The sequence below is a fragment of the Corythoichthys intestinalis genome, chromosome 2, assembly GCF_030265065.1.
Source record: "Corythoichthys intestinalis isolate RoL2023-P3 chromosome 2, ASM3026506v1, whole genome shotgun sequence".
NCBI classification, from domain to species: Eukaryota; Metazoa; Chordata; class Actinopteri; order Syngnathiformes; family Syngnathidae; genus Corythoichthys; species Corythoichthys intestinalis.
Genome location: NC_080396.1, coordinates 783260 through 855348, shown reverse-complemented (window position 1 = coordinate 855348; position 72089 = coordinate 783260). Strand labels below are relative to the sequence as shown.

The following is a 72089-nucleotide window of genomic DNA, read 5'->3' as shown; positions in this document are numbered from 1 at the left end:
AGATCTTCCATTTAAAGTAGTTTTGAGCAAGCAAATAGATCCAACTTTATGCCTAATCCGTACCGCTCGTTTCTGCAACGTGACTAATGGATTCATGGCAGATTTATAACTGTTTCCCACACTTCAATACAATATGTAAGATACGGGCGCACCAGGAAGCAGTATAAGATATAATTCAAGGTATAATTCAAGTTTATTTATTCATGAGAGGCTTTTTGAGATTTTGGTTTTAATGTGTCTGATGTGGGCTTTCCATGATAATTTACTATCTCTAATAACTCCTAAAAAACGTGACTTCATGCACATTACCGATCGGGACCCCATCTATCATTTTAATTCTGAGTATTTTACTATTTAATGTTAATAGGTTCAATTATATTTATTTAATTTATATTTAATATTTAACATCATACTTTTGTCTCATTTAAGTTAAATGATCATTTATTATTATCCATCCACTTCTTCAATTTACTTCATTCCTCATTTTACAGTAGTTACCAGTTCGTTTTGATTTTCACTACTGTAGAATATGTTGGCATCATCCGCAAAAGTATTAATTTCAGAAGTTGAGCTACATTATATACATATCATTAATATAAATATTAACTAATTTCGGTCCCATAAACAGACCCCTGAGGGACCCCATGAGAGTAGTACGAACACGTTTCGAAATGACTAAAATATGACTAAGACTTATAAGTATGTTTGCCCAAAAGACTAAGATGAAAATGAAAAGGGCTGTCAAAAACAACACTGCTGTCATCAACCTGAAATGTCCAACAGTAAGTGACCCAGAAATGACCCAAAATCCAAAACAGGAAGAACGGGGGTCAGCAACCCAAAATGTTAAAAGAGCCATATTGGACCAAAAAACACAAATATGCCTGGAGCCACAAAAAATTAAAAGCCTTAAATAAACCTATAAATGAAGCCAACACATGCTGTATGTATCTGTATTAGCTATATTAGCCAACGATCTAAATGACTAAGTTGGCTACAAATACATGAGCCTTCATGATTTAATGTTTATTTTCCCTGCAGTGCATCCAACGCAGCACTCTGTTGTATGATGCCACTTCCAGTTTAACTTCATTACAATATTAATGAATTGTTTTGTTGCTTTTATGAAATTATAGAAATGCAATAAAGAAATCCCATTTTGATATCATTTTTATTTTCGAAAAACAAAATGGAACGTCTCATCTATTTTTGTCTAATGTACTTTAGTGATGATAATAATTATGATAATAAATACTGTCGTACATTTTTGTTTCAATGAAGTCACCCTTCTCCCGTTGAAGTCGTCCACCTCCCTTGCTTTTTCCGGGCAAATGTAACAAGTAATCTAGTTGGAGGGCAAACAGCCACCGGTGTACTTCCGCTAGCTCTCTGATCGGTTGGCTTCGTGACTCGTTAGTAGCGTGTGCTCAACTGAGCGCTCAGAGAAAAACTAACGCGCGCAGCCTGCGCAGGAGTCGAGAAAATGAGCGGGTGTTTTCTGTGCTCATAATCCATGATTGCTTGCTCAGAATAGCATCCCGCCCTGCTATTACAAACGTTTGTCGCAGGCTATGACGCAAATCTTCGTTGACAGAAATGTAACATTTATTCTACGCATTTTTGTCGTCCTACAGAAACCGTATCTAAACAAAAAAATCAACCATCTTTGTTCATTTTCAAACATTTTTGAAAATGCTCCAGGGAGCCACTAGGGCAGCGCATGTGGCTCTCAAAACACAAACCACCTCCTTAGAACAACAACACCAAAGGCAACTGGAAGTACTCTGATATCAACCAGAAGTGAAGCCCATAATGCCCAAAAATCAACATGAGGTTATTTGTTCATTCCCCAAAATAAATAGGAAGAGATCCAATCTCAACTAGAAGTGACCCAAAAATGCCAGAAAATCAGCAGGAAGTGACCTGATATCAACATGAGGTGATTTGGAAATGAATGAACGCTTTCCTCAAAATAAATAGGAAGTGATTCGATATCAACTGGTAATGACCTGTAAATTCCCCAAAACAAACAATACCTATAGGAGATGAAATCAACGAAATGCCCCAACAACAAATGCGAGTTTACCGACTGCCGCAATTTCTCCAGAAATTGCATTCTCTATGATGAAAGTATTGGCGAGGTGTGTTGCTGTTTGGAAAAAAATACATATTTATTCTAGGGCTGTCAAACGATTAAAAATTTTAGTCGAGTTAATCACAGCTTAAAAATTAATTAATCGCAATTCAAACCATTTATAAAATATGCCATATTTTTCTGTAAATTATTGTTGGAATGAAAAGATAAGACACAAGACGGATATATGCATTCAACATACTGTGCATAAGTACTGTATTTGTTTATTATGACAATAAATCAACAAGATGGCATTAACATTCTGTTAAAGCGATGCATGGATACAAATGACTTGTAGTTCTTAAAAGATAAATGTTAATACAAGTTATAGAAATTTTATATGAAAAACCCCTCTTAATGTTTTCATTTTGATACAATTTGTAAAATTTTCAATCAAAAAATAAACTAGTAGCTCGCCATTGTTGATGTCAATAATTACATAACATTATAATGCTTAAACTCATGAAATCAGTCGCACCAAAGCGCCAGCAGAGGGAGACAAAAAACACAAGTAACAAGTGGAAATGACACTGTTCTGACATTTTAATCTGTTTGAGCGGCGCATGTGCGTCAATTGCGTCAAATATTTTCACGTGATTAATTTTTAAAAAATTACCGCCCGTTAACGCGATAATTTTGCCAGCCCTAATTTATTCTTAATGCTAAAGTCCCTGGCTTTCATTAATCTTGAGTTTAACGCAATAGCTTTGCTGAATGGACGATAGGTGCTTTTTGTCAGCAGTTCCTAATAGGTTTCATTTTCCCCGATTATGGCGCACAACATAATAAATAAGAGTCTATCCATTCTTTGTATCGAACATATTTTACTGGAACCTTGTCTTTGGGGTCCTTGAATTCCAACACATTGTAGATGCCACTTGTGTTTCATAATGCTGCTTGTTCTGAAAATATGAAAAAGTACACATTTACATGGAGGTAGTGGTGGATATGATTCGGGCTAGCGATCCAAGCCATTTCCCCTCGACGTCTTAGTACTGACTAGTTTAGTGACGACAGTAGACGGAACTGTGGCAACATTTCCGTGGCAGTATCGGCATCACTTGATGTGCCGTCATCTCCTGCTTTCACTTCAATAACTCGGATGCCACCTAATAGTCGTGACGGAATATTAAACACACCAAGTCTGGAAAGCCACATTGGGAATTTAGTTTTGATGGTTTGAGTTCCACACAAGAAATGTACATGCCTACATTATATGCAAATCACATCAATCCTTTCACGATTGAGTGTTTTAATCAGGTGTGCCCGGCCTATTGCCTAAAGTCAGCTGGGAAATGCTCCAGCGCACTCGCAAAAACTAGCAATGGAGAGAATGGATGGATGGAGAAGTATTTTAATCAAGATTTGTTTGAAATCACTGATATTTAATCACCTTATTTAAAACAAAACCAATCGGAGGGTATCACACACATTCATCCCTACTTAACAAATATGAATACGGTATATTTACATATACTGTACAGTAGTGTTTTTCCAAACTTTTTGGAGCCACGGCACACATTTTTCTTAAAAAGAAAAAAGACACACCTCAAGCAAAGAATGTAAAAAAGAGTTTTCTGTAGCCTACGTATATTAACGTCTAACTAGAGTAATTCAGTTTGAGAAAAGCTTCGAATAAAATATTGCTGCTTTGAGTATTCCTTTAAATAGAGTGGCGATATAATGGTTTGTTTTGAAAGTGTTTGCATTTAGCTTTAGGGGGCTGGCTGACCTCAGATTGACCAAAACAGAATTGTAAGTATCTAAGAATATATACCGGCACAAACGATTGACATTTTTATGTATAAATTTGTGTCGGGCCAACTTCACAGAAGTGGTATTGGTATCATGGCATTCCCGATTCAAATGAATCCCACGATGTCTAATTCTTTCTTTTTACAGTCCCAATGAAAGACAACTTTTGCTTATTGCCTCACACGAGAGACTGAGAGGAAAGTCTTTGCTTGCCTTTGATAGCCATTTTGTCCAGTTCTGAGTTATTATATTTCTTTTTAAAAAGCTTAACCATCGCTGTCACCGTTTTTGACTAAGCCGAGCAAAACGACCGAAAGTATCCCGTCCTCCATTGCTGAGGTGTGCCGTGCCGCCCGCAGCACAAAGCCAACAGCAGCTAACGTTACTGTTTACATTTACTGACTCTAGGCTACTGTAGGTGTGTGTGCAAACGCCCCAGTAATGGCAGCCAACCACTAGAAGGTAAAGTTCATATATCTCTACTCGAATTTGTCAATAGTTTTGCGAGCTAGTCCCAATGCCAAACGCAAGCCCCATACGCATCACTAAACAAAGTAATCAGCTACCTATTGACACCTACTGAGATGGAAGAGTATTGCATAATTACCGTCTATTGGACAGCAGACATTTCCAGATTCATTTTCCCCAAATTGTTTACATCAGTTAGGTGAAAGTGGATGAGCAGCAACTGTAGTGTGCTGCGGCACAGCGGTTGAAAAAACACTGCTGAACAGCATGTGTGTCGCTTTTCCATATGCAGTAATCTTGTTTGAATGCACTTGATTCATTCTGTAGTAAACAATACATTTACAGCATGATTTTCTGGCAAATGTCTTCATTTAATTGCTAATGAGTCGATGGTAGCTGGGGGCTTATGTTGTGCTCTTCTCTACTACAAACAGTTAATTGCCTCGCCAGAGCCAAACAGTAGGGAACAAGATTGCTTATCGCAAAAATAATTCACACTTGTTTGACTTGAAGGGAAATCTTTGGCACGCGTCAAACATGAATCTATCGCTCTTTGACGTCATTCACAAAGATAGTCAGTCACGTGTTAATGCATGCGAGATGCAGAACATGAATTGCAAATATATTAAATCTGTACTAAGGCAGTGTCTAAACATATATTTTTCTATTGTTTTGTTTGAACCCTGACAAAGCACTCTTTTAAGTCATTGGCTGCCATTGACCGTGCGAGACGTCCAATCCATTTTGAATGGGAGTTGCGAATAATTCTCTATGGCACTGAAACTTGAGCATTCCCATATGAATTGTACGTCTATCACCATCAATGGCATGCAATTAGTTAAATACTATGAAAAAGAAAGTCAACTTTCCAGAGTTACGTGTTGTTTTTGTGTTTTAGTCATTCAATTTTATGAATTGTTTAATTTATAAATGTACAGTGGTACCGCTACATACAGTACGAAGTTAATTCATTCCAGGACCTTGTTTGTAAGTTAAAATGGTCGTATGTCGAGCAAGATTTTCCCATAAGAATACATTATAATTGCATTAATTTGTTCCACAGCCTGAAAACCTACACTAAATCCCTAATAAATACTGCTTGTACTATTACAAATGGCAATTACACATAGCAAAACAAAAAAATATATATATATACAAATCATAATATTAATAATAATACAAATAATAATAATAGTAATGTAACAAATTGGATACGAATGTGGTAGTTGTGTTTTGCATGCTGTTCCTGAATGCACCGTGTCACTGACGATAGAGTGAGAGGTCAATTTTTTTTTAAAATTTATTTTATTTTTTTATGCACCTGAACTCTCACGCACATCTCACTAGATATCATATAACAGAACAGTGATTTTCCCCATCCCCCAAGTCTCATCCCATTGGCTGTGTGAACCCAGGGTATTCAGAGGACACATAACACATTCATGAGTTCAAAACTAGAGCCTTTGCCTAGAGAGACAAAACTGCTACTGCGTAAACAAATGCTTAACGGCACAGGGAAGACGTGGTGAGAGAGAACTTTCCTTCGTGTGCGTCCGTGACCAAATGTAAGTACAAAATTCCTGTATTTATAGGAGGTGTTTGTGTTTATTTGGAATCGCTGCTTTCACGGCCGTTTGTAACGTTACGCACATGTGCAGAACCTGCAGAGTAGCAATGTCTGATAGGGTACAAAATCTGATAGAACATGGCCCACTACCAGCATTTAAATGAGTATTACGAACAGGTCAGTATTGACGCAGATTGTCAGATTCATCTTCATACTCAGTTTCCATAGTTTCGTTGTTTTAAGTGGATAAAATAATTGTCTGTGGTTCTAAAATCGACTGTAAATAATAGTTTGCAGCAATTATTGAAGAAAGAACTACAAAACTAGAGAAAAAAAACCCTACAAAAGAATGACAAAAGTTCATTATTTTGAACCATGATCTTTAGTTCAAATTTTTGAATTATGAACTATGAACTGAACAGTTCATTTAAAAATTTGTGAACTGCAATTTGAACTAGTTCATGTAGAAAATGAACTTTGCCAACCTGCTAACAGGACTTAGGTTCTGCACGAGGTGCTTATAATAAATTATGCGGGGGGGTCATAAAACAGAACGATATACAAGTGAACCGAACAGGTGAAACTGAAACGCTCAATACATCCACGTGAACAGTTACACCCTTACTGTCCACTTAACATAGTGTTTATGTGTGTGTCATCATTAAAATTGGAACATTTAAAAAAAAAAAAAAAAAGCACACATATACTAGTGTACACAGCTTATTCTGAAAAAGACCAGACAATATTGTCATATGATTCGTGTACAGTATTTTACTGTGTAAGATGTTTGTTTTGAGAGGTTTGTTTCATCATTGTCTTGAAATAATTGGTGTCAGCAAAACAGCGACAACACTTCCTGAAATGATGACTCAGACACGCCCTCTTGTCAAGCAGAATAAAAGCACTACTTCATCTCTCTGTTCTTTTTTGTTATCTGTCTTTTTTTTTTTTTTAGATATGAGTATGTTCACAAGACAGCACTTTATTGCATTGCCTAATCTTATCCTTTGCGTCATTTCATTTCCGTCAGGCACTTTTTATCCACTGGCGCGCGTCATTGCCGAGCCTCACCAAAGAGGCGTCTTAATATGTATCATCCTAGGAGTCGACCCCTTGCTTTCTACCGTCGCTGCATTTTCCTTCCATTAACCTCCTTACCTTTTTTAACATCAACTCATTAAGTTAAAAAGTATGGTCAAGATCATTCTGAACCCTTTATATCCGGAAGAAAAAAAATGAAAACTACCCTCTAAATTATATAGAGCCTAATAATAGTTAATCCCCCCAAGGAACCAAGTCTTGACGGGTGTGTTCTGAACGTTATTGTTGCGCTAGTCAAAGAGGTGTCAAACTCATATTTGCGAGGGCACATTGCAGTTACTGTTTCCCTCAAAGGTCCATCATGACTGTATACTTTATATTATTACTTACACATCAAATTGAATGATGTACCTGGCTTTGGAAACAGAAGCCAGTGAAACGAGCTTTGTTCATTCACTGCAGCCCTCCTAGGTCAAATGCCGTGGACGTTTAGTATTGTCACACAGGCAATCAGGGGTGAAAGTGGGCCGGAATGGTCCATAACGGTGCTTCGGTCAATCTCGAAAATATGACGACAACTGTCAAAACCCCATGTTAAATAACACACATCTCCAAGAAGAAAACAATCCACTGACGTCAGATTTACATACACAAGTATTAACAACGAGTCTAATAAAGTGCTTCAGAATTTTTCCAGTGTGCTTTTGTAGCATAATCCGTTTCCACTGATGTTTATGATTGATTTATTCCACGGACTTCAGTCCACCGGCTCCGTCTCAGTGTGTCTGACAAGTGGCGCCGAGGTGCGCGTGCGCCCTCAGCAAACCGCACTGGACTCAATTGTCTGACAGACTGACATCAGAATCAGAATAGCTTTTATTGTCATTATACAACTGTACAACGGCTTTTCCTTTAGAGTGCAAAGGTAATAAGTTAACAGAGAGGCGCAAAAATATAGAAAATAGAAGGCAAAATTCGTAATAGATTCTTTTTCAACGTGTATAATGTAAGAGTCATTCGGATTTATTTTTGTTCATTTATATTTATATTAGGGCTATCAAAACCAGTTTTTTAAATGAATCACGTTAAAATATCTGACGCAATTAACGCACATGCCCCGCTCAAACAGATTAAAATGACAGCAGTGTAATTTCCGCTTCTTACTTGTTTTTTGGTGTTTGGCGCCCTCTGCTGGCGCTTGGGTCCAAATGACTTTATGGGTTTAAGCACAACGAGTGAGCATGGTGTAATTATCGACATCAACAATGGCGAGCTACTAGTTTATTTTTTGATTGAAATTTTTACAAATTTTAATCAAACGAAAACATTAAGAGAGGTTTAAATATAAACCTAACCCTAACTTGTACAAACATTTATCTTTTAAGAACTACAAGTCTTTCTATCCATGGATCGCTTTAAGACAATGTTAATAATGTTAATGCCATCTTGTTGATTTATTGTTATAATAAACAAACACAGTACTTATGTACCGTATGTTGAATGTACATATCCATCTTGTCTCTTATCTTTCCATTCCAACAATAATTTACAGAAAAATATGGCATATCTTATAGATGGTTTGAATTGCGATTAATTACGATTAATTAATTTTTAAGCTGTAGTTAACTCGATTAAAAAATTTTAATCCTTTGACAGCCCTAATTTATATCATGATTTACTTTTTAAAAAATCACCGTTCAAATGATCTTCAATGTATGTAAATCCTATTCTAAGGTATCGTATTTTCTACACTATAATGCGTATGTAAAAATGTGTTAATGTAATTTGTTTTGAAATTTAATTTTAATGTAAAAATCAATTTTCTCAAAATCCGACACTGCACCTTATAATATGATGCGCCTTAAATATGGATCCATATCGGTTAATCATGGCGTAGTTATCTTTAGCGCAGCACCATCTAGTGGGTGCATAACTGTTGGAATTTGACCTTTTAGCCAGATTGCTGGAATCACGCCAGCCAAATTGCCGAAACTGCGCTAGCCCAATTCCAACGACCCGCCCAGTGCAACCCAACAATCCGGCCAAAATGCCAAACCCGCGCGTTCACCTTATCTTTAACCCCTTGCACTGACTCCATTTTAAAAGCTGAAAAAAGGCTTACAAAACACAGGTTGACAATTTGTTCCATGTCGACAGCAATAAGACAGCAAGGCAAAAACAGCAAACAGACCCAGAGGAAGAAAAAGGCTGGATTCTGCGTCTACAATCAACAGGTCAACAAAAGATTGCTGAGAGAAGACAGCGGCTAACCAAAGAGTTCAGTCTTTTGAAAAAGTTCGGGCATTGTTTAGGGTTATTGTCTGTTGCTGATTGGGCAGCAGAGTTCGTGCAAATTCCAATCAGTCCAACTCCAACCAGTAATACTTCAAATATACTCTACTTGTTTACTTAAAGTATGATTCAATTGCTATTTATTTTGTATTGGATGTGTCAGAGTAATACAAACAGCAAATACGGGTAAAGGTACTATTTTCTTTAACCCCAACCACCACTACTTCTACTACTACTACTACTACTGTGCCTTATAATGCCTAATACATGAAAACAGTTTCAAAATAGGCCAGTCATTGAAGGTGCACCCTATTCGCCAATGAACCTTATAGTGCACAAAATACGGTAGTTAAAATTGAGGTTTTGCATTTATATGTAAGGGGATGAGGAAAAATAATATTAGGAGATGGAGGTTGGGGTTGCTGGTGTTTTTTGTTTTTTTTTAAACTGTTATTTTGCACATCATTAAAAAAGTTGAATTATGAACGAAAATCAGTTTCTGGTGTATGCCTTCTTGCAGTAAGTGTACTGCAGTAACCAAATGTATGCGTAAGACATGTTGTGTTTTATTGTGTCTTATAACTGTGCCAAAAGCAGTTTTCTTTGCAATCCAGTGGTTTTAGGAGGTTTGACACCCCCCCAAAAAATAAACCTGTTGGCAGCTAATGGGTTAAATCGAGGTTTAATGATTTCACACGTCCACGCAACAAAGGTCAGCCGCATCTCGCCGCTGTTCCCACCATACTAGCTAGTCCAGTCCTCTTCTAACTTGCCACAAATGGACTGAGAGTGGTGTGATGGTCCAGGTAGAAGGTGAAATGTTGGGGCAGAGAGACAGGGTGGAATAAATGGCATGATTTGATCATAATAAGGGCTATTTTTCAAAACTAGGGGTGTTATTTACCTGCCACAGTATGAATATAAGCTCCAATTTTGACCCATTTTCAATCTTCGCAGTAGCATCAAAGGTTTTGATGTGTGCTTGTTCACCTGATGAATCACTTCTTCTTTGAGGTCATCAAAGCTTACAGGCAATCTTGCTCCTTTTGTTACATTACACACTTGTACCGTATACTGCAATGATCATCAGGCGTTACGATCATACTTTTGCAATGTTCTGGTCTTAAATTACTTAAGGAAATAAATGAAAAGGCATTGTTAATTTTATTTTTTTATTCCTTTGCTACACAGTGGATGCTACTAGGAACCATTTCCTCTGTCAAACCACTGCTAGCCCTCAGTATAGGCGAGCTAGACGGTTGCCTAGTGTGCCATCTAGTGGAGGGGGTGCCAAATTGCTTTGGGGAAAAAATACTAGGGGAAACAAATATTCATGCTACGTTTTCTAACATATCAAATGCATTTCATTATGCTACATATTAATAACATAATAGTTATGTTCAAAATGACTTATGGTCTGAATCTGTGAGTCAGCTCATGAACCTTTTTTTGCTCTTGTTTTATTCCTCTTGCGCTCTAGTTGACAGTTAAATGTGTTTAAATAGGTTGCGCATCATCTCATTGTGTTAGCGGCTAGTGCTATTGATAAATTAATGTCTCACTTCCGTTGCTGTCATGTCCATCATTGTCTAAAATAAAAGTTAAACATGAAAATAGCATTAGCGTTGTAGACTGCGGTGAGAATATCAGATAAAGTGCACATTAAATGGAATTTTAATGCACCGGGCTGAATCACTTGTACCAGGTGAACCATAAACAGTGCACACCAGGGGTGTCCAAACTATTCCACACAGGCTCGCTGTGGGTCCTGGATTTCATTCCAACAAAACAAGACGACACCATTTCACCAATCTGGTGTCTTACAAATGTAATTAGTTCATTGCAGCCGGGTGCTGCTTGTTTTAGCAGAAACTTCATTGGTTAAACTGTCAGTGCTTGACTGGTAGGAACCAAAACCAGGACCAACAGCGGCCCTTGAAGCCTGGTTCGGACCCTCCTGGTGTAAATTGTGAAAGTACAATATTTACAAAACAGACAAAATTTAAAAGGCAATTAGGGAAGAACCTATTTCATTGACCACACTTTCGTCTCGAATAGTCGTCAAACTCGGTTTAGTTGGCCGCTCACTTTCAAATCAAGTAGATCTCATGTGGGCAAGACCGGTATAGTCCCCCCCCCAAAAGTTAACTCGCTGGCTGCCCATGACAGCGCTAGACGTCCAATCCATCGTGAAATTTCATTCATTAGCCCCTCTCATTCAAATTGTTTTGGATGAAAGATGAGCCAGTCCTCCCAGTTTTTGTGACTTGGGCATCTATCGTTGTCAATGGCAGCCAGAGAGTTAATTTTGGGTCATTTTCTTGTCATTTTAGGGGGCGTACGGGTCACTTCATGTACATTTTGGGACATTCTAGAGTCACTTCCTTTACATTTTGGAACATTTCCTGTTGATTATAATATAGAGAGCTTCTTGTTCATTGGTCACTTCCTTTTGGTTTTTGGTCACTTCCTTGTTAACTCACTGGCTACCATTGACGGCACTAGACGTCCAATCCATTTTGACTGGGAGTGGGTGAATGAACGAATGCGACGCAAAATCTTGGGTTTTAACAGTGTCGCTGTCAAAATAAAAGTGAGTGATTCTGTATGTACTGAATGAAAGAGCCTGTCGGGATGAACAAGCCTGTGGACCGGATTTGACCCCTTGGGGGTGGGCGCTTCCGGCCCGCAGCCCTTACGTTTGATACAACGGATCTAGGCCACCTGCGTCAGACTGTTTAATGTGACTTTAGACTGTCACAAGAAATTGTTCAATTCATCCATGTGTCTGCAGAGGTTTACGTTTTTAACCGTTGAAAGAAAATGCAGCTTCTCTTATGGTCATTTCAATTGCACTTCAAATGTGGTGGGTGGGTATGCATATGTGGGAGTTTATTTTTCCATGGATATTACCACCTTTGTTTACCTCAGAAACCACTAAAATCCCCAAGTCACAACTTGGAAATAGGCCTCCGCGGGGCCACATATCTTATGCCCAATTCAGGCAGGCAATATTTCCATTACTAAACTGAGCCTTGCATGTGGGGAGATATCAGCGCTGCCTCAAAAGGCTTCCTGGAAAGAAAAGTGCATTAGCTCCATAGCCTACCCCGCCATGTTACATCTCCCCATTTCAATGCTACAGCGCATAAGTGTTAAGTGTTATCTCAGCAAATATTGATTCCCGAGGTCTGCCGAAAGTTACCCTGTATAGGGCAAGTACTGTCATTTTTGGAGTGTAAGGCACACCTGACTCTAATCTGCAGCCACAAAAATTTGACATGAAAACCATAATCAAATTGGGGGGCTTAGTGATTTTTAGTCTGAAAATTACGGTTACTATATTTAGTAATTTAAAAAAAAAAAAAAAACACCTTGACACCATAAAGACCTGGCATCCATATACTGTATTGCGGACAACACATTTTGGGTCATGTAAGCCAAATTTGTATACCAAATGTAAATGCTGTGGTCTACATGACCCAAAATGTGATGTCCACAATATATGGATGCCAGGTTCCAAATATAATTATATCCAGTGTTGTTAATCTTACTTTAAAAAAGTAATTCATTACAGTTACAAATGACTTCTCCCAAAAAGTAATTTCGTTAGTAACTCAGTTACCTGAATGTAAGAGTAATTAGTTACTTGGCAAAGTAACTGGTGATAATTTTCATGTTTTATTTATTTATTTATTTTCTCAAATAAAAAAAAAACACAGGTCAAAACAATGTGAAGTTTATTCTTCCTATTCTTTACCCTAAACTTAACTAGACACAGGGTATTGCGATAACTAGATAGTAACCTTTGCTATTATTTGGAAGTCATTTAATGTTGTGAATCAACCGTTAAAGCTGTTAAAATTGCTCCCGTTATTGCATTAGTTCCTTTCTGTCTACTTTCAACATACAGTGCCTTGCAAAAGTATTCGCCTCCCTTGAACCTTGCAACCTTTCGCCTCATTTCAGGCTTCAAACATAAAGATATAAAATTTTAATTTTTTGTCAAGAATCAACAACAAGTGGGACACAATCGTGAAGTGGAACAAAATTTATTGGATAATTTAAACTTTTTTAACAAATAAAAAACTGAAAAGTGGGGCGTGCAATATTATTCGGCCCCCTTGCGTTAATACTTTGTAGCGCTACCTTTTGCTCCAATTACAGCTGCAAGTCGCTTGGGGTATGTTTCTATCACTTTTGCACAGCACAGCTCGAGCTCAGTGAGGTTGGATGGAGAGTGTTTGTGAACAGCAGTCTTCAGCTCTTTCCACAGATTCTCCATTGGATTCAGGTCTGGACTTTGACTTGGCCATTCTAACACCTGGATACGTTTATTTTTCAACCATTCCATTGTAGATTTGGCTTTGTGTTTTGGATCATTGTCCTGTTGGAAGAGAAATCTCCGTCCCAGTCTCAGGTCTTGTGCAGATACCGACAGGTTTTCTTCCAGAATGTTCCTGTATTTGGCTGCATCCATCTTCCCGTCAATTTTAACCATCTTCCCTGTCCCTGCTGAAGAAAAGCAGGCCCAAACCATGATGCTGCCACCACCATGTTTGACAGTGGGGATGGTGCGTTCAGGGTGATGAGCTGTGTTGCTTTTACGCCAAACATATCGTTTTGCATTGTGGCCAAAAAGTTCAATTTTGGTTTCATCTGACCAGAGCACCTTCTTCCACATGTTTGGTGTGTCTCCCAGGTGGCTTGTGGCAAACTTTAAACGAGACTTTTTATGGATATCTTTGAGAAATGGCTTTCTTCTTGCCACTCTTCCATAAAGGCCAGATTTGTGCAGTGTACGACTGATTGTTGTCCTATGGACAGACTCTCCCACCTCAGCTGTAGATCTCTGCAGTCCATCCAGAGTGATCATGGGCCTCTTGGCTGCATCTCTGATCAGTTTTCTCCTTGCTTGAGAAGAAAGTTTGGAAGGACGGCCGGGTCTTGGTAGATTTGCAGTGGTCTGATGCTCCTTCCATTTCAATATGATGGCTTGCACAGTGCTCCTTGAGATGTTTAAAGCTTGGGAAATCTTTTTGTATCCAAATCTGGCTTTAAACTTCTCCACAACAGTATCTCGGACCTGCCTGGTGTGTTCCTTGGTTTTCATAATGCTCTCTGCACTTTAAAGAGAACCCTGAGACTATCACAGAGCAGGTGCATTTATACGGAGACTTGATTACACACAGGTGGATTCAATTTATCATCATCGGTCATTTAGGACAACATTGGATCATTCAGAGATCCTCACTGAACTTCTGGAGTGAGTTTGCTGCACTGAAAGTAAAGGGGCCGAATAATATTGCACGCCCCACTTTTCAGTTTTTTATTTGTTAAAAAAGTTTAAATTATCCATTAAATGTTCTTCCACTTCACGATTGTGTCCCACTTGTTGATGATTCTTGACAAAAAAATTAAATTTCATATCTTTATGTTTGAAGCCTGAAATGTGGCGAAAGGTTGCAAGATTCAAGGGGGCCGAATACTTTTGCAAGGCACTGTATCTAAGTTTTTAAACTGTTTAATCATTTAAAGATAGATTTAAGTCAAGATTTTGCGATTTAGGAGCATTTTAAATAAAAAGTTACTTTGGTTAGCTAGGAAGGTTCTCTACAACAGTCTTCCCGAGAAGTCTATTGCTTTAAGATGGCGGCTGTTTACCAACGCATCTAGTTCTTTATACATGTTGCTAATGCTGGCGTGTCTGTCATTTGCATCTAGTTCTATATATATGTGATATCTACCATAGCATCATGTGGGCGTAGTTTGTAGGCTATCGGCTACAGTCAGGTATTATTGGAGCCACCTAGCATCGCGTTTGCTACGGCGTCACAACTCCCTTGCCTCATCACCACTCCTGCTCTGCTCTCTCGTCTCCGTGAGTCCGTCTCTCTCAGACTTTTCTCGCGTCATTCAACGAACATAGTAACGCATAGTAAGGCACACCTTTTCCGCCTCAGTAACGGCAACAGCGTTGCCAAGATGAGAAAAGTAATTAATTAGATTACTCACTACTGGAAAAAATAACGCCGTTAGTAGCGCCTTTATTAACAACACTTATTATATCTATGATATGTGACATCATGCGGGGGTAGGTAGTGGAGGGCTGTTACATTCTTTGGCCAGAGATGAAGAATCCAGTCAAAATGGCCGCCAGCCCAAACACTACATTAGAGTGGCGTTGTAATGGTTTGTCTTGAAAGTGTCAGCATTTAGTTTGATTGATTTGGGTGGATACACTGCCCTCTAGTGGCATCCGTTAATATGACTCCTCTAACATGGCTGAATCCAGCTGCTGCCTGTTAAGACCAACATAAGGTGGTAAGTTTTTGTTTGAGCTAATATGATCGTTTATGCATTCGTAAGAGTTTGGAGGTATAGTTAGCAGTGTTTCGTGGGAATATGTGATTGAACGATTTAATAAGAGCATTGTAAAAAAGAAAAAAAAAGTTGGCATTTTATAGCATTTAAGCTAGCGGACTTTTGCTATGCAAGTTAGCCAATAGCGTACCGCGCATAACACGTCACCTTTGCTTATTAATATTCATGACATTAGCAACTGTTGCTAGGGGGGTCAAACTCGCATTTGTCTGTCATGCTAGATCAGGGGTGGGCAAACTATTCCACAAAGAGCCGCAGTGGGTGCGGGTTTTTGTTCATACCCATCATGAGGACAGCCTTTCACCAATCCGGTTTCTTACAAGTGCAATCAGTAGATTTCAGTCAGGTGCTTCTTGTTTCCACTGATACCTCATTGGCTAAACTGTCTGTGCTGAATAAGTTTGAACAAAGACCAGGACCCACTGCGGCCCTCGAGGACCGGTTTGCCCACCCCTGTGCTAGATGCGTGTAAACAGTGTACAAAGGAGATGTTTACTGAGCTAAACCTACCAATTCTGTCCAAAAATGATGTCCCTGGTGCCAAATTCACTGGTAAAGATGTGGAAGAACATATAAATGTTCAGCTAAAGAGATGGCTTGAGTGTCGAGGGCTGAAAAAGAGCCGACCTGATCCAGAGGTAGCTTTTTTTCATCATTCATTCATTCATTCATTTTCCATGCCGCTTTTCCTCACGAGGGTCGCGGAGGTGCTGGAACCTATCCCAGCTAACTACGGGCAGTAGGCAGGGGACACCCTGAACTGGTTGCCAGCCAATCGCAGGGCACAAGGAGACATACAACCATTCACGCACACACTCACACCTATGGACAATTTAGAGTGTTCAATCAGCCTACCATGCATGTTTTGGGGATGTGGGAGGAAACCGGAGTTCCCGGAGGAAACCCACGCGGGCACCGGGAGAACATGCAAACTCCACACAGGAAGGCCGAAGCCCGAGATTGAACCCTTGATCTCAGAACTGTGAGGCGGACGTGCTAACCACTCAGCCACCACATGTGTGCATTGCCTCTGCTAGCGGACTTTTGCTATGCAACTTAGCCAATTGTTCTTTTGATGTCCTTTGATTGTCATTCTTTTTTTTTTTTTTAACCGTTTGAAGCTAAGCTAAGGTATTTTATTTTTAAATGCATTTATTGCTCATATAAAATGAAAGTTCAATCCTGCAGTTTGAAAAATCACTTGGGAATTTTATTTTGTATTCGCATTTAATGCTCTTTTGAAATTGCAATCTTAGCAAGCCTTTGTTTTACATCGACTAAAATTTATTCTGCTCCGCAATAAATCTTCCAAAACCGATGGGTCGATTATTCGAACTAACTAATTGATAGATTAATCAATGACTTAAATCAGTGGTCTCCAACCCGGTCCTCAAAGGCCCGCTGTGGGTCGTGGTTTTTGTTCCTGCCGATCTATTACATATAGTTGAACCAATGAGGTTTCTGCTAAAACAAGCAACGCCTGACTGCAGACAACTGATTGCATTTGTAAAACACCAGAGTGGTGGAAAAGTGTCGTCATTTGTCTGGTTGGAATGAAATCCTGCACCCGCAGCGGGCTCTGTCAATGTCAACCATTGAGTTAAACGAGTGCTCTATAAAGGGTTAAAGCTGTAGTCTGAAGTTGTTTCAAAATAGAAGAAAATAAAAACATTTTGCCAAAAAAAAGATCAAATAAGTAGTCTACTTTGTTTATTTAGATTGCAAATGCAATTACTATTCAGTCAGAGCCAAACACTTAAATGCATCACTCAATTAACGTTCTGCCAGCACACATTTCCTTCACAGAATAAGCACAAAATACTTTGTTTTACTGCCAAATGAAAGTGAAATAGGTTCCTCCCTAATTGCCTCAAATGTGGCATGGCAATATTTCACTAGTTTATGGAAGATAATATGGAAGCACTCTGCAATGGCAACAACATTGCTAGTCAAGGTGCAGTTCATGTTGAGTGTTTACCAATTACAAAGCTAAAAAAATTACAAAAAAATAGACAGCCCTTCAAGCAGTTGATTATCCGTGCAAAAGTGCATTTTAAAAATGGAAACTGCAATTTAAATGCTCAAAATCTGGGAAGATTTTGATATGGGTAAAACGAGCGCTTGGAATAAATGGCAACAATCCCTTCCTTGGGCGACCTCGCAAGAAGAGAGTGGGTGGAGGACAAGCAGGTCCCAAGCATCTTGTTTTGCATTGTTTTTACTTGCCATTGTTGATCGAATGTCATGTAGCAGCTTCCAGCTCTCAGCGGGCAGAGGAGGGGAAATGTCTGGCGGCTGGATGTGAGTAGTACCGTGACACAGCCAAGCATACACTTTATGTATATGAGGACCGGTTCTGCTTCATCAAATGCTGATAAAGGCTGGCTATTGTTTGCAAAGGATTAGCTAAAATGTGAATATTGCTCTCTGGTGGTCAAACTACTGTATGTCAACTGCAGTATTATCAAAGAGCCTTAAACCATAAACAGAAGCACAATAGTAACGCATTCTATAAAGTTATGCCAATTTAGGTGGACACACTTGAAATCCGAAAGATTAGCGGTCATTAGCTAAAATGCTATAAAGTTGCAGTTCAAGCCAATGGTACAAAAGAGCACAATGAAGGACCTTTCATTCTCATTAGATTGCATGAAGGACTCAAGAACAACACCAAAAGGCCTAGATAACCCAAAATTCTAGTAAATCCATATGACATGAGCAATTTCTGTAATAGCATTCAACTAGAAAATGCCATTTTTTTTTTTCTTTTTTTTCTTTTTTTCTACCTTGTTAACTCCTTGGCTGCTTTTGACTGCTAAATGTACAAATCATTTAGACTGGACGGGGTGACTGAACATAGCCAATGGAGGCCCATCTGTTTAGCCTTGTCAATGGCAGGCAATGAGTTCAATTTGGCTCACTTCGTTCATAGACTTCATAATGTATTGACGGGTCAGATTCCACCTTCACTGCGCAACGCCTTTAAGTTGAGGGCCGCCCTACAGTCCGCTTCATTTATTAGCAGTCGGTCACATGCAGCGATCTAACGCCAGATTTAGGTCGAAAAAGTACAAAAGCTGTACTGCATAAAACCAGGAAGGATTTTCTCAGAAGTGATTTGTTAGAGGATTCAAGGTCATTATTATTTTTTTCGTATAATGCATGCATTTTGAAATGTTATGAAAAGAATCAATGGGAGAAATTAGCTGCTACAGCATTGGCATTATACTTCGCAATATTTACGTAATATAACTGCTAACTGCATGTTTTTTTTTGCTTTTCACCAAGAATCGAGACTGTTTTACGTCCATATCTATAAAGAATTCTGGGATTTAAGCATTTATTCACAAGAATTTTCAATAAAAAAAAGCTCTTTGTTTACATACGGCGGCCACTAATGTGCTTTCTGACTAGCATCATAGTTCGCAATATTTATGTAAATAAATGCTAACTGCACCTTTTTTTTTTTAAACTAAGGGTGTAACGGTACATGTACTTGTACTGAACGAGTTTCTGACGTAATGTAACCAGTGTTGTTAATCTTACTGAAAAAAAGTAATTAATTATAGTTACAAATTACTTCTCCCAAAAAGTAATTGCGTTACTAACTCAATTACCTGAAAGTAAGAGTAATCAGTTACTTGGCAAAGTAATTGGTGATAATTACTTTTTTTTTTTTTTTTTTTTCCCTCAAAAAAAACAAACAAAAAAACAAACACACAAAAAAAAACATTGGCCACACTATGTGAAGTTTTTTGTGGAGGTTTTTGGTACAATTGGCCCGAGCCCAATTCTTTACCCTAATTTACCCTTTACCATGAATCAACTGTTAAAAGTTGTTAAAATTGCTCCCATTATTGCATTAGTTCCCTTCTCTCTACTTTCGACATATGAAAGTTTAACTGTTTCATCATTTAAAGAAAGATTCAAGTCAAGATTTTGCCGATTTAGAAGTATTTTAGATAAAAAGTTACTTAGGTTCGCGAGGTTCTTCTCTACAACAGAGCCGTCCTAAAAAGCCTACTGCTTTAAGATGGCGGCTGTCATTTTGCATCTAGTTATATCTATGTACAGTACATGGGATATCTACCATGTCTACCATATCTACCATAACATGCGGGCGTAGTTTGTCCGGCTATCGGCTACAACATGTATTATTGGAGCTACCTAGCATCGCGTTTGCTCGGCGTCACAACTTTCTTGCCTCCTTCCCGCTCCTGCTCTGCTCTGTCGTCTCGGTGAGTCCGTCTCCCTCAGACTTTTCGACCAATATAGTAACGCATAGTAACGCATGCCTTTCCGTCCTCAGTAACGGTAACGGCGTTGCCAAGATGAGAAAAGTAATTAATTAGATTACCCACTACTGAAAAAAATAACGCCGTTAGTAACGCCGTTATATTGTAACGCCGTTATTAACAACACTGAATGTAACCCTTACTATTCGAGGCTGTGAGTCAATTGGGTTACAGTTTCTTTGTGTAGATTATATTTACTCCGTCTTCTCTACTATAACGACGACCAACACGGTAGGACAGTATAACCCACAAACGTCAACGGTGCCACAACATGGCCGCCGCGAGAACGCAGTGAAACGCGGGCGTTAAAGTCAATCAGCTAATGCGCACCAGTCACAGTGCGGCCGCGTGTTAGACGTGTCCCAGAAGCGGCTCAACACAACGCACGTGAAAACAACGGCAGAGTTTATTATTTGACACGAGACGCGACCCTCCTGCGTCAATACTACTGCCGGTAGCTAGGATCGGGCAGACCGGAAGTCACTCAAGTAAAAATACGGTGGATCCGGTCGATATTCAAACTAATATGCAATCGTAACCCACTTTTTGAGTCCATCAGATCTCTTGAGTGTTAGATCGGGACACAATTGACTTGTCTTTGTCGATTTACTGCTGTCTTCTCTGCTATAATAATAACCAACACGGCCCCGTGTTTAATACAAAACCCTCCTACCACAACAAAACAAGTAGTAACTAATATTCATATACGAACTAAAGTTATACAACATAAAATATACAATATAAATGAATACTACATTACATTTGTAAAATATAAACACATACAAAATAAATATAAAATAAATTGAAATGAGCTAAAACACCTGTAATTACATAATAAGAATAATAATATACAGATCCTGCTTACACAATTAAATTTATTCATTTCTGTGTGGCGCTTTAACTTGAGAAAATCCATCAATAAAGCTTTTGAAAACCGTTCATAAGGGAAAAAAGTGATTCATTTAGGCATTTTATTTGTAAAATACATGTTAAAATCTTTGTCATTGGGATTGCTTTTCTCTTTAGCACAGGACTTCTTTTTTCTTCTTTCAGAAAGATAGCTGACCAATACGCGGGGTCTGAAAGGCAAATTGTTGTTGGATTATTATCTTTAAATACCCGCTACTTTTTGAGCAGAATTCTAGCTTTGTGTAGGCTAATGTTCCTATTGTTGAAAGGTGTGTAATAAACAAATAGCACATTTATACTTTGCATTTTGTTTTCTTACTGTACCGAAAATGAACCGAACCGTGACCTCAAAACCGAGGTACGTACCGAACTGAGATTTTTGTGTACCATTACACCCCTACTTTTAACCAAGATTTGAGACTATTTTATGTCCATATCTATAAAGAATAGGCGCACAGGGATTTAAGCATTTGTTCACAAGAATTTTCAACTGAAAAAGCTCTTTGTCTGTGATATGGCGGCCGCTAATTTGCTTTCTGACTGCATCATAGTTCACAATATTTATGTAAAATAAATGCTACCTGCACGTTTTTTTTTTTTTTTTTTTGCTTTTAACCAACAATCGAGACTGTTTTACGTCCATATTTTTATAATTTCTGTTTATTTTAGGGGATGTGCAGGTCATTTTCTTGGTTTCATTGGTCATGTCCTGTACATTTCGGAGCATTTCAGGGTCACTTCTTGCACATTTCCTGTTGATTTTAGGGCATTTTTTTGTTCATTGATCCCTTGATTTGGGGGCATTTTAGGGTCACTTCCTGTGTATTTTGGGCATTCCTGGGATTGCCTGCTGATTTTTGGGGTAGGGGCAATTTGATCAATTTTGTTACTATATATATATTTTTCGGGTCATAAATATTGACCACCAATGGATTTTTTTTTTTTAATCGTTATTATTTTTGCAGGCCAAAGTTGAAAGTAAATAGAACTAAATAAGAAATGTTTTTGTTGGAGTTGAATGTGCCAAAAACTGCCTGATAACTGTTCTGCGCCTTGATTTTGTGATTTTTATTTATTTTATTTTTTTTTATGTCTGTATTATAGTATGTGAATCAGACACAGTGGAAATCAATGGAGCTTATTTGATTTTTGAAGTGTTTTTCATGCAACCGTTAAAGGCAAAATTCAATTTGAGCTTATTGAGAGCTTATTTAATTAATTAGAGCTTGCGTTACGTGAATTTCTGGAACATTGGAAATTGGATTGATGATAATCGACCAACAAGTGTGAGCGCTTGTGGTGTGCAGAAAAAGTGGACGACAAAAAAAACAAGAAGCTACAATAACCACCAAATGAGTGATGACTTATAATGCAACATTTCAACTGCGAGACAAACTCCACAGCAATTTGACGTTTTTCATTTACTCCACTACCTCGCCTTGCAATTCGGTGACATATATTTTAGGCCAATCAGTTATCGGCAAAGTTCTTGTAGGAAAACATATTTTACTGCAAGGTCAATAACTGTCCGAGGAGAAAGAGCAATAACTTGCATTTTCCAAGCTGTGCTATTATTGAAAAAAAAAAAATATTGAAATTTACATGGTGACCTCTACACTGTACTCTTAAACTGGTGTGACTGAAAATAGCTGTTGGCAGTCAGCGTCATTGTCTGACACTTGCTATGAATCAAAATAGAAGCTTATCATCGGTGAGTGCAGTGGCAACCTTTGTCATAGTACCAGGTGACATTGGCCCATCAGATTGTTCTGTTTCTATTCTATTCCATCTTATGTCTAGACAAAGGGCGTGCAAAACTTTAGCCCCGATGGCCGCTTTCAGAAAAGTCCAAGGATGCGCAAGGGCTAACTTCAAATTTCATTTGTTCAAAACGATGATGTACTGTATATTGTCATATGGGGGGGTCTGTCCTTGGACCATTCCTTTTTACGTTATACATGAATAATATTCTTCTTCCTAATCAATATTGTAATGTCCACTTTTTTGCTGATGATTGCATTCTATATGCTCCCGGTTCCTCCCTAACTCTTGCTCTGACTCTTTTACAGACTGCTTTTGATTCTTTACAAATATCTCTTCATAACTACAGATGAGTTTTAAATGCTGAAAAAACTAAATACATTGTTTTCTCCACTTCCACCATGACTGACAATGACTTAACCGGAATCAAATCCCTAAATGGTACCCAAATTACTCTCACTGACTCATAAAAATACTTAGGAATTTGGATTGACAGTAATTTATCATTCAAAACCCATATTATTTATTGGATTTTCTAATCCATAAATTTAAATTCAAACTTAGCTTCCTGTATAGAATCAAAGGCTGTCTGTCAACTTCTAAGTGAAAAACCATTGTGTTATCTTCTTTTGTTTCTGTTCTTGATTATGGGGACATCCTGTATCGTCCTGCAGCTCCATCAACTCTTCATCAGTTAGACCCCGTCTATCACAGTGCACTACGTTTCCAGTGGCGCCTCCAGAAATTTTTCATAGGGGTGGCCAGATGGGGCCACTTAAAATCTTGGGGTGGCCAAAACTAAAATCCATAATTTCAGGTTGTCATTATATTATTGCAGTAAAAAGGTCAGGGGAAAACTATCAGAAAAACTTAAGGACACAGCTACTGATATACTTTGGTGTATTGTGTAGTATTTGATGTTACTAATGATTTAATGTGCATAGTCCATAACTGTCCAGTCAACATTTTGAGTTCCACAACAATTCTGTTTTATTGTGTTATGTACAGTATATATTAGGCATAAGGTGTACATTTAACTAGGGCTGTCAAACAATTACAATTTTTAATCGGGTTAATCACAACTTAAAAATTAATTAATTGTAATTAATCGCAATTCAAACCATCTTTAAAATATGCCATATCTTTCCTGTAAATTATTTTTGGAATGGAAAGAAAAGACAAGACGGATATATACATTCAACGTACTGTATTTGTTTATTATAACAATAAATCCACAAGATGGCATTAACATTATTAACATTCTTTCTGTGAAAGGGATCCACGGATAGAAAGACTTGTAATTCTTAAAGGATAAATGTGAGTTTGTATATTTTGACTAAATATTGCAATCTAGTGTATTTGTTGAGCTTTCAATAAATGATACTGTAGCGACTTAACTGTTCTGCCCAAATGCATGATGGGAAGTGCAACCATGACTGTGAGTAGTGGCACCAATTGATATATCTTCTCTGCGATGGGAAATAACATAGGGTGTTAAGAAAAAGATTAACTCATGTCATTCTTCCCCGCTTCCCACAATATTTATAGTTGCTGTGGGAGAGATGACAGAGCTTTTTCCAATTAAAAGCACGGCCCCGACGAATGCTTGTATGTACTCCACTCTGACTCTAAAACGGCGCCATTGTAGGCTGTTTGCGGCAATGCGTGAATGAGTCGTACCGCGAATGCGTTAATTGCGATAAATATTTTCAAGTGATTTTTTTTTTTTTTTTTAATAATTACCGCCCGTTAACGCGATAAATTTGACAGCCCTACATTTAACAAAACAAAATAAATGCATTCATTTGGATGAAATGCATAACTGAAGCTACAACAATCTAACGATATACCGGCAAGCGGGGTGGCCAGTGGGGTGGCCGACCAATTTATAGGGGTGGCCTTACCTTTATTTTTGCCAGAACAGTAATTCCACCAGTATTACCAGTGAGACTTAAAAATCATCACATGACTCCATTATACAAATGAGAGGCAGCAATACAATCACATGACTGCACACGAGCTTGCGGTTGGAAGTCCTATGATGACACCGGCCTGTTCAGGCATTTGGCATCTTTAAAGCACTATTAGGAAAATAAACTATTTCACATAGTGGGCTGCTATCACAATTACTTGAAGACGTGGATGTCATACTCTCTCCTTGTTTTTATTTGGCAATGATAGACCACGAAAAACCATAGATATGATCGTTTTAATTTGGGTAGGAAATATGTTTTCTCCACTAGAGGTGACTCACGCTCTTTGGATGGTTTATGTTTTATTTCTGTAGATTTTTCTAGTCGGAATATCATTTTTGTGTATTTTTTTTGGCCTAATATGGTCATTTAATAGATTACGGGGCAGTTTAATGATAATAACAGTTTGTATAAAAGACACCGTGCTGGGAAAAAAATAATCAGACATTACAAGCAGTTACTCATTACTGAGTATTCTTTCCACCGAATACTTTTTTACTCGTAATAGAGTACATTTTTGGGATGACTGCTTTTACTTAGTAATATTATTTTGAAGTTGAGGTACTCTTACTTAGTAACATTTTTGACTACTCCACCTACCACTGACCAAGATAGATAACTTCAAAATGACGTCCAGATTTTTTGGGAGCTAAATTAAAATTTTGAGGTGCTAAAAAGCAAGTTGCACTGATATTTGGCTAACGATACCGATTCCAACAATCGGCCAATGTGTGGTATCGACCTATGTGTGGCATCAACCGACGATTTTTGTGTGTTTTTTGCTGAATATGGTCATGTCAAGAAAAAAAAATACCATTGTTTAAAAAAAAAAATCTGACATTGGGAGCCGTTACTTGAGTATTCTTTGCACTGAATACTTTTATTTTTACTTGTAATTGAGTGAATGGTTTTACTTGTAACTGAGTAAATTTTTTGGATGACTTCTTTTCGAATTATGTGAGAAATATTATCTTGAAGTAACGCTACTCTATTCTACCCACCTCTGATATTGTACATTTCTTTGTGTGGCCCTCATACTCCGTCGTACGTAGAGAACAAAACATTACTGTATATATTTTTTGAAATGATTGTATACATAACTCCACTGAGAAGATTTAACAGAGAGCTACACAAAGGCACTGTTGCCACATGTAAAATGTTGCAACGGTAACAACTTCCCACCCGCTGTTGTGCTAAAAAGACTGGAAATGGTCTCGTCGTTGAGGGAATAATGAGGAGACAACAATGGAATACCTGCATCTAACCTGCAATTAACACAACCGCACGAAAGCTAATTGCAGGTTAACATAGTCGACGACCCCGCTGTTGCCTTTACCAGCCTGCCGGCGGGATGCATTACTTCTCTCCACGTTGATGTTGCGTACAGAATTGCAAACTTGTTTTTCTCATTCAATTCGGTCCCCCGGACAAACACGAAAGTTCTTGAGAAAAGGGGTGTCAAGCAGGGGATCAAAAAATATAGTATATATAGTCACAATATAAAAGATTTCTTACTATGCTCCAATTTTCCAGTCAAAACTCAGTTCTAAAAAATACTGTACTGTCATGTCAATGAAATATTAACATACCGTTTACAGCATTTGTCTTGTTGCTTTAATGTTGGTAACCCACAATGCATTGCTAACTACCCACTGTAACGGATGATGTTGTTGAGTCTCGATAGCTCGTTGAGTAGACGTGTTGCCGTGTTCGGCCGCTCGTGTCTCTCGTGACTATCTAGTGTCTTGTGTAACTCAGCCGGAAACGTGCATGGCTAAATAGGAACACAACATGCCCTACACAGGTTCCCTAGGTGAATTCTGTTATAATGTAGTGGTCACTACACCACAATGCATTGCTAACAACAGTAACAAATTGTTTAACACAAAAACGGTATTTTAGTGTTCAAAATTGGCCGTAAATTTTTTACAGTGTAGTAGCAGTGACAAAAATGCAACCCGGTCCATGGTTACATGTTAGCATTGAGAGAGTTGACGCCTCTGGCTCCGATCGAGCACATTCGCGCCTGCCCCCTCCTTTGTGTTAATTTTGCACTGTTTATTGCAAAATTCATTTGTGTGTTGTTGATTATTGTGCAGTCAATTTGCATTGTTTTACATTGGCACTAAAATGGTGTCAACCCTAACCCGAAGTTGAGAACTTTTGACATTATGCTTGATCTTTGAGATAGCGGGGGTTTAATTAGTCGGTGGCGCTGATTTGAACAAATTCCATGCAGTTTGTCAGTTATTTGTTCGTTTCAGGGCCCCTGAATAAATAAGCTAGCATGAGTCAATGCTGGTTAAAATCAACTCCATCGACTAATTAAACCCCCGCTAATTCGAGGATTAAGCCTTATGTGAAAAATTCAGATTTTCCTCTTTAAATTCAATTAGTTAAATTCAGTTAGGAAAGTCAATTACATGTGATGACATTTTTTCTGTTGTCATTCTTATGTTGAGGCAGCAAAGGGATAAAAATGGGTCAAAAGTAACCGATAAATTACTTTAAAAATAACTTAGTTACTTTGATAATAATCGGTAAAGTAATTAGATTACCTTTTTGAAGCGTAATCAGTAATTGAATTACTTTTTCAAGTAATCTGCGACAACACTGGTATTAACAGGGTTAAATTCGCGAGCACTTTCAGTTCTAATGAAGAAAACATAAGTTTAAATATTATAAATACTTTATTTGTCATTATTCTTATTTTGCCAAGCAATCAAATCGGAAAATCCGGTTTGAGAGAAAATCAAGCGGATTTTCTTCTTAGGCAAAATCAAACACGTCATGCCTTGAGTTCTGCTCAGTTTGTGCCCTCGCGTGTGTGCTCATTGTGATTACCCATATATTTCAGTCACTTGTTGTGTCCTCATGCTCCTTGTGTATCCACCAATCCACTGCCTCTTGTATCACCCACCTGTGCTTTATTGACTCGTTACCCTGCCTCTTGTCTGTGTAAGCTCTTAGTTTCTATTTACTCCTTGTTGCGTCATTGTCAATGTCTATCCAAACGTCTGTCTCGTCATCATTCTTACCTTTGTTGTTCCTGAATCCCTGCTTGAGTAAGTTTTGAACCCTTTTGTTTGATCCCCGTAATTTTTGTCTGTTCTGTACTTTTTTTTTGTTAACTATCAATGAACATTTTTTTAGTTTTCTGCCACTTTGCCTTGCCTTTACATTTTTGCCTTTTGTTTTCCCTGTGTTTGGGTCCACCTTGTCTTCCTGCCCGCTATTCCCTGACTGAACAGCCCTAATCATAACCTCATATGCCTTTTATTTGGCACCGACAGACTACGGAAAATTAGAGATATGATTGTTTTCATTTCATGTTAGGAAATCTTTTTCCTCCACTAGAGGATACTCTTTGGACGGAAAATATTTCATTTTCTATTCTTGTTTTTTTTTTTTTTTTTCTGTCCAAATAATATGTTCATGTAATAGGTTAGTTCAGTATAATAACAGTTCATTCAGAGGATGTTGTGCAAGAAAGGAAAAATTTCATATAGTAAGCTGTTACACATTCACTGATTGTTAGGTTTTGTGTTAGTTCCCTCCTAGTGTGTCCCTGCAATTGCCCATTGATTTCACCTGTTGTACCTGCTCCTAGTGTATCCTCAATCCTTCTGTGTCACCCACCTGTTCCTCGTTGTCTCGTTACCCCTTGTCTGTGTGTGTATATAAGCTCCCAGTTCCTTTTCACTCCTTGTTGCGTCATTGTCAGTGTCCATGTGCACGTCAGCGTCTTTTCCCAGCAGTTTTCTCCGTCCAAGCCCTTGTGTCCGTCCAAGTAGGTTTTTGATATCAAGCCTTTTGTTAGTGACCTGAGTTTTTGGATCCCCACAATATTGGTCAATACTTTGTTTTTGGTTAGACTTAATCAAATCATTGTCCACTGCAGGTCTGCCTCACTGCTTTCTTTTCCCTGCACTTGGGCCCACACTACCTGCGAAGCTTGACACTGGTGCTTTTTTTTACTTGCACTTTAGTACATTTATAGATGACTTTTACTTGAGTAATGTTATTTTGAGGTAATGCTACTCTTTAGTAAACTTTTAGAAACTCTACCCACCTCTGCTTACATTCGCATACAGCACGTGGGTATGTTTGGCCTGAAATAACAGTGCCATCTGCTGGGCATTTGTATGTACGGGTCAATGTTTGCCTTCAGGACAACAAGCAAGTGGTCTTGCAGCTGAAGGTCAATGGTTCAATATTCAATATCCACAGGAAGGAGGGGAATCAAGCTGGCGACAGCTTCGTGCCCCTCAACTTCCACTCAAGGTCCCCTTAAAGTCAAACGCGCATGCCGTATGATGCTGTGAGCTCCGTCGTGTCCGTTTCAAAATGCTAATAAAGACTACCGCAGCTGCGTGTCATCGTGCGCGCCGCATGAGAACAAAGTCGAGCACAAAGTCGTCTCGCGCACTTGGAAAGTTGCTTTGAATGGTGAAAAACGAACGGTCATGTTCGGTATTGACTCATTCAAAGTCTGTCAAAGTCAACAGAGGAAATTGTTTTGAAATGGGTGTTATACGTATTTACTCTAGGCTTTTGGGTAGCACTTTATTTGACAGTGGATTCATAAGACTCATAAATATGGCATGATATTGTCATGAGCATAGGTGTCATCTGGCAAATTGTCAAGACAAGTTGACCTGAATGACTGTATGTCACTTTTGATGCAAAGTTAACGCTGTTTGTCATGACAACTTGATATACAAGTGTGTGATGACACTGTCAAATCAGGTTATGACAATGTCATGACTGGTCTCTCTAAATTCACAATAAAGTGGAAACATTGGAGAAAAAAAAACTTTTAAAATGTCATACATGTAATTACATCATAAAATCAGTGTATGACACTGTCATGACTCGTGATATCACGGTCTCCTATTTCAAGTTTACTATACATAATTTTGTCTTCTGTCACATCATGACAAAGATGTCTGAAACAATGTCAACTTGGCATCAAAAGCGACATCATTTGTATGTCAAGTTGTCACGACAGAAACACTGTCCTCTTTGCATCAAAAGTGACACCAGTTGTCATGAAAATGACACAGAAAATGACATAATTTGCCGGATGACACTTAATAACATCTGTCATACTTACTCAATAATGCTCATGACAATGTCATGTCATAGTTATGACAGCGTTATTCGCTTTTGTTGCATTCCATTCAGTGAGCAAAAAGGTCAAGCTTTAGTAGAGAAAAATAAGAAGCCATGTTCCTTATTGTACAAATTAAAATTTAATGTTTTACTTATCAGTAAACGGGTAAGACAAAAGTCCCTAATCAATGTTCCTACCAATGTCCATGCAGGCAGAGCACATCAGGACAGTTATACGACTCATTTCATTGACAGCGATAGACGTCCAATCCATTTTGACGTTTACCCGTCTATCGCCGTCAATGGCACGAAACATAAAATATACACACAACCAAATGGCACTATTTACACTGACGAGCTACAGATGATCACTCTGAAGAGGAAATTGTAATGAAAAGTGCCACTTTCGTCTTTAAAAGAGGGTTAAAGTTGTCATCTTTACAATAGATTTAGAATAGGAAGTAAACTCTGATCTCGTTTATCAAACTATGAACACAATTGCAAATCATGACGGCAAATACAGGTTTATGTATAGAATTGTATCCAATGGTCAAGTATGTGCAATATATTAAAAGGAAAAAACATACTCAACAACAGCTAGGTTAGCAAAAACAGGACCAAATGTGTATTTCATTATACCATTGCATTTCAATATAAGACCCCAAAGATAAATAAACTATTAAAACGCATGGTTTTTTTGTGTTTTTCTAAAACATTTTAAATAGATGATCTGGAAGTAATCTGGACAGATGGCAACATCTACTTTGGTCGTTTCAACATGAATAGCATCAATGTACAAAATCTACATAGTAATGTGACATGAATTGCTGTTATAAACAAAATAATTGCATTTTCCCTTTTCACATGTTGTGCAAACTCTTTAAATGTTGTTGGAATGTGTCATATTTGTCATTTATTGCAAATGTTGGCAGTTTAGGATCCTTACTGAGGCAAAACAACATACAGTATATCAATGCTGACATTTGTGGAGATGTGTTTGGAAGTAAATCTGTGCCAACGGAGATGGAATTTGACTTTCTAACACCGAATTTTGTTCCCCTTCAAAATTCTAACAGAATTTAGTCACAGAAATTCAGCCGCAAAAAAATGCAGTAGCAAAAAAAATTTGATTTTAAAAATTCAGTCTAAAAAAAATCTGCCACTAAAAATTTCCCCTTCCAGTAACCAGGGAGAAGCAATCGATCTCCGTCGGCGAACATCTAAAATCTAATCATGAATGATTTGAATGAATGATTGAGTATCAGAATTCGGTCACAAAAAAAAAAAATTAGTCGTCCAAAATTCAACAGCAAAAAAATTCATTTACAAAGATTAGTCGGCAAAAATTCAATCACAAAAAATGAGTTTTCCACATTGGGTTAACCAGGGAGAAGCAATCGATCACCATCGGCGCACATCTAAAATCTATTTCTGAACAATTTCGGCATCAAAATTCGGTTGCGAAAAAATTGGTAGCAAAAATTCATTCGTTAAAAAAATTGAGTCAAAGAAATTCAGTCGCAAAAAAAAATCTCCACATCCCGGTAACCAGGGAGAAGCAGCGGACGTTTTCAATCTAATTCTGCATATTTTCAGCATCAAAATTCAGATACAAAAAAATCAGCTGCCAAAAAAAATCACTGGCAAAAATTCTGTTGCAACAACTTCACTCATGAAAGTTGTTAAGAAATTCGGTCTCAAAACCAGGGAGAAGCAATCGATCCCCGTTGGCGGACGTCTTAAATCTAATTCTGGATATTTTCAGCATCAAAATTTCAGCTGCTCCATAAAAAATCACAAAATTCTGCTGCAAAAAAATCATTTTCAACATCCAGGTAACCAGGGAGAAGCAATCCATCCCTGTCAAACCCATCCCATCACAACATGCTGTGACCAACATTTTAATGTGCTGTTAGTCGTTATACTTGCCGAGCAAACGTCTTGAACGGTCACAAAAAATTTTGACTCAAAAAAATTCAGTGTCAAATATTCAGTTACAACTTCGGGCTAAGCTTGGAGAATGCTCATTCCGCTCTCCTAATGGCACAGACTTACTTTTATAGATATGCAAGACAGGCAGTAAAAGGATATTTCAAGTGCAGAAGTGTTGTAGACTACGGGTGGTCGTGCTTATTCTTGAGCTTCGAGTCCCTCCAGGTGGTCAGGGATAGGGAGGCCCGAGAGGATTGTCAGACATTTGTTCCACACGTTGAACACGGGGCACACGGGTTGGGCGAAGGAAACGTGGAAGGTGTGCAGGTGCTGTGAGCCCACGGCGTCGTAGAAGGTCAAGTAGCCGGCGTCGTAGTCCAGCAGGATGCCCACTCTGCGCAGATGTGGCGAAGGATCGATGGCCAGCTCTTTGCTGTTATGGCGGACCACCCAGGAGTTGTTGCAGCGACAGAGCACCCACGAAGCAGAGTTCTTGCCGATCCACTCGTGTTTCGGCGCCGACTTGTATGCTATTCCTACGGCGTACCTGGAAGGGAGGAATGTAAGTGGATGTGTAGGAAAAAAACAATAATTCATTTCAAACTGGCAGTAGTACCCATAGACTGTATATAAAGGCAGTAACAGATATCATTTTCACATGGACAGTCTGCATGGCTCTCGTGTTTGTAAGCGCTGACATGCTCAACAAATCAGAGTGCAGCCTGTGCTGGCCCCGCCTTCTTTGACATTCAGCATCTACAGAGTCAGTCAACCCACTAGCCACTACCCCAACGGCCATTTAACCAAAGGACGTGAATAACAGTAAATTGACTGAGAAGTTGTGTAATATTCAACAATTCATCAGGTCAATAAGACGAATTTAAAGTTTGAAATGGCTAGCTGCTCTAGACTAGATTATACGCTTTGTGTAATGGCAAAACGTTAATGGTTACCCCAAGTAGCTTAAAAGTAGAGGCTGCGTCTGTGACCGGTGGGATTGTTATGAATGTTAGGAAGATTTATGTCAAGTCAACTAACCAAACAAGAGCACAGACTACAGAGGTGGAAAAAAAAAAACACTTGTCCCCCTCCAAAACTTTAGGGGGCAGAGAGACATACTGTAGCTGCCACATCAAAATTTACCAAACTTCCTGTCACATGGTAGTGATGAATGATGGCGACCAACCACTAGAGGGTGACGTACACAAATCTCTACTCAGACTAGTCAATAAAACCGGTTTGTGAGCTGGGGAAACAACGAAAGGAAAGAGCTGTTGGTAATAAACGACTCAAACACAGCAAGCAATTAAACCCAAAGAGTATAAGTTCCTGCTCATACGCAACTGGTAGGAAATTGATTTGATGTGTACTTTAAAATGTTTATTTGACAAGTTTAATGGTATAACTGTTTGGTTTTAACTTCTGCTACTCAGTCAACAATATGTTAAGCTGCTTGTTTCAATGTATGTGAACTCGATTGGTAAACCTAGGTGAACCTGAAGTATTTTGTCATCACTCGTTTATTGGTTTTGTTTTTTTGTGATGCCTTATCAGTTTATGCAACTTCCACCTTGAATAATGCAATGTTTTGTTGTTTAAGATTACCAAGCTAATAACCCTTTTATCAAGAGCTGAGAGAGGAGTCACAACCTGATAATCCTAATCTAAGTGTTAATATCGATCATGTCGTTGTTAAAGATGGCGGGGCATTAAGAAAACAACATTTTGTCTCACTTAACTGTGTGTCTATATACTGTAGGTTTGTATTTTCCCTTTAGTCTTTGTCCAAGTCGCTGTGTTAAGGCTGGCTTCTGCACTGCAGTGACGGCGGACCTACGCCGTTAACCAGACCCGATTTACGACCCTACGCCGTAACCTCCAAAAAATTCTGACTTCATGTCACGTCAGCGAGTCTTGACGTGAACGTCAAAGGACTGGGATTGGTCCGCTAAGAACTTCGTTTCCGGTTCGGCACAACAACATCGCCGTTTTCAAACATTGGCAAACCTCTTCTGTGTCGCCTGTACTTCAACATATGCGTTCACAACATTTTTTGTTCGATGCTAAGGCTGCAGATTAACAACCTCTGTTGCCATTGCCGTCTATGACTGGAGGAAAACGTATGGAATTCAACAAGAGTTACCCCACACACCGTACAAAGACAAAGCCACACTCCTCTAGTGGCTTCGCGGTGAATTCTAGAGGAACGCGTTCCCTTGACGCAGACCTCCGAATGCTCAATGACGACGTAGGGTCACCGCAACGCAGAAGCATAAATCAGGCCTTAAACTGTTAGGTTGCTCTTTCTTTGTGTTAGCGATGTTCGATTGCCATGCGTGTTTTTCCCTGTTAATCCGGCCTCTGTTTCTCTTTTCAGAATACATGTATGTCATTTTCCCTACTGTGTCGCAACAGTGAATTTTAGGGCTCCCGCACCTGTCAAATCCTAATTTAAAGTGCCTATGATAGCAAATATCATGTTTATTTCACATTGGTATTTTATGCTCCCAAACGTTGGATGTGTGTAGAAGAGGTCGTTATATTTATTCAATTTTTGGAATCCCACACCATGGAAATGAGTGACTTCCTGGATTGACGAGGAATACGAACGTAACGTCAGTGGGCTAATCAGTATACAGCCAATACTACGGTTAGCAGAACGGCTGCGGATTCAACTGATTTTGCGGACAATTTCGTTTATTTTTCGCATCACGCCAGCCCAATGTGCTGCCGGCTTTTGTTGCTGCACCAGGGAGAGGCATGTGAGCCTTTTGCGTTTCAAAAAGTTCCCGTTCACCACGGACAATGGCCAAAACAAGTCCGACAACTAGGAAGTGAGCATATTATGTCAAATACTGGGATCATGGCACACGTTTTAATAAGGAGGTGTCTTGGTTTTTGTGAGTGACAATGCTCCTTGTCCACTGAGAAGGCCACCTGGCCGACGATCGGCGGCTTGTTGCACAGCATAGTCACTTCCACCCCCGCGGTCTTATTCGCGTGCCCGCTGAGAATAAGCTTTCCTTGGATTGGCCACAAGTAGCCCCCTGCTCCAACGTCGGACGGTTTGTCCGGCAGTCATTTTCCAGCTGCGTGCCTGGCAACGAGCACTCCTGCCCGCGGCAGGGGAACGAAAAGTCGAACTCTCTCACTGCCGGGGGCTGGCCGATCGGTGAAGACGATCGACCCCGCCACCGTGTGTGACATGAGTCCGAAAGGCGAGAATACAACTTGGAAAAGCTGCTCGGTTTGGGTTAGCATGTCAGCTAGCCTCCTGATTTGTTTATGCTCTTCGAAGCCGGGTCACGGAAAGACAAATGCCGGACTAACAGCGGTGGCATAAAATATCGTCCGGGAGGTGCAAGAACTTGACAGTTTTGACCATTATGCAGTAATTTTGCCATGTCCTACTGAATAAATGCATTTGTAATATTTCATATTCCATTTGGCACAAGACTGTTATTTGTCATGACCATACCATTTATTTAGCAATTGGGGAAAATACTTTGATAAAAAGAATATCCTGTAAAAAATATTGGAGTAGAGTGATTGGGACGATCATGACATTTTGCTGCTCTGTCGTATTATCCTCATTCTGAATCTTCCCCCTCAATGGGCTGAATTCTAAATCAGATGAAATCGTGACCCTGCTGACGTCATCATCCAGCTGGGGACGCCAGAGCGCTATCATGCCAGGTGGGTCTAAACTGCAGATTAAAAGAGTCATTTCTTGTCATCTGCGCTATGCCAAATTGTTGTATATGGTTAAATCATCTCAAAATATGATTCTAATTCACATAATCATGCTGTTCAAGATTTTTTTTTATGCTGTCACAGGCACTTTAACCACTGATTACAACAATGCACCAATTGATGAAAATTTGAAGGAAGGCCCAAATCCTAACTCCATATCATTTCAGACATTTAAAGTTCCAAAAACTAATTTCAGAGAGATGTTTATGAACATCGATGTCTATTCGATATTCAGATGAAATAAAATGTTATTCATTAGAAAAATGGCATAGTAGAACAGCAGCGACACAACCAGGACATACGCCAAAGTCACATTTGGTAGGTGCAGATCCTAAATTGAGACGATGCAATTTGACACGTGCTGATCGATGTCCAAACATGAATCATGCTCCGCAAAAAAAACCTCACCATGTACTTCCCCCAATCATGGCCTCCCAGTAGTGTCGCCCGCTGTCGATATAAACGTTCCCCACCACGCCGTAGCTGTTCTGGCCGGAGAAGCGCTCCTGGCTGTGGCCTTTTTTCGAAGTGCTCTCGTCACGTTCCACCGTCAGGTTGTCGTGTGAAATTTTCAGCTTCTTGTGTGCAGATTTGGGGTCCAGCTTGAAGGGCTGGCCTGGCAGAAATAATAGATATTGACGCATGAGAACATTGAGAGTTGTAGCAAGCCAGCAAACTTTCCTTAGTTGGCAACTCACTGTTAGTCTTCAAAGTCCCCGGTTCGCTGCTTCGACTCCCCGCTTGGTTAATCGCCTTGACAACAAAGATGTACTTTGTGCCACTCTGCAGGCCGTGCACAGTGTAGTGGTTCTGTTTGATGTTGGGCACAATCATCCAACTCTCCAAGGAATTGCACAGACCTGAGAGGAAAGATTTCAGTGACTAAATTGGTGGATCTTTCCCTTTTTTTAGTGGTGTTTTCTGCTTAGGAAGAAGTTTTTCTTTCATGCACTTACTGGCAATGTTAGCCTGTCCGGTGAAGATGGCATATTGGAGTTCGTACGACACTACGCTGAATTCGTCCTCAGATGTCCAGTGTACTGAGATGGTATCGTATGACGCTGTGCACAATTCTTCTCTAATGCAAGGAGCAGACGGAGCTATAAAAACAAGAAAGGAAATGTTTCGGTAATAATTATAAATGACTACTGAACTAGTTTTGCATCGAAACGGATACTAGTATCGATACAGATACGGCACTATAGTGATGTCATCGGTATCAGGGAGCACTAAAAAATAACGTGCCGATGCTGCTGCTCATGTATTTTTCGAGGTCTAGTTTCCAAGCGCTGGTTGCACTACCCAAGATGGCCGCCAGCTACGCACGCAACCGTAAAAAGAGGAGTGTGAAGCGGGGTGCAATGTTAAGTCTTAGCTGTTAGCTCTGCTGCACTCCCTGTGAACTCTCATGACCACTCTCTCATGAGCCGGAACGCACGCGGCTCTTAAGTGTCTGTGTCACGTGACTGACGTAGCCGGTAACGCGCTCGGCCAAACAGACACACAAGTACGGTGGGTGAATTATGCCAAACAAAAGGGTCACCACAAGTGCTTCTCAACTTTCCGAAGATGATGATAGATATTAACCTGCGCAATATATCGTTTGAACATGCCATCGGTATGTGCGCATGCGCAATAGTCCTATCGAAGGACGTGCAATTGTTGTTTTTTTTTTTTTGCTTCATAAAGCGGCAAGTGTGCAGAGACCTGGCTTCCTGGATCCATTTTATCAGGGCTGGCATAGCATAGCCAAAAATTGTACTCGAGTAGCATTACTTCAAAATAATATTACTCAAGTAAAAGTACAAGTAAAAAAAATATTTGGTGAAATGAATACTCAAGTAATGAGGAATGTTTGATTTTCTTTTTTTTCAAATATGGTATTTTATTTCTCAGCACATACACACAAAACTTTTATTTTTTTTAATGGTGCTTTAAAGACCGCGGGATTGAACAGGGTGGCGTGATAGAAGAACGGCAAGCTTGAGTCTGATTGGCATAATGGAGTCATGTGATTATTGTTGCGACATCTCATTGGTGAAACTGGTGGAGCTACTGTTGGCTTCCCTTACAAAAAATAAAGTCGATATGTAGAATAAAGAGGAAACATGGAACAACTCTAGTGTAGCCCAAAGTAGCGGTGTAAGAGTAGCATTTCTTCTTCACGTATCTACTTAAGCAAACGTCAAAAGTACATTTTTCTCAAAATTTTACTCAAATAAATGTAAATGAGTAAATTCAATGCATTACTACCCACCTCTGCCTTTTATATACAGCAATCTACATTATTCACAAATTAACCCCTGGAATAAACGGTATTATATGAATACAATGTGGTCATGGTGAGTCAACCAAAGTATCTGTCCAAATTCTTCTAGTTAATAATCGCAATATATATGGCAAACCCCCAAAAAGTCGCAGTGTCACTTTTTTTTTCAGTTTCGTCAACCCTAATAGATATCCATTCAATTTTAAATGGATTGGATGTCTAGCAGTGGAGCGGGAAGTGTGAGGCTGAAGGTGCTGCAGCACCCCTGGTGTTGAAGGGGGTTGTTTTGGTCGACTTTTTTGTATTTATTATTATTAATTTTTTTTTTTTTTCATGTTAATTACATGGTCAACACACGACACCTTGTTTGCTAGCGAATTACGTGGAATAAGGCACTACTGGAACAGAAAAGTTAACTGTTGACAGAAGAGGCGTTGACATGACGAAAAATGAGCTATTTTTTTTTTTCTTTAAATGAACAGCAAAAATGTCTAAAATTAAATTTGAGGTTCAAAGCTAAGATCATTATAATGATAGTTCAATAATAGTGCCCAGCGAGGAAGTTTGCTACCGATTTAGACAGTGGAGTCCACAAAGGAAATCTACTTTCGGTGTCTTCAAATGAAGGGCAGGCTTGCATTGTAGCCATGTTATTGCCGTGTAGAGCGCTGTTTGATATCAGTGTTGTGATCAAAAGGGGTGTTAAACCGAGGCTTTTTGGACCTTGTAGTTTTTAAATGTGTTTGTCTGTCATGGCGCCATCTACTTGCGGGGATTTGCATTATACCGTATTGGCCCGAGTATAAGATGGTGTTTTTTGCCTGAAAAAGTGACTGAAAAAGTGGGTGTCGTCTTATATTCGGGGTCTAGACATTATACCCATTCTCGACGCTAGATGGCGCCAGATATCATTGAAGCGAATGCTCAACTTGAGTAACGATAGATCTCAGCTACTCTCATGTTTAACCAGTTTTGCATTATTTTATTGCAATGTCTTTACTTATTCAGATTTGTTTCAAGACTACAGTTACAGTTAGACCTCACTGATTGTTTTGCATTTATTGCAATTTTGTTGTTTTATCACAATAGATTGGTTTATTTACATTTCAAAAACCAGAAGCCATTCATTTATGAATGTGATTGCACTTTAGTTTACATATTTAAATGTTCAGATATTAAGATATGAATGAGGCAAAATAACATGCTCTCAAATATATTGTTATAATCATTTGTTTCAGATGTACTGTAATTACTGTAATTATTTTCTGTATATAAAAATTAATTTGGTGTTCAAAAAGTCTTTTTTTCAAACTTGAGTCTTGAAAAAGAGGGGGTCGTCTTATAATCAGGGCCGTCTTATATTCGGGCCAATACGGTACTACACGGGCGCTTCTATTTCCAATTCAAAAACTACGACACACACTGTAGGTGAAATAGAACACTGTCTTTAACGTAGCCTAGTAGTAGTACGGAAACGATCCACCATGCGTGTGTACTGTCATTGTGCATAACTTGTATGGAAAAAACACGCGAGCATGACAAATTTGGAATGAAACAGCTGTTTTGGATGGGAAAAATTAAAAAAGGGGCCTCAGCACCCCCTGCTGTGTGTGACTTCCAGCGCCTCTGACGTCGAGCGCCATCAATGGCAGCCACCGAGTCAAAAGCAGATGCTCTGACATGGATAAAATAAGCTTTTAAAAATTGGTTGAGAAATAAGCTAGTAGTAGCTAGTTGGCAGCAAATGAACATTTATTCGTTGCAAATTGATTGGACGTCTAGCGCCGTCAATGGCAGCCACTGAGTAAACAGATGTTTTGACATTGATAAAATAATCAGTTGAGAAATCGGCGCATATGACTTAATTTTAATGTCAGTGCATTGACTTCGATGGGAATGTCGCCTTTTTCCCACTATAAACGGATTGGACGTCTAGTGCTGTCGATGGCAGACAACGAGTTAGTCTTTACTATTACTTTTACATTCAAGTAAGCATTAATTTAATAATAAAAGGAAAAATAAATCATTTGTACATTTTTACAAAAAAAAAAAAAAAAAAACACGCCATAACAGGACAATATCGGCATTAGTATTAGGAGCCAAAAAGTGGTATCGGTGCAACACTAATTAAAACATTTTTTTGGAGTCAAGTGGAACAGTGGGGTATCTTAGAGAAGTCCCATATTTGTACTGGAACCCACATTCATGATGATTACAAAAGTGCTTTCACACATTCGGCACACAGAAATTCAAAACCTTCGACTGTGATATTTTTGGGGTTATATACATGTACACTATTTACTAGCAGCTCTTGTCACATAACAGTTGTCCTCTCACCAGCTAAATGTCAAGTCTGTCTTGTTATTTGGCATTAATGTATCATGAAAGAGGCAAGATGTTTGACTTGAGCGGTGATAAATAGCTACACCAACAGACTTTGTTAAGCAATTAGAAGCTTGTAAAATGTCTGTTACCGTTTGTCATTGCACTTGTAATTCAAATGGAGACACAGAAACGAATGTTAGGAATTAATTAATAAACTTCAGAGTTACCGTTTTGACTCAAAAATGATGATCAAAACACGGACATTTTTAGGCCTTTTTATTATTATTGTTATTTGTAGATTAAATTTGAGTTTCTCCATGTAAACAAATGAGAATTCCAGTTTACCAGTGAGGTAATCCAGATTTTCCAGCAGTTTCTTCTCTCTGGTGAAATCCAGGGCAAAGTTGTCAAACGTGTCGGTCAGGTGTATCTCAGGAATCAGCACTTGGGTGGACGCGGTTGCCATGGAAACCCTGAGACCCAAAAAGTTTTAAACATGCATTTAGAAGTAAGTGCTGGGGGAAGCTGTTGTTTTTCTCCTCAGGCTGGCGTGTGTTCACGCTAGCCAAAATCGATAGAACGGCTTTAGTGAATCTTAAGCACACGAGTGGGATCAAATTTGGTTCGATAGTACAACAAGTAGACACCCGAGTTTTCAAATTGCCTCTCATTCTTAGCATTAACCCTGTTTACTGGCGTGCGGCCGGCGTTGTCGGCGCGTGGGCCGCCTGACCTCTCGTTGATGCTTTTAGCAGTCTGCAGAAAGCGCGCGTGGTCGCTCTCTTTCAGCGTCTGGTCGGCTTGGCTGATTAGCACAGAGGACCTCTCGATACACTGCTGGCAGTTTGAGATCTGCTGGGCCAGTTTGCGTAACCTTTGCGCCTGAGGAGTGGAAAAAGAAGTTGTAAATTAAAATCACTGTTTCACAAGTGTACGCAAAATACATATTTGTATCTGTACATATACGACAAAATGACTTCGTCAGTATCGATAATGTACGTTTTTGGGTTTCCAACCGCTGGTTGCCCTACCCAAGATGGCCGCTAGCTACGCACACGACACACATCCTTCTGTGTTCATTGTATTGAGTTTATGACTGTTAGATAGGGTTTCTCACAATCGATTAATCGGACGATGAATTAAACGATTAATTGGGATATATGTCACTTTTTTCAATGACCTTCACAATTTACCTTGAAGTTGTTTTCAGCATGTTGTAAGTAATAATGGAGACCAAATGGATGACTATTTACATTTGACTATTTATTAAAATAATATTTTATTACAGCTTCCTGACCTTACTGTAGTCTACATCAATGATCAAATCTGTTGGCCACTAATTTATTCTTTGGTTAGTTGTTGCAGCCTTATTAAAAAGCTAGTTTGGACGATAACATGTCTGAAAATTGGCAAAAATATGAATTGTTGTTTTCCAACGTAAAAGCAGATTTTTGTTTATATCCTACGTTGAGTTATAAAAAATATCATGAAATCTGATCATATTTACAACTGGGAAGTTATATGTATGTTATAAAGAATTTAGACAAGTTTAAGGTGAAGAAGGTCCTTGACGATGAATTTGTTATCAAAATAATGGTCGATTAATTTGCTCATCGTTTAGTTGTCGACTAATCGATTAATTGTTGCACCTCTAATGGTAGACGTCCAATCCATTTGAAGTTGGAGGGACGGCAGCTGCTGCCATCTCTCCAACTTCAAATGGATTGGTCAATGGAAGACAATCAGTTAAGCAGTGTCTGACCAAGCAATAGTAGTAATAACCTTACAGTTATGTCATTATGCAGTAATTTAGCATAAAAAGAAAAATATCTTTGTCAAAAAACGTGGTATCGGTATTCGGTACAGTATCGGCATCGGCCGATACCACACAGCAGGTTATCAGAATTGGTATCCGAAGTCCAAAAAATGGTATTGGTGCAACACTAGTTTTTAAGGATGTCCAAGCGCTTCTAAGGCTAGATTCATATCGCAGGTCTAAATGCATAAATCCGATTTTTTGTCATATCTATTTTTTTGGCGTACCCGTTCAGACTGCCTTTGTCCATTGAGCCTGTTCAAGTATCACGCATGCGCACTAATTCACAGTCCGATACGCGTTGAGCAAGAAGACCCGCATGCGCAGAAGCATCAAAACAAATGACCATACATGCTGGCTCAACGTCATTCAGAGGTGATCATATGTTGATTTCCAAAAAGAGGACACAAATAACAGACATAAATAATCCCCGTTTAGTCTTATATTCAAACTTTATATGGATCGATAGCAAGCACGCACTGTCCGTGCATGTCACACACACATAAGACTCAAGGCCGTGTAAGCAATGTTGAGATATTGCTCATATAGCGAAAACCGATCACTCTCAAGCTTATCCTCAGCCCATTTTATTTTTTTATGACTGTTGTCAAGCCCGATCCTTCCCCAAAAGACGTGTTAAAGGCAAGCTAGGCGCTAACGCACAGCTGCACCGCTACCTAAGCGCCCTGCCTCTTTCGCTCTTTGATGACGTAATTGCTACATGAATTCCGATTTGGGAGACTTGACAGTTTAGACCGCCTTGACATTCTGGAAAAATGTGGCCCAGATCGGATTTAAACCACAAACAAAAGGCTACGTTCATACTACAGGTCTTAATGCATGAATCCAATTTTTCCCATGTTTTTCCGACTCGAGTAAGGCATTAACGTGATGGTCTGAACGTGACATGTCGCGTAGAACTGGACCATTTCAAATCCGATCTGGGTCACTTTCGTACGTGGTCTATATCCGATCTGGGCCAAATTTCTTCCAGAATGTGGCTTGCGGTCTGAATTTTCAAGTCTCCCGAATCGGAATTCATGCAGCAATGACGTCAGCAAAGCGAAAGCGGCAGGCAGGACAGAAGAAATGTAGCTGTGCATTAGCTTCCAGCTCGAACTCTGCTCTTATGCACGAAGTGGACTTGAACACGGTCATAAAAAATTAAATGAAGAAAAGGATAAGCTTGACAATTTTCCATTTTAATTCTATGCGCCGAACGAGCAATATTTTAGTATTGCTTACATAGCCGAGACGGGGCAAAGTGACACTCCCACGTCATGTCACGCACACAAGGTTTATGTGCGTGCATGTATGCGTTCTATTAGTCCATATAAACTTTGGATAAAGGACTAAACGGGGATTATTAATGTCTGTTATTTGTGTCATCTTTTTGGAAATCAATATATGATCACCCTGGAATGACATACTGCTAGCATGTGTAATTTTTTTTTTTTTTATGCTTCTGCGCATGCGGTCACTTTACTGAGCGCATCTCAGACGGAGAATTAGTGCGTATGCGTTATACTTGAACGGGCTCCATGGACAAAGGCAGTCTGAATGGGCACGCCAAAAAAAACAGACATGACAAAAAAACTGATTTATACATTAAGACCTGCAGTATGAACCTAGCCAAAGTGACCCAGATCGGATTTATAAATGATCCACTTCTTTACGACTTGTCACGTTCAGACCGTCAAGTTAATGCCTCACTCGACTCGGAAAGACACGAAAAAGTTAGATTCGTGCATTAAGACCTGCGGTATGAACCTAGCCTAAGTTTGCTCTCGGCTCCCTATAAATACTTCATACTGTATCTGAAGGTAATTTTGAAGTTATCTAACTTGGTCAGAAGTGGAAAGAGTAGCCAAAAGTGTTACTCAAGAAAGAGTAGCGTTACTTCAAAATAATATTAATCAAGTAATAATAGTCATCCCCCCCAAAAAATGTACTCAAGTACAAGGAAGAAAGTGTCAGTCAAAAGAATACTCAAGTAATGAGTTACTGCTTACAATATCCGATTAAAAAAAAAATTTTTTTTCAAGCGTTATTTTTTCTCAGCACAGCATAATCTATATGAATTATTATTATTATACTGTACAATAACCTATTACATGACCATATTAGCCCCCCCCAAAAAAACATTGAAAAATCATTGAATTTCGACTAGAAAAATCGACAGAAATGAATCACCCATACAAAGAGCATGAGTGCCCTCTAGTGGAGAAAGCATTATGTCAAAACGATCATATCTCCATTTTTCCGTGGCCTATCGGTGCCAAATAAAATCTGGGAGAGAGGTTGAAATCGGCGCTTTCGAGTCATGTTGACGGCAGTGCTTTATACGAAAGTTTTTTTATGGCACTTTAAACAGGCCACCTGATTGAACAGGCCGGCATAATCATAGGACTTCCGACTGCAAGCTTACGTGTGGTCATGTGACTGTGTTGTTACGTCTGATTGGTATAATGGGAGCTGTGATTATTGCTGCGACGTTTCATTGGGGATATTGGTAGAGTCGAACTGCTCTGGCAAAAAAAAAGTCAACTCTATTCATTTAAACGCATATTTTATTTATATTTATTCTATAATATGTACAGTAAAGAGGAAAAATGACTCGAGCAATAGTAACATTTCTTAATACAGATCTACTCAAGCAAAAACTAAGATGTAGTAAAACTACTCTTAGATGTACATTTTACTGAAAAAGTTACATTCACTTTGTTACATTTACTTGAGTAACTGGTTATTACGCACCTCTGATCTATGTTCAATTTGATTCCCCCAGTTGAGTATACATTATAGGTATGTTTTTTAATGATTTCTTTTCTGCCTATTAATTTCTGGTATGAAAGTACAGCCTTTAAATAATGACCAACTCCACTCACTGCCACAACAGAAAGATGTTAAGAGACAGATTGAGGTCATGCTGAATTTAGGTCAGAGGACATTTTGTCAGCAATTTGGCATGTACAGTGTAATCTCTGTTCAAATCTGGTGCTTTGCAAAGTCCTTTACGCACTCTAGTTCAGACTATTTTAAGCCATATTGATCCTGGATGTTCCGAAAAAATGTGTTAATGGGAAAAAATGGTTACTTTACCTGTTGAAGCGGTGCTATAGGTTATAAAAGTGTCATTATATGCTTCATGAAAAGTTTACAGTTACATGTATAATCACTCTACTGGATGCAGCAGGGCCTTTTTTGGGGCACCGGCTGTCATCCCATAAATAAATGCTGTCGGTAAAGGGATGTGAAGAGAAGAGTACTGAATGTGACCCTAAATAAGGACTGTTTTCATGGTCAATACTTTTTTCCACTGCTGAATCTTCTTACCTTCCCTTCCTTTATCTTGTTGCCAATGATATGTCTCCTCTGCTGGATGATGTCGATCAGAGTGTCACACTCGTCCAAGAGCTTGCCCTCCTGCCGGGATGCATTCACCTGTGAGGGAATCCATCGTGTGAGGTACTTCCAAGTGTTTCTTTGACCTCGGTGAGTATCCTGTGGAGTAAACCTTTAAACACTTGCGCATTGACTACTTTATTATGGTAATAGTGAGATGATGGAGAAATCTCATTGAGGGATACTCCAAAAAAACATTTCTATGATTTTATACGTAGGTAGTCATTTCAAAACGGGTCTACGTCTAAAAGAAGAATCTTAAAAGGCAGTTATTTCCAAGCAAGCTATGGGGTGAATTTTACCATTTTGTGAACAACTGCGTGAGCAGAAAAAGGTCCGTTTTTGAACATACAATTGATATGTAATTTGTGGGTTTCGTCATTCACAAACTATAATGACGACGCCCGCGATTCACTAAAATTACGATTAAAATTAGGAATAATTCAATTTAAACTGTTTTTTTTGTTGTTGTTTTTTTGTGGCTGACTTGACCATATGGGAGAGGTAAATGACAGATTATTCACAAAGAACATATTATGTCCAGCTAAAATATGACTGGCTGCTGCATCCAGGCAGAACATCATGAAATCAATCATATTGGTGCAGGTTATTACAAATAACAGCACAATTCTTCTCTCAGTGAATCACTTGTATTCTTCGTTCTACACTAAAAAGAAACTATTATATACTAAATAAAATAACCTAACTATGTTCACTAATGACAATAACTTCTTCTTTTCAATCAATAACATACGCATCACCCCTTCCAGTCAGGTTAAGAGTCTGGGTGTCATTCTCGACAAACACGCTTTCCTTCCGCTCCCGTATCGACAATATTACCAGGTCAGCCTTCCTCTACCTCCGTAACATCTCTCGTCTCCTTCCTTCACTCACCCGCCGTTACTCTTGTCTGCGGTCTAGTCACCTCCCGGATTGACTATTGTAACTCACTCCTCTACGGTCTCCAAAATAAATCGCTCCAGAAACTGCAACTCCTCATACGAGATTCTCCTCTTTACCTTCAAAGGATTATAAATCCACCCTCTTCTGTATTAGCAGAGGCGCTATGAAAGTAATGTATTTTTATTATTACATGACCATTAGTTTTCAATGAAAGGGTTAATGCACCACCACGTAAATGCTAATTTACCATAACAAACAATGGCTAATTATTGGTATTAAGTCTGAAAACGGAATGGTTACTTTATGTCCATCCATCATCTTACGCTTGCTCCGGGGTCGGGTCGTGAGGGCAGGAGCTTTAGCAGGGAAGCCTAGACTTCCCTCTCCCCAGTTACTTCAACCACCTCCTCTGGCGGGATCCCAAGTCCTTCCCAGGCCAGCAGAGAGTCTCTCCAGTGTGTCCTGGGTCGTCCCCGGGGCCTCCCGCCGGTGGGACATGCCCGAAACACCTCTCCACGGAGGCGTCCAGGAGGCATCCGAACCAAATGCCTGAGCTACCGCAGCTGGCTCCTGTCAACACGGAGGAGTAGCGACTCAAAGCAGAGTCTCTCCCAGATGATCTAGCTTCTCACCCTATCTCTAAGGGAGAGCCCGGACACCCTGCGGAGGAAACTCATTTCGGCCGCGTGATCTTGTTCTTTCGGTCACAACCCACAGCTCGTGACCATAGGTGAGGGAAGGAACGTAGCTCGACTGGTAAATCGAGAGCTTCGCCTTTCGGCTCAGCTCCTTCTTCAGTACTACGGACTGATGCAGAGTCCGCATTACTGCAGATGCTGCACCGATCCGCCTGTCGATCTCCCGCTCCCTCCTAGACCTCACCCGCGAACAAGACCCCAAGATACTTGAACTTGAACACTTGGGGCAGGATCTCATCCCCGACCCGAAGAGGGCACGCCACCCTTTTCCTTCTGATGACCATGGGTTCGGATTTGGAGGTGCTGATCTTCATCCCAACCACTTCACACTGGACTGCGAACCGCTCCAGTGAGAGTTGGAGGTCACGGCTTGATGAAGCCAACAGCACCACATCATCTGCAAAAATCAGAGATGCAATACTGAGGTCACCAAACCGGACCCCCTCAACGCTTCGGCTGGGCCTAGAAATTCTGTCCATAAAAATTATGAACAGAATTGGTGACAAAGGGCAGCCTTGGCAGAGTCCAACCCTCACTGGGAAGAAATTTGACTTAGTGCCGGCAATGCGGACCAAACACTCACACTGGTCATACAGGAACTGAACAGCCCTTACCAAGGGGCTCGGTACCCATACCTGGTTACTTTATGTGTTTTCTATAAATACATGAGAGTAATTCTTTTTGTTTGATGTTTAGTTGACATTTAACTTGAACTTGGAGTGGCATTGACCAGTTTAAGAAGAAAAAAAATGTTGCCTTTTATTGCTGCTGAGAAAAGAGTTGTGTGCACTCTCTATTTAGTGTTTTTATGGTGTTTGAACACACACTTCAAATAAAAAAAATGGTCCACATAGTCAATCATGTGTCAAAAAAACATCTCACTCTGAAGGAATCTGGCCTTTGAGCCAGATTGCCAGAATCATGCCAGCCAAACCGCCGGACATGCGCTGGCGCAGATCCAACAACCCGGGCCAGAGAGACCCCGACAAAGGCCAAGCTCCTCGTGTTCACCTTAGTCTTAACCCCTTGTACTGACACCATTTTGAAAGCTGGAAAAAGGCTTCGAAGCAGAAGTTGGCAATTTATTCAGGTCGACAGCGATCATACAGTACAGAGGGACCCAGGCGAGGATCAAAGATCATATCACAAGTCAACATAAGGTTCCCGAGAAAAAATGACCATGCTTAGTTAAACGTTCAGTCTTTTGAAGGCTCTTGTGGGGTGGGCAGGAGGAAGGGTGTGTTTGGGCGTTGTTCAGGATTATTGTCTGTTTGTGGATTGGACAGAAGGATTCGGGAGTTACTGTAGTCAGGGCAACAAGGGTTATGGATTTTGCCACCTCGGCGTCGAAGGGGCTCTTGGAGTCTTGTCAGTCGTGTTATCAGTTGGATATCGGGCATTCTCCATTGTTCCTTGTGTTGGGACAGGGCGACCCGCCTTTTGTTCTTGACTGTCCAGGAGAACTGATTGCGAGAGTTGGTAGTGCAGACGTGGGCTTGTAGATGTCAGTGTCAATCTTGCTCAGTCAGTTGCATGACGCACACGTTGGGCTTCCGTGATAAGAAGGGGTCATGTATCTCCTATGCCCTATAGTCTGCTTGTTTTCCTTAAACTATGCTATAAGTGCTATTTATTTTATATTGGGTGTGTTAGAGTAATCAGTCAAAGAGTAAAAACGAGAAACAATACTATTCCCTGATTGATTATATTACGTGTGTTAGAATAATGCAAACAGTTAGACGGTGCCTACGAGAAACTCGTATCTCATTCATCATGACATAATCATAACATAATCTCAAGTTCTGTTAATGAACATTTGTTACATTGAAATTTTAACCTAAGATTGTTATCAGGATTACAGTATTGTGTAATATCAGCAGGAAGTGACCCTGAAACGCCTACTGTTTGCATAATAATGCCACAAAATAATAGAAAATGTCTTAGGTGTTTCACTGCCACAGCAATGCTACCATTGCAATTTCTCCAGAACTTGCATTTTTTAGCTGTTATATAACATTTTCAACTAATGGGAATTTAACCAGTCTTTTGGAAAGGTCATTTTAAAGTTTAATGTTGGGTGACATTTACAGATTGCTCATCCTTGCCTAAAATTGTTGCCATAGCATCGTCGAGCTTCCGAAGGGCAAATCTTGATCCAAAAAAACCAGTCTTGGAGTGGAGTTAAATTGTGAAACATTAGAAATGCTACACCCCCAACGAAAGGGAGCTTTAGTTTCTCCCACGCCGTTGGTATGCCGAGCACATTGTCGTAGTGTTTAATGACTGCTGGCAAAGACTACTGGACCATATGACAGAATGTAGCATCAAGTGATTCATTTAAACACTGAAAAAAAAGAAGGAAGGCGTTCAACCAATTCACAATGCAGATGAATTGAGCTTTGTAATAAAGCCAATGAGGAATACCAAAGGCGCCGGAGGGACTGTCAGTGCAATGAATTTTCTGTGTGACCCGGCATGTCATTTCAAAGCCTAACGACAACATGATTCAGATGGACTCTCCTTAAGCTATTTTAGGAGTACGGAGCGCGTGAACAGTAATGTACAGGGGCAGTCGGAGAGGACGGCGAAGTAGGACAAGTGTTTTCCACCCTTTGTTTTGTGCATCATTTATTCATGGTTGTTTTTCTTCTTTTGGGTAAGTTTCAAATTCATGCATCGTCAAATCTAGCGAAACTCGCTGTTATTATAGAACTTTGACGAAGCACAATAAAAGGCCACGCCAGGCGAAGATGCCGCTCTCCATTAGCGCCAAAGCTGCAGTTTAAACCCAGAGGCGTTGCTTTTTTAAAAAGCTTCTTTGAGCGCCAGTGTATGTAATGTCAGTGAACAGACTTAGAGCAGAGCTGCCAGATTAGTATAAGTGCTACGCTGCCCTTGGTTTTTTATGTATGTTAAACCATAATGCTATTGTAATGCATGAATGAGTCGCTCTATATCTGCGCATCAGGAACAATGAACACGTTTTTGCGCATTCGACGTCAGCTAGACAATATACATATCACTACCGGCTGGGTTGCCAGATCGGAATCACACCATGAAACCCTAACACTTCGATAAAAATGACAGGTCGACTGATATGGGGTAAAAAACAACAACAAAAAACAAAGAACCACTACAACAAAATCAGCCATTTCCCGAAGTCTTAGGTCAATTTTTTGAGGCCGATAACCTTTTTTTTAATTTTTTTTTTTTAATTCAATTCAATTCAATTCAATTCAATTTTATTTGTATAGCCCTGAATCACAACAAGGTTGTCTCAAAGGGCTTTGCAGAGGCAATATGATACACAATCAGAAACAGCAAATGAAGCAACAAAGATGAATAAATAAAGTTCAAGTCCTGGGTATCCCCCATCCTTAGACCCTCCATGTCGGCAAGGAAAAACTCCAAAAACTCCAGTCTTTGGGAGAAAATGAGAAACCTAGGGAATACCACAGTCAGGAGAGATCCACTCCCAGGACAGATAGACAGGAAGCCCCAGGAATGCTAAAGGGAATTAGCAGGCCAAGTTACAGTCTGTAAAGATGGATAAAGGGAACCACGGACTTATTTTACTGAAACAGCCTTTCCAACATTGTTCAAAACAATTCTTAAAAAAATATCTAGCATTATAATTATAGTATACTACTACATATAATAATATTATAATAATTATTCATTGCCATTTATCATAAAGAGTGTCATTTTAAAGCTATTCTTATTCTGAATCTGTAGTATTATAGTATTTACATATTATAGTATTAATTCTGAAGTATGTCGGATTACCTGCATAAATCATTATTTATATGACGAACATGATGTGATTTTATTTTGAAATATCCACCGGAAGTACATTCGCTAAAATGCTAACCGTAAGCTTGAAAATCCACAAAAAAGTACTTTTCGTCATTGCTTGTAGTGTCACTAATAGATTTTTTTTCTCATTTTTTTCCTTTGCAAATGCTATTAACCAGCGATTTTTCAAATTTGAAGTGTTACCTTTTAACTGCAAGTTTGCGTTTTGGAGAAGACGGCCAATGTTTTATAGCAGGCTAAAGTGGGTTGTGTTTTTTTCCCCATTAGTCTCAATGTAGCAATGCTAACGTTTATAGTGTTTAATATAGATGTGTTTCCTTATTTTATATGTCTGAACTGTAATTCTACGGCGCGTTGATGACCAATAAACACCTGGAAGGAACTGGAGTCTCATATGCCATCTACGCGCACGCATGCACACACGCGGTGATAAAAAGCAGCCGTGAAAATGACCGCCTCATTTTTATTTACCTTGCGATAAATGGACTCATTGCGTATCACGACAGGCTTAGCAACTTCAATAAAAGATCTCGTTAATTAGTTGGATGGACTTGCGATCTGCAAGTGTCCAACATTCTCAACTTTCCACGCATATACAGTGCCTTGCAAAGGTATTCGGCCCCCTTGAATCTTGCAACCTTTCGCCACATTTCAGGCTTCAAACATAAAGATATGAAATTTAATTTTTTTGTCAAGAATCAACAACAAGTGGGACACAATCGTGAAGTGGAACAACATTTATTGGATAATTTAAACTTTTTTAACAAATAAAAAACTGAAAAGTGGGGCGTGCAATATTATTCGGCCCCTTTACTTTCAGTGCAGCAAACTCACTCCAGAAGTTCAGTGAGGATCTCTGAATGATCCAATGTTGTCCTAAATGACCGATGATGATAAATAGAATCCACCGGTGTGTAATCAAGTCTCCGTATAAATGCACCTGCTCTGTGATAGTCTCAGGGTTCTGCAGAGAGCATTATGAAAACCAAGGAACACACCAGGCAGGTCCGAGATATTGTTGTGGAGAAGTTTAAAGCCGGATTTGGATACAAAAAGATTTCCCAAGCTTTAAACATCTCAAGGAGCACTGTGCAAGCCATCATATTGAAATGGAAGGAGCATCAGACCACTGCAAATCTACCAAGACCCGGCCGTCCTTCCAAACTTTCTTCTCAAACAAGGAGAAAACTGATAAGAGATGCAGCCAAGAGGCCCATGATCACTTTGGATGAACTGCAGAGATCTACAGCTGAGGTGGGAGAGTCTGTCCATAGGACAACAATCAGTCGTACACTGCACAAATCTGGCCTTTATGGAAGAGTGGCAAGAAGAAAGCCATTTCTCAAAGATATCCATAAAAAGTCTCGTTTAAAGTTTGCCACAAGCCACCTGGGAGACACACCAAACATGTGGAAGAAGGTGCTCTGGTCAGATGAAACCAAAATTGAACTTTTTGGCCACAATGCAAAACGATATGTTTGGCGTAAAAGCAACACATCTCATCACCCTGAACACACCATCCCAACTGTCAAACATGGTGGTGGCAGCATCATGGTTTGGGCCTGCTTTTCTTCAGCAGGGACAGGGAAGATGGTTAAAATTGACGGGAAGATGGATGCAGCCAAATACAGGAACATTCTGGAAGAAAACCTGTTGGTATCTGCACAAGACCTGAGACTGGGACGGAGATTTCTCTTCCAACAGGACAATGATCCAAAACATAAAGCCAAATCTACAATGGAATGGTTCAAAAATAAACGTATCCAGGTGTTAGAATGGCCAAGTCAAAGTCCAGACCTGAATCCAATCGAGAGTCTGTGGAAAGAGCTGAAGACTGCTGTTCACAAACACTCTCCATCCAACCTCACTGAGCTTGAGCTGTTTTGCAAGGAAGAATGGGCAAGAATGTCAGTCTCTCGATGTAGCTTGCAGCTGTAATTGGAGCAAAAGGTGGCGCTACAAAGTATTAACGCAAGGGGGCCGAATAATATTGCACGCCCCACTTTTCAGTTTTTTATTTCTTTAAAAAAGTTGAAATTATCCAATAAATTTTGTTCCACTTCACGATTGTGTCCCACTTGTTGTTGATTCTTGACAAAAAAATTAAATTTCATATCTTTATGTTTGAAGCCTGAAATGTGGCGAAAGGTTGCAAGATTCAAGGGGGCCGAATACTTTTGCAAGGCACTGTATGTTTATGGCTTTTTTTTTTTTTAACCCTTCATTATGAATATCATGTGATTAACTCAGTATGTAAATACATACTAAGTTGATATGATATTCATAATAATAATACGACAATAAAAATCTCCCGATCCCCCAGCCCCCTAAAAATGTTCTTCGCCGAAAGGTGAGAGATTTTCATGCCAGTGAAATCTGTTATTATAAACACATAAAATATTGCCATTGATTTAAAAATCTATAATATTTAGTACATATTTTGACTTACGGAGGGCGCCATGTTTTATGGACGCTCGGGGTGATGACGTCGATTGCTACTGTCACTCGATGACACCGGGTTACTGCAATTCCTTCTACGCGGCGAGATGTCCACCACATGCACTCATTGGTTAAAAGCGGCTAGTACTTACTATCTGTGTTTTTATTGAGTCTTTTATTACCTTACTATTTGCATGTGTTTCCCTCTCATACTTTTAAGCATTGTGTTTTCTTGTAATAGCTCTAAAGCAGATTGTTGATCTCTTGGCTACATTAGTCACGTAGCACAGTTAAACCTCCCTTATTCGATATTACTACGTTGAAGTATTTTCTTAAAGGCATCTTTTGTATGTTCTGTCTGTATGCATCTAAACAAAACAAGCAGGGTAGTACTTTGGGCTTTAATTTCGCCGGTGTAGCACAGTTTGGCATCACTGGGTTTTTTTTCCTACTCTCGTCTCGTCTCATCCCGTCTTTCTTCTTCATTTTGCTTTTGCTGCTTGTTTTGTGATATATCAACAGCGCTGTCCTCCTCATTAATGTTCCTCTCGGGTTCAAATTGAAAGGGTTGAACAGATGACACGTTTATGTCGCCGGAGTCGTACTCTGGAAGCCCGGCAGCGTAACCATGTGACTTCGCCACCCTGCGGCGTCAACAAAAATGGCGACTTACTAGTTAAACAAATTTTACAAATTGTATAAAACCAAAAACATCACGAGGGGGTTTCAATATAAAATTAGTTTAACATATAATAACGTTTCTCTTTTAAGAACTACATTTTTTTCTGTCAGTGGATCCCTTTAAGAATGATTCATTATTATGAATTATTAGTTATTTTATTTTTTTAAAGCACGTTGATTATGAAAGACAATTGAAACACTTATTGCATAAATGTATACAAGATTTTTTTTTTTTTTCTGCTGCTACTTCTTTTTGTAGCACTGGCCTGTAGGTGGTGCAAAATCACAATTAACAAAGATCATCACTCAAACAGTCAACATAACAGTTATTGCATTATATTGGCCTGATATATCAGTCGGCCAATATATCGGTCGACCTTCATGAGAAAGATCATTCAAACGGTGAACATAAGTTTCCATCCAATGAACTCTGCTATATATCGGCCGATTTTGAAACAAAGACCATGTATCGGTTGACCTTTAGAAGATGTAAGAAAGATCTTCACTCAAACAGTGAACACAACAGTTATCCTATTTAAGTATATCTGTAATACTGAATATTACCTGCCCATCTTGAAAAAAAAAAATCCATATATTAGACTGATACTGTACATCGGTTGACCTTCATTAGAAGGATGGTCATCTAAACAGTGAACATATCACTTATCCAATTGTATCAGCTGATATCATCCGATCTAGAAAAAGATCACATATCTGACGGTCTATACATCAGTTAATTAGAAAGCTTATCACCCAAACAGTAAACATAAGATATCCTTTTATATGGTCAAAAAAACAATCAGGAATCGTTGCTATTTTGCCGATAGGTATCATTAGAAACGTCTACAAAAAGGTTAAAACTATTATATTGTTTTCATCTCAACAAACACAATATTTAATCATTATCTAGATATTTATTCATTGTTAAACATCAAAATAAATAAACTTTTTTCCAGGGCCGATTCAAAGTGCATTCTAGGTAAATATTTCTCTTGAGATTGGTGTCAAAAGCAGATGCAAATCCACCTGTCACGAGGAATTGATTGGAAACAAACCAGAATACGCAACAAAACAAAACTTACTTCAACATTACAATGCATCTAATGGATTTTAATGTTATCTCTTTTTTGGAATTTGACTGTGTACCTACAAATCAGAAATTATATGCAGTTCATCACTCCAGATGTTGGGAGGCGATAAATACCAGATATCATTAGAGCAGTGGTCTCAAACCGGTCCTCAAAGGGCCGCAGGGGGTACTGGATTTCATTCCAACCAAACGAGACAAATACCTTTTCACCAATCTGGTTTCTTACAAGTGTAATCAGTTGATTGCAATCAGGTGCTGCTTATGTTAGTAGAAACCTCATTGGTTGAACTGTTTGTGCTGGATCTGTTGGAACAAAAACCAGGACCCACTGCGGCCCTTTGTGGAGTCGGTTTGAGACCGCTGCATTAGAGCAAAGAAGATGCTCCTCTAAAGCAGTGTCGCGGAATATTAAGGTGTCGAGATAAAAGTTGAAAGTATTTCAAATAGTTCCTTACAAAATTGCAAAGTTTTGTCAACCCATCCAATGCATTTCTCTCCCATTTCAGGTCTTTGAAAAGAGCCCAATTGGGCAACCCTGACTACTGGAAACTATTTCAGTTAAGAACTCTAAAGACAGGGTGTCAAACTCAGTTTGGCCAAATATATTAACACACTGGCTGCCATTGATGGCGCTACACGTCCATTGGATGTCTAGTCAATGGCACTGAAAGATGAGCATCTACAGCCGTTCCCCCCAGTTCAAGTGAATTGGACATCTATAGTTGTCAATGGCAGCCAATGAGTTAATTTTGCGTCACTTCCTTGTCATTTTAGGGTACGTACGGGTCTGTATCTGTTCATTGGTCACGTCCCGCCGATTTTGTTTCACTTTCTGTTGGTTTTGGAGAGTTTTTGGGTCACATTCTTGTCGTCTGATTCTCATCTTGTCAGTCCAAAACTCATCTCGTTATGTTTTAGTCTCGCAAGACCAGTAGTGGACAGAGTACTCATGTTTTTTTACTGAAGTAAAGGAACAGATACAGGTGCAAAAAAAAAATTACTTAAGTAAAAGTACAAGTATTGAAATAATAATTTGCTCTTGTAAAAGTACTTGCTTTTACAAGTAAAAAGTAAAAGTATTTTCTCTTGATGAAAAAAATGTAATTATACGTATATATAATATATATCATTGACTTAATAATATATTGACGGGACATGGGGCCCGGGGCTGACCAAGTAGAAAAACAAGAGCTTTTTACGTTGAAAATTCTTGTGAATAAATGTTTAAATCCCTGAATTCTTTATACAACTGAACGTAAAACAGTCTCGATTCTTGGTTAAAAGCAAAAAACAAAACAAAAAAACGGGTGGTTAGCATTTGTTTTACGTAAATATGTCATATGTGTTACTAATCTTTAAGCCACTGTGGTGCCACCTTATCACCACAAAGAGCTTTTTACGTTGAAAATTCTTGTGAATAAATGCTTAAATTCCGAAATTCTTTATAGACATGAACGTAAAACAGTCTCGATACTTGGTTAAACGCAAAAAAACGGGCATTTAGGATTTATTTTGACGTAAATATTGCGACTTATGATGCCAATGCCATAGCAGTGAATTTCTCTTATTGATTTTTTTTTTCTCACAACGTTTAAAAATGCATGCATGTTATGAAAAATATAATAATTAACTTGAATCCTCGAACAAATCACTCCTGAGATAGTCCTTCGTGTTTGAATGCGGTACAGCTTTCGTACTTTTTCAACCTAAATCCGGCATTGGATCGCTTCATGTGTTTGAGAATAACTGACCGACTGAAGCGGAGTGTGGGACGGACCCCTACTTGAAGGCGTGGCGCAGTGTGTTGGGAATTTGTCCCGTCAAAATTATTATGAAGTCCATGTATAAATACATACAGTACATACAGAGATTTGACTCATTATTCAAAGAATAAAACAGAAAATTCACTGATTGCTGTTTTATTATAAACTGTGCAGAATGGGGAAAAAACAAGCAATAAAATGGACTGCACTGTAAACAGAAAGTTAAGAAGCACAAAACTCCAAAACTTAGCTTAATGGCGGATTGCAAGCAACTATCAGGTGCATACCGCCACCTACTGTACAAGAGTGTGGTATTTATTAGCCAATATCTTGTTTACCTGCCTAATCTTGCGTGTACTTGTGTTGCTGCCCCTAGTGCTCAATTACAGTATAGTTGCATGTAGATCACCGATTGCACCAGAGGCATGAAAACGAAACAAACAAAAGTAACGTGTATTGCAGGCGACAATTTGAAAAGTAGTGGATTAAAAAGTACAGATACCTGCTGTAAAATGTAGTAAAGTAAAAAGCACCACTTCATACTTGTACGCACGTAAAGTACAGATACACAAAAATGAACTAAAGTACAGTAATGAAGTACTTGTACATTCCACCACACCGCAAGACATGTTTATCGTCTCGTCATTGCCATGAAAAAAAAATGTTATTTTCGTTATCGTTGACGAAAACAACAATGTACAGAATGAATGAGGTACAAGGTGCCTGTCAGGCAAAACAACCCCGTGGGCCGGATTGGGGGCCAGCACCTTTGACACCCCCGCTCTAAAGAAGTAAACAATTGTAAAAGCTACATATCTCAGCATTTACTCATTCAATGCCATTGACTGCAATCGAACTATTGTTGCCAGCTCCTCCCAGTCAAAATAGATTGGACGTCTCTTGCCGTCAATAAGTTCATTTATGACATAAATTGCCCTTACAATAGTAGTTAAAACAGTATACAATGTAAAAACAGTTCATTTTTAGAGCAACCCTGGTTTTACTATCACCGTCAATAGCAGCCAATGAGTTAATCATATAGCCCGGTAAATCTTAATGATGTAATAACTCACCTCCACATGTTGACAAGTCTGAATCAGTTTCCCCATGAGCGACTCCAGCTCGTTGTTCCTCTTGATCAGATTACTCAAATTGGAATCCAAGGCTTGCTGGAGAAAAAGACCAAGTCGACATGAGTGAGAGAAGGAATCCGTCCAACAAAAACAAGAGCAGAGCTTAGCCAACTAAGTTTAGAGAGCAACTCGAGCGCTTCTTCACTAAACAAAAACACTTTCAATGGATTTTTGAGCCTGTGCAAAGAGGCTACATTTGAGTTTGAATGTGCATTTTCATACCTCTGCACGAGGGTGATAACCCTCATCCCTGCACTGCCTTCTCATCCCGTCTCGTCCCGTCCCGTCCCGTTTGAGGCTCACACACAGTTGCGCTCTAGTACAGCATCCGAATGGGACAGCCACTCCAGTGAGCAGCAAGCCATGCGCAAACCCGGCCAAGCGGCAAATTAGGCATCAAAAGCTTTTTTACCCTCCTACGAGAGCACGCAGCGCTCGCGGCTAACGAACCGGCAAACAGGTGACAGCACGTCAGCGCTGTCCTCCTCCTTCCTTTTTCTTGGACTTTCCCACCCCCTTCTTCTTTTCTTAGATCAACTCCATACTTGTCATGAGCAAGGGCATAAGCTGTCTCCTTTACTTCCGAGAGATTGCCAAATCGGGTGTGTTTAAACCGATTTGATGTCATGTCTGTCCCTTTTTCTCTCAAATAGCTCGTGCTATTTTAATCAAGCTAAGAAAAGAAACCATTTCTTATGTTTTTCTGTTCAGTTTCCTTATGAAACTGGACAGTAAGCACACCACTAAATGGATGGGATTTGTGTGGTTGATGGGCGATCCTCGTAGGGAGCTTAAAGGATGGCCTTAATACCACGCTGGCAACTAAAAGCAGAGGAGGCACAAAGGTTTTCTTTGAAAGCCATGTGAAATTGTTCCTTACGGCCTTATCAATGTGTGCTTTGCGGGCGCTCGATGGATGTGATGAGGAGAGACCGAGATAAGCCCAGAACGCGACGAGAACAACGCCATAAAAATAAAAGAATGTATTTTGATGGTAACTTGGCGTGTAATGCAAAAGCTACCATCTATAACGGGGGTCGGCAACCTTTTTGGTGTGGAGCAGGGGTGAAAGTGGGCGGGAACGGTCAGGAACGCAGTTCCGGTGTAAGATTCAGGGCCGGAATGCTGTTCCGGTATACGGTGCTTTGATTCCGAAAATATAACACCAACTGTCAAAACGCTATGTAAAAAAACACACACACACAAGTGTTAACAACAAGCATAATAAAGTGCTTGTGTGGCGTCATCCGTTTCCACCAATATTTATCATGTATTTTATTCCACGGATGGCATGGAGGTTTCCCCAGCTGCTGCAGTTATCCGAGTCTGACGATGACGAGACACGTCAATGTGCGAATGCATGCAGCAAGAAAAACGCCTGGACTCATTTATCCATTCAAATGGCTGACACCAATGGCAATCAGCAGAGATAGTTTGCTCTGATTGGTTCAAATGTGCATGTTTTCTGAAACAGCAAAAAAAACACACAAAAAAAAGGGGGGGGGGGGGCAATGCAACAGAAAATGGATCAAATCTGTAAGAGAAAGGAAAGAGTTATGGTGGCGTATTTATCATATTTAGTTTTATTTGCTCTGATGGGGAGGCTCAGAACATCTTAGCTGTCAATGTGCACTTTGGACTTATATTTGTTCATTTATGTTAGGCTACTTATTCATTTCCTTATGATTTAAAAAAGTCAATGTTTGGGCGATCTTCAAAATGTATTAGGCAGAGTGAAATGGAATGTAAGTCACTTCTACTTATTTTTCTGAATGTATGTTACTTATATCTTTATTATTAAAAAGCACAACAAAAAGTAAATGTTTACATTATCTTCAATTTTAATATACATCCTATGTTCTTAAGTAGTTAAAATTGAGATTTGGCATTTAGAATGTGAGGAAATGAGGGAAAATAAAAATTAGGAGACGGAGGTGGGGATTATAGCGGTTTTTGTTAAATTTTATTTTGCAAATCATTGAAAAAATACAAGGGCAGTCAAACGATTAAAAATTTTAATCGAGTTAATTACAGCTTAAAAATTAATCGCAATTCAAACCATCTATTTTTCTGTCAATTATTGTTGGAATGGAAAGATAAGACACAAGTTGGACATATACATTCAACATACGGTACATAAGTACTGTATTTGTTTATTATAACAATAAATCAACAAGACGGCATTGACATTATTAACATTCTCTTAAAGTGATCCATGGATAGAAAGACTTGTAGTTCTTAAAAGATAAATGTTAGTACAAGTTCTAGAAATTTTATATTAAAACCCCTAATTAATGTTTTTGTTTTAATAAAATTTGTATAATTTTCAATCAAGAAAGTAGCTCGCCATTGTTGATGTCAATATTTACACAATGCTCATGTGGTGCTGAAACCCATAAAATCAGTCGCACCCAAGCGCCAGCAGAGGGCGACAAAACACAAAAAAACTTAAGTAACAAGTGGACATTACACTGTGCTGTCATTTTAATCTTTCTGAGCGGGACATGTGCGTTAAATACGTGAAATATTTTAACGTGATTAATTTTAAAAATTAATTGCCGCCCGTTAACGCGATAATTTAGACAGCCCTAGTAGAAACGCGTTGAACTTTTGTCTTATTTGCAGTCTTTTTTGAAAAATATGTGAACCATGAAATACTTCTCACATTTCTGCATAAAATCACCATCAAATGTGAGCTGATCTTTGTCAAAATCACACAGATGCAAAAACAGTCTCTGTTTTAACTAAAACCGCACCCAAGCATTTATAGGTTGTCATATTTTAATGAGGATAATATGCAAACAGTGACAGAAGGGGGAAAAATAAGTGAACCATCACATTTAATACCTTGTGACACCCCCCCCCCCCCCCCCCCCCCCCCATTTGGCAGCAATAACTTCATCCAGACGCTTCCTGTAGCTGCAGATCAGTCTGGCACATGGATCAGGACCATCTCTACAAAACTGCTGTACTTCAGTCAGATTCCTGGGATGTCTGTCATGAATCGCTGTCTTTAGGTCATGCCACAGCATCTCAATGGGGTTCAAGTCTGGACTTTGACTTGGCCACTCAAGAACATTTTGTTCTTCTGAAACAAAAAAGTTGATTTACTTCTGTGTTTTGGATCATTGTCTTGTTGCAGCATCCATCCCGTTTTTAACTTCAACTGTCTGACAGATGGCCTCAGGTTTGCCAGCAAAATATTTTAATTCATTCGTACATTAATGATTGCAGGTTGTCCAGGCCATGAGGCAGCAAAACAGCCCCAAATCATGACGCTCCCTCCATTATGCTTTATGTTGGGGATGAGGTGCTGATGTTGGTGAGCTGTTCCATTTTTCCTCCACTTATGACGTCATGTGTTACCGTTTCATCAGTCCACAAAATATTTTGCCAAAATTTCTGTGGAGTGTCCAAGTGCTTTTTTGCAAAAATTAAACGAGCAATAATTTTTTTTTTTTAGACAGCAGTGACTTCATCTGTGGAGTCCTCCCATGAACACCATTCTTGGCCATAGTTTTACAGATACAGTAGTTGAACTGTTCACAGAGATATTGGACTGTGCCAGTGATGTCGGTAAGTCTTTAGCAGACACTCTTGGGTTCTTTTTACCTCTCTGAGTATTGTGCGTTGAACTCTTGGCGTCATCTTTGGTGGACGGCCACTCTTTGGGGGTGAAGCACCAGTGCCGAACTCTCTCCATTTGTAGACAACTTCTCTGACTGTCGATTGATGAACGTCCAGACATTTTGAGATGCTTTTGTGTCCTTTCCCAGCTTTATACAAATCAACAATTCTTGATCGCGGGTCTTCAGACAGCTCTTTTGACTGAGCCATGATGCACATTAGACAATGCTTCACATCAAGACAATTCTTACCAGGTGTGTGTTTTATAGTGGGCAGGGCAGCTTTAAACCACTATCAGTGATTGGGCACACACCTGACTTAAAATGTTTGGTATAACAAAGGTTATAATTGCTCTTTAAGTCTTCTTAGGCAGAGTGTTCACTTACTTATTTTTCCCCCCTTCTGTCAGTTTGCATGATATCCTCATTAAAATATGAAAACTTGTTAATGTTTGGGTGGTTTTAGTTAAAGCAGACACTGTTTTTACATCTGTGTGATTTTGACAAAAATCAGATCACATTTGATGGTGATTTTATGCAGAAATGTGGGAAATTCCAAAAAGCCACTGTATACTCTTAATAATAATTTGCTTGGAAGTTAAATTAAAATGGTCAAATGTATAAGTTTACAGTGAGCGCACACCCAATTATGTCACTTAAATTAAAATGGTCAAATGTATAAGTTTACAGTGAGCGCACACCCAATTATGTCACTTTCTGTTTTCTACTAAAGGAAGTAGAGTCCGGTGAAGCAAGCAACAATGTAGTGTCAGCAGCTCGTCTAAGTTGGTAAAATCGAGCTCTAAATAAGCTTCGTAAGTCACATCGGCTTGTTCACTCGCAGGTCAAAGTGTTCAACGTTGTGTCTGTGGTTTAAAAGTAAAACTACAGTAAACATCAGTGAAACAAGAATTCTTGTGTCTCCACTTGTGAACAACCCAGCATACTGCGTGTAACTTTTTCACCATGCATTAGCATTGATACTTTATTTTATTCATATGAAGTGTAATACATGTTTTTTGGATAGTTATTTTGAGTTTTAGGGTGTATTTAGGAGTAGTTAAAGGGTTAATTCCGATATACGTGGAAATTCGAATTACGTCGCCAACGTAGGAACGCAACTCGTTGATGGGTAATTGTTAAAAGATAATGGATTCCTAAGAAAAACAACACTATAAAGCATGACGATTTCAGTCAACATGCATTTTTCCTGGATGTTTTCCCTCTTCCATCCACCGTCTGGGTTTGATGTTTTTTTCCAAGCGCCTTTGGGTAATTTTATCTCAGAAAAAGGATGGCTATTACCACAATAACCTCTATGACTCTTATCAGACTTTCACTGAAAGAGGAAAGTATCGTAGTTATCTTTTTTTTTTTTTCATTCTGTTGGTGTGTGTGAGGGTGAAAGAGTGAGCGAGAGAGACGTTCCGATATCTCAAATTCACAGTACATCAGAGCAAAAGTAAGAGCCGTGAAATGGGTCACATTTTTTCCCCTTAACTTGTCAGAGTCCAGAATGGAACGGAAAAAAACATGAGTGCCAGGACATTTTGAAGTTTTAATTATAAAAACTGACACGTAAGAGCACTTTGGGACATTTCTAATCAACTTCAGCAAATTTTTGATGGGCCAAATAAAACGAATGTGTTGTCTGGCGTAAATGTAATGTGACTTTTATGGAAAAATGGATTTATTTTCATATGAATGGATGTGAGTAGACAGAAAATGTCGGTTCATTTTCCTATCCGGTAATGGTGCCAATGTAATGTCTCTATATACCGAGTGATTAATTGGCAATCAGTACGGCGTGTAGTCCGTAGGGCAAATCTTTGCCGTGATGAATGGACAAGTGGATGGCGCTTTAATACTTTGACCTTCAGATGATCTCTTCCGATTGCGTTGTAAACTCCAACCGGCGTGCGACACATGTTAAAGGTCATTCATTTCGGAATTGGAAGACATTTTGGCTTTAAAATTATTGAGACTTAAAAACAAGTCTTTTTCGGATTATCTGCTCAGAATTCAATAGTAGGTCATAAAATGGTATTGCTGATGCACCAAAAAGAGAACTGTCTATTCTTTGTGGTGCGTAAAATATGTGTGTTTTTTCTTAGGAGTTTTAAATACTGTACATTTACATTTTGTCTTATGTGAGGAAAATGGTCAGTATTGTGCAAAATGCTCCAAAAAAATCTCGGAAAAAAAGCATCAAGATAAAATCCAAATTCACAGTTCATTTGACATCACGTTGTCAGATGGGCAACGAAAAAATGTATAATTTTAAATGAAATGAATTCATTGAAGGATCCATTTTGGGGGAAAAAATGTTGTTGTTTTTTAAAAACAGCAGTAATTGATCCATTCATAATAAAGACAAATAATTCTAAGTTCAAAACATTGCAACTTCAAGAAGAATCATTCATTCATTCATTTCCTGAGCCGGCTATACTCTTGAGGGGCGTGGGGGTGCTGGAGCCGATCCCAGGTAACTATGGGCAGTGGGCGGCGTACACCCTGAATTGGTTACCAGCCAATCGCAGGGCACAAGGAGACGAACAACCATTTTCACACACACACTCAAAATGAGAGACAATTTAGAGTGTTCAATCAGCCTACCAGTCACGCAAATTCCAAACAGCAAGGCCAGAGCCTGGGATTGAACCCTTGATCTTACAACCTTAAGGCAGCTGCGCTAACCACGCTTTCACCGAGCCGCCAAGAAGAACAATGAAGACATAAATTCAAGTAATTGGGGCCCATGTGGATTTTGTTCCAGGATTCATTTTTTAATCCCGTGGCCTCACACAGCTTAACTTTTTAACTTAACCGGGTCTGATAGCAATCTTTCTATTGCCGTTCAATATCCACCTTCTTCTTTTACCAACACCCAAAACACATACTCTGTGACCTGAGTTAAACTAATGATAACTTTTCAATACCATATTCTTCAGACTCTAAATCGCAGTTTTAATCTTTCATGGTTGGCCAGGGGTGCGATTTATACTCTAAGAGCGATTATTAACACATTATTATATCATTTCACGTCTTATTTTGACACTAAGCCGCAAGAGGGCGCTCAACGCCTGTGTTTCAACATTGGTGATAACTTGTTAAAAACAACAAACTGAGAAGGGTTGATCAAAATGGCACCGAAAAGAAAACCATATTCTGCATATTACAAACTGCAATTATTGAACAATGCAGCCGAAACTGGTAATTGAGAAGCAGAAAGAAAGCTTGGAGTTAGCCAACAAACTAGCAGGTAAACTTGTTAGCATGTCCTTTATGATATAGTTATCTGAATAACTCTTAATTGATATGTTCCGTTAACGTACCTGACGTGTTTTCAGTCTGTAGTTTATGTGTCAAGTAACATTAGCACACTTATTTAGCCTGTTGTTTTTTTATTCTATTTTAAATTGCCTTTGAAGATGACATGTCTGTTCTTGGTGTTGGATTTGATCTAATTTGCCCCAAAATGTGACTTACATATGTTATTTTCGTCTTCGTTGTAAGTTTTTGGGCTGGTGGATTTATACCAAGGTGCGCCTTATAGTCTGAAAAATACCGTGGATGTAGTAACCACGGACACTGAAAGGGTTGGAAAAGAAATTGCAAATGCAGATTTTTTTTTTCCTATCTCATTTGTTGAATTGGCAAAACCTCTTTTTAAATGATCATACACATAGAGTGTATAGTTTCCGCCCAACCATGCAGTTGGTGGGCCATGCTCAATTAAGCCCACTTAACAGCCAGAAGGTTATTAACCTGCAACCTCCTTGAAAATTGCCTTGTTTCTCCATTAATTAACGGCCCCCCATATATGCACAGTATACGTGGCTCTGTGCACACAAACAACACACCAGCATGGCTCAGTGATCATGCTAATTATCTAATAATTCCGCAGATGGAATCATCAGAAAAGGATGGTATCCCACCTGTTAATTCATTTGGGAAAATGTCTTATCTGTTCAATTGATGTTTGGCCATTTTGGGGGGGGGGGAAGGGGGAGAATTTTCATCATTACCGTATTGGCCCGAATATAAGATGGCCCTGATTATAAGACGACCCCCTCTTTTTCAAGAATCAAGTTTGAAAAAAAGACTTTTTGAACACCAAATTCATTTTTATACAGAAAATAATTACAGTACATCTGAAACAAATGATTCTAACAATATACGTATTTGAAAGAAAAAGCATGTTATTTTGCCTCATTCAAATCTTAGTATCTGAACATTTACATATGTAAACTAAAGCGCAATCACATTCGTAAATGAATGGCTTCTAGTTTTTGAAATCTAAATAAACCAATTAGGGCTGTCAAAATTATCGCGTTAACAGGCGGTAATTAATTTGTTTAATTAATCACGTTAAAATATTTGACGCAATTAACGCACATGCCCCGCTCAAACAGATTAAAATGACAGCAGAGTGTAATGTCCGCTTGCTACTTGTTTTTTGTTGTTTGGCGCCCTCGTCTGGCGCTTGGGTCCAACTGATTTTATGGCTATCAGCACCATGAGTGAGCATGGTGCAATTATTGACATCAACAATTGCGAGCTATTAGTTTATTTTTTTATTGAAAATTTTACAAATTTTAATAAAATGAAAACATTAAGAGGGGTTTTAATATAACATTTCTATAACTGGTACTAACATTTATCTTTTAAGAACTACAAGTCTTTCTATCCATGGATCGCTTTAAGAGAATGTTAATAATGTTAATGCCATCTTGTTGATTTATTGTTATAATAAACTAATACATTACTTATGTACCGTACATTGAATGTATATATCCGTCTTTTGTCTTTATCTTTCCATTCCAACAATAATTTACAGAAAAATATGGCATATTTTAGAGATGGTTTGAATTGCGATTAATTACGATTCATTAATTTTTAAGCTGTAATTAACTCGATTAAATTTTTTAATCATTTGAGAGCCCTAAAACCAATCTGTTGTGATAAAACAACAAAATTGCAACAACTGCATTAACCATCAAAGTGAGTTCTAACTGCAACTGTAGTCTTGAAACAAATCTGAATAAGGAAAAACACTGCAATAAAATAATGCAAACTGGTTAAACTTGAGAGTAGCAGAGATCTGTCATGACAGAACATTACTCCTCAAGTTCAGCATTCGCTTCAATGATATCTGGCGCCATCTAGCGTGGTGAATGGGTATAATGTCTAGACCCCGAATGTAAGACGACTCCCACTTTTTCAGTCTTATTTAAAACACTGTCTTATATTCGGGCCAATACGGTACTTTAACAGAGTGATATGATATTAATGATTTCTTTAATCCCTTATAAAATACTGATTCAATCATTTGCTGCCATTGATGGCGCTAAACGTCCAATCCGTTTTGACTAGGAAACGGTGGCAGCGAATGATCGCTGCTAGCCCTCCCAGTGACCAAGCACAAACAATATACTAGTACATTATAGAAGTAATACACCAGAGAACAAAGTGCTAAATAGGTACTGGTATATGTTAACACAGTTAAGTTTTTCAGATAAACAAACAAACTCTCAATTTCACTCCAAATCCCTACCAAGTCCATTCAAGTTTTTCATTTTCAGTATCACTTTTGAACAACTGCACATACTTGAAGTAGAGAACACGCCTCAAGTATAAGTACTATTTACATATAAGACTTGTTGTCCAGAAAATACAGTAATAATTTTTCCATTATTTTAATATATTTTTACATAAATTTGTGCTGCAACGATTAATCGATTCTCAATTAATGAAAAAGCTTCGAATCAAATTTTGCTGCTTGGTGGATTCGGTTAATTAGAGTGGTGTTGTAATGATTTGTTTTGAAAGAGTCTGCACTTAGTGGTTCTTGATTTGGGTGGATAGACTGCCCTCTAGTGTCAACAGTCCATATGACATAGCTCATCTAACATGGCTGAGTCCAGCTGTTCCCTGTTAAAGTGCCTATGACAGCAAAAAGCATGTTTATTTCACATTTCACGCGGTATTTTATGCTCCTGAATGAACTGGACCACGTGGATGTGTGTGTGGAAGCATTGATTTATTTGTTCAATTTTTTTAATCCAGCGCCATAAAAATGAGTGACTTCCTGGATTGACGAAGAATGCCAATGTGATCATCTTCAGTATACAGCCAATACTACAGTATGCAGAACGACTGCGGATTCAGCTGATTTTGCGGACTATTTCGTTTATTTTTCGCATCATGCCAGCCCAATGTGCTGCAGGGTTTTGTTGCTGCACCATGGAGAGGCGTGTCGGCCTTGCTGGGTTTCAAAAAGTTCCCTTTCACTGCGGAGAATGGCCAAAACAAGTCCGACAACTGTGGGACCATAGTGAGGTCAGTAAGCTATGTTTTTTAAATTATGTCAAATATTGGGATCATGGCACACTTTTTAATAGAGAGGTGGCTTGCATTATGTGGGTGAAAATACTCCCTGTCCACCGAGAAGGCCACATGGCTTGTCGCACAACACGGTCGCCGATCGATAAAGGCGTGCCTGCCGAAAATGCGCTTTCCTCAGCTTGGCCACGAGCAGACCCCCGCTCAGACATTGGCCGATTTGTCCGGCGGTCATTTTTCAGCTGCGTCCCCTGCAACGAGCACTCCAGCCCGTCCGCAGCAGGGGAACGACAAGCCGAAACTTGCTCACCGCCGGGGCTGGCCGATCGGTGAAGACGATCGACCCCGCAGCCGTGTACGACATGAGTATGAAAGGTGATAATAAGACTTGAAAAAGCTGCTCGGTTCGGCCGGGGCTGGGAAATGAGAAAAGCTGGACTGACTCCGGTCGCAAAAAATACCATTCGGGAGAGGAAGTCGGCAGTTTTGACCATTATGCAGAAATTTTGCCCTGTCGTACTGAGTAAATGCATTTTAATATTTCATATTCTATTTAGCACAAGACTGTTATTTGTCATGACCATACCACTTATTTAGCAATTGGGGAAAAATACTTGCATAAAAAGAATATCCTGTAAAAATATTGGAGTACAGAGATTGGAGCTGATGACATTTTTCTGCTCTGGGTGGGTTTTTCCTCGTTCTGAACCTTCCCCCCCAATGGGCTAAATTTGATGAAATTGTGACTCTGTCGACGTCATCCTCCGTCTGGGGATGCAAGAGTGCTGTAATGACAGGCGGGTCTAAATGGCAGATTAAAAGACTAATTTCTCGTCATCTGCTCTTTGCCAAATTGTTGTATATAGTCGAATCGTCTCAAGATATGATTCTAATTCACATAATAATGCTATTTGATTTTTTTTATGCTGTCACAGGCACTTTAAGACATCTTCAGTATCTTCTTTGAACAACTGCACCAACTCGAAGTAGAGTAAGTATCAACATACAGTATAAGTCGCAGGCCCAGCCACACTATGAAAAAAACTGTGAAAATACAGTAGCCAAAAATCTGAAAAGCGAAGGCTGATGTTTCAACTATTTTGAAGCCCTAGATGCTTTTTCTCATCCATTTTCGGCATGTTGACAGAAACGGCGGTTTTGTTTTCAAATATACCAATTGTGACCTGAAAGTAGTTTTTTGATATATATATTTTTTTTTATGCAAATTATACGCCTATTCCCAAAGACTTCCTGTCTTTCAGGTCATTTCATGGTTGAAAACAGGTAAAACTGCAAAAATAATAGAGAAAATGCTCACCCTGAGTTTTTCAAAGCGCTCGCTCAACGCTGCCACTTGGTGATCTCTGTGTCGCCCCACTAGTTTGCAGAGGGAGCAAATAAGCTGGTCGTCAGTCACACAGTACATGTTGACCTTCTCCTCCTCGTGCTCTAAGCACTGCAAGCCTCGCAGGTGCGAGCCCGGCAACGGCTCAATAAGTCGATGTCCGGTAAACGGCTTCTTGTTAGGGTGAGTAGCCCTGAGGCATTCCTCGCAGTACGACACTTCGCACGTGACGCAGGTCTTGACCGCCACCTGCGGCGGCTCCTGCTCGCAGAACTGGCACTGGACCGGTTCCGGAGGGGTGTCCGGGCTCGACATGGCGGCGCTCACGGGGACCAGGGCCAAGCGCTCGCCGTCTTCTTCCCCGGGCGAGTTGGGCCCGCTTTGAGGAAGCCCGCCCGAAGACGAGGCCCGCTGAACTCTGTCGATGATGTTCTGCAAGGTCACGTTTCTTTTGAGTCCTTCCAGTCCACGCTCAGGGCTCAGGGAAATAACATATCTGCACGTAGGGCACTGGAAAGCGCTGATACTTTGGACCGGTTCGTGAGTGGCGCAGTGCGAGGCTAGGATGCGGTGAGCGCAGCCGAAACATAGGCTGTGGGCGCAGGGGAGCAACAGTGGGTCCTCGAAGAGCTCCAAGCAGATTGGGCAGGTCAACTCTGACTCCAGAGTGTCCATCCTGTTCAGGGGAAACCGGGCGGGATGAGGTGTAATGTCAGTAAAATCCGGGGGAACTGCGCAAATATCTGCGGGAAAGGAAAAGATCAATCTAGTACACCAAATAAAAATCAAGTCAAACAGAAACAACCTGAAAAGTGCGTTTGTCACTTTTTTTCCTAGCGACTGCCTCCTCCGGCCTAATGCGTTAATCCTTGCGTTCTATTAGAAATCTGCCCGCACTTTTGCTAGTGGATTAAATTTAACTCGGCCGAAAAATACTAAACCTTGGAGTACGGTAATTCCTAACTACTTCGCGGTTCACGTTTTGCACTCGGTGCATCAAGGGGTTGGGATTTTTAAAAATGAAAAAAACAGGCGTGGTTTCATTTTAAGGCACAAGCGAGAATATTTCACACTAGAACATACTGTACATGACTCAGGGGCGTTGTACATATCCACGAGCGCTCATCCGAGGCGCGTGATTGGTTCCTGGTACGAGATTGACACGTGACAAAACCAATGAGCACCATCGAAGCCGCCTCTACTATGACCTAGCCCCACCATATCAGGCCACGTGGAGAAACGCTTAATTCTCGTTAGCAAACTTGATCGAGCGTCCGGGTTCTGAGCCTTTAGCCCGCCCCTCCGAGTGTTCCATTTTCCGTCTATTTCCCTATTTACACAGTGTGGCAAGTATTTTTCAGCAACACACATAGGTTGTCTGTGCCATTGAGTGAAAAAACTCAGATTGAAAATACAAATCTCAAATTAAATTTTCAACAAAGTATTAAAGGAAACTTTCCAGATCCACAAAATCCCTCAATTTAAACCAATTCCACGTGTTTGCATGTGCACACCTTGATCGAGGAAAGAGACATATTAGCGTTCCTACCAACAGGTTATGGGAAATCAGTGATTGCTATTCTCTTTGATCGTGTTACGTCTCTTGTTACCCATTTCCTGTGTGTCTACGGTGATGAAATTAATAGTCGCTAACTAAACTACCAACAACTAAAGTGATCGCAGTTGTGGCTTCAATAGCTAACAGGGAAGAAACGCGTGCACCCAGACCCAGACCCAGAGTGACGTCAAAAACCGTAAGCCACGGTGCCAGTCCAGGCCAACTATGACCGACACGACAGGATCGCCAATGAGAGTGGCCTTATTCCGTGAGCTGATTGGCTGCGCGCCATTGGGACCTTCCCTATAGTGATTGAATTTTAGTATCTACAGTGATCCCTTGCTGCTTCGCACTTCAAACTTGGCGCCCGCAGTCCATTGCGGATTTTTTTTTCCAATTAAAAATAACCAAATACAGATGAGCTGTCCCGAGCCGATCGCGTTGTCTCATTCTCCCTCCCACTCCCTGCTCTTCGTTGCTCAGGCAGTGCACTGGAGTTGCATATTAAAGTTAACGATGATTGACAGACGTTTCCTGTTTAATCTTGTCACAGATTCCTGGAACCTGAAGCTTCAAAGCGCCGCATGCGTCAGTCATCGTTTAACTTGTTAAACAGTTGTTGTGGCAACTCATTGTGTGTTAGTGAGCAGCTTGAGTGGATTTGAGTGGACTCACCAATGAAGCATTTAATAAAGACAAGCATTTTTCTACTTTATTCTTGTTTAACAATAATTCGGTGGGACAGTAACATGTTTAAAACTTATCATAATTATTACATTTCAAGTGCTTAAAACTATTTATTAAAAAATACATAAAAGTTTTTTTTAATTTATTATACTTTAGGGGGAAAAAATGAAAAAACATGTCTTATATGCATCTCTTTGCAAAGCTAAATCTGAATAGATACATTGAAGACACACAATTTTCTTTTGGGGGGGGGGGGGGGCGCTACTCCGTGGTTTTTCACTTATCGCGGCGGGTTCTGGTCCCCATTAACTGTGAAAAACAGATCACTGTATTCCATTTATTTATTTATTTTTCAAATTTATTACAATTGTTTTTTTGAAGTTGTAATTTTTCAATTGTATTTTGAATTATTTTTTAATTACTCATGGCTTTTATAAATTTTCGTTTTTAATTTATTATTTATATTTTATTTATTTATATCTTCTTCAATTAATTATTTTTAGTCTTTTTTTTTTTTTTTTTTTTTGACCATCGTAAAACACTTGCGGGCAACATCAACACTACATTTGGATGTGAAATGAGTGCCGTAAAATATTGTCCCATGGGCCGCAATTGGCCCCTGGGCTGCAAGTTTTAGACTGCTGTGCTATAGGAATGTAATAAAAACATTTATGAAAAAAATAATCATAATTGGTGCATGAAAGGGTTCAAATGGATTTGATGTATATCTCTATTAATGGCAGTGAATGAGTTGACTTGTAAGGAAAACGTGATAGAGGCATGACTGAATTGTTCTTTTTAATTATATTGT

At 39.4% G+C, this 72089-nt stretch overlaps 1 protein-coding gene across 2 annotated transcripts; it reads right to left on the bottom strand.

The window, feature by feature from the left end:
• Positions 1–27399: 27399 nt before the first annotated feature.
• Positions 27400–69776, bottom strand: LOC130906135 (E3 ubiquitin-protein ligase Midline-1-like). Of its 2 annotated transcripts, none has more exons than XM_057820111.1 (9): positions 69007–69776; positions 57658–57753; positions 45126–45293; positions 40707–40855; positions 40319–40446; positions 36336–36479; positions 36078–36239; positions 35788–35995; positions 27400–32173 (listed from the first exon to the last, which is right to left on the bottom strand). In XM_057820111.1, exons 1-9 carry the CDS (start codon positions 69706–69708, stop codon positions 31825–31827), a joined length of 2106 nt encoding a protein of 701 aa, XP_057676094.1. In that variant the 5' UTR covers positions 69709–69776; the 3' UTR covers positions 27400–31824. The 2 variants fall into 2 exon arrangements, with proteins under 2 accessions (XP_057676094.1, XP_057676097.1); XM_057820114.1 differs by having other exon boundaries at positions 27403–32173; positions 45126–45233.
• Positions 69777–72089: the final 2313 nt, after the last annotated feature.

Bases quoted from the DNA above. Each gene is read 5' to 3' on its own strand.
- LOC130906135 (XM_057820111.1), bottom strand. From the start codon at position 69,708: ATGGACACTCTGGAGTCAGAGTTGACCTGCCCAATCTGCTTGGAGCTC. The intron at 45,294-57,657 runs GTGAGTTATTAC...TTTACTCCACAG, and splicing joins AGACTTGTCAACATGTGGAG to GATACTCACCGAGGTCAAAG. The intron at 35,996-36,077 runs GTGAGTTGCCAA...TATTTCTGCCAG, and splicing joins GGGGACTTTGAAGACTAACA to GCCAGCCCTTCAAGCTGGAC.